A 72,089-nucleotide genomic window follows, 5' to 3' on the forward strand; every position below is an offset into this window, starting at 1 on the left:
GGGTGTTTTCTAAGATATCCTATAAATGAGACAATAAAGCATCAAACAAATCATATTATTTGTAAAGAGTAAATCATCTCTCTTAGCTACAAGCTTAAACAATTATGAGTATAATGCATCGGTAGTGTATTCTCTCTCCCATCATTAATTATTTAATTAATCTCTGTGAATCAGATGATTGTAGGATACTCATATGAAAAGAGACACAGTAAAGAGCACAAACTAAATCTGTTGCAAAACACTATAAAAGAATAAGAAAATGTTATTACAGTTAATAGGAGGGGATTTGCTTCTGACAACAGTCAATAGAGAATATTCTGTGTGCGCACACGTGTGTGTGTGTGTGTGTGTGTGTGTGTTCTCTGAAGGCTAAATTTCTTAAACAAATATTTTAGCTTCTCTAATAGTTACTCTCAATCTGCATTTATATTCGTATAGCATAAGTTCTAACTAAATTAGTTTTCTTGCCAAGTGTGCTTGGAGGAAACCATGAAGGCCAACTGCATCAGGCCATGAATAGTATTTATCTTTGGGAACACTGGGGAAAAATCTTGTGTTAGCAGTTGGAATGAATTGGATGGTGAATGAAAGGTGAGAAGCAAAGCTTAAGCATAGAGGCGAGAAAAATAAAGACCTGACGTGGGAAGAGAAAGGAAAGGCTAAGGGAGGGTAAAGGATAACGTGTTGAAGAAAGTACTCCCATCCCCCAGAGAATAAGGAAGAGGGGCAAGTTGGAAAGCGAGCAGCAAAGTCCTGTATTGTTTTAAGTCTGTGAACACTTAGAAATGTAGTTCCATTACAGAATTAGGGAAGTGGTCCTGGGAACTTTCCTTGAAATATAAGAGAATAAAAGTGTTTTACTCTTTTTCTCCCTCTTAAAAAAAAAAAAAAAAAAAAGTCCCATTTTTCTTGATATAACATATAATAAAAACAAACAAAAAAATGTAGTAAGAAAAACACCCTAAAACCAAACAGAAATTTTGTGATATCCTCGCTGGGTATAATTAAATATGGAACAAAATGATAGTAAATGTTGGGAGCTGTGCACATCTCCTAAGACTCTATCAGAATTGAGCTCTCAAAATGGAAAGGCTGTGATGTAGGTCCAATCCCAATGACTTTTTTTTTTTTTTTTTCAGAGTCAGGAGAACCAGAGATGTGACGAACAGCTCTCTGCAGAGCTCCAGTCAACAGTACAGGATTTCAGCAGAAAAGTTCCTGCGGGAGAAATTATGATTTCTGAACCATACCCAGGAAGCATGAGGGTCGTGAGAGACACAGCAGATGGTGCAGAGGAGTGTGTTTGTGTGTGTGTGATAATTAGACCAAAATGAAAACAACCAGTGACTTAAATAATCTTTCTATGCATCCTACCTGCATCATGAGGACAAAATTGAGCAAAAAATACGCTTCTCATACAAAGGAAGCAATGGCTTTCAGGAGTGAGGAATGAGAAAACCAAACCTATGTTAAAATTGGCTCCCCCCAACCCACCCTCAGCTGTGCAACAGTCATTAATGTTGCTGCCCAAAGATCGCCCGCACAGCACACATTTGTACTTCTCAACTCACTATAGTGACTTGGAGCCACGTGACCTGTTCCAGTGGATAAATTATGAATGTCAGTCATGAAAGATTTTTTAATTGCCCCAGAGATTACTTGTGGGGATCACTCTTCTCTTCCAAAGTACTGGGCAATGTCCTCTATAGTTTTCCATCTATTTTGATCATAGAGCAAGGAGGGTAACAGTATAAAAACAAGCTGCGGATGAGCTGCAATTGTTATATATCGTAAAATTAAGAGCTTTCGTTGTGTAATTTGGGTATTCCTTTTTACTACTTCCCAATTTAGCCTCTCCCAACTGGCACAACCTCTTTCTCCAAACTCAAATATGAGTAATAATCTGAGGAAAGGAAGCATTGTGATGAGAGGAGAAAAAAAGAAAAGGGACAAAAGCAACAAAAGCAAATCAATGGCACGTCACATAAAAGGGAAAGCTCAAGGAAACTGAAGGAAAGCGACAAGAGGTAATTCCTAATTCCACAGACACCTAAAACAAGTAAAAATAATATGCTTTCTCTAAATCTTTTTTTAAGTGCAAACAATATATAAATTCAGACCAATATTATAAGCCAACCAAAGGAGATTAAAAATAGAAAAAGATATAAAACATTGTAGAAACAAACAAAAAAATCATACAAAAGAGTCCAGTGAATCAGGAATATTTGAAAGCAGGAGTTTAAAAACGTTTTCAGGAAAGGGCCAGGAATTGTCAGTCTTTTAAATATAACCATTCTAGAAGATATAGAGCATATCACATTACAGTATTAATTTGTAATTTTCCTGTTCAATAAATATGTGGAGCAAAACTTCAGAGGAAAGTTGAGCTATTGTACATCTACTTTTGTGAATGTGATATTAAAATACTTGCCCAGTATTCACTGGACTGTTATTTGTGTTATTATTTTATATATTATTATTGCTTAATAAATAATTTCCCATATATTTCATGTATATACTATTTATTCCTAATGGGTGACTGGCTTTCACATTTTTTTTTTTTTTTTACTTTTAAATAGTGCTTTGAAGAGTAACTTTTAAGTTCATGACACCCAATCTGTCCTTTATCCTTTTCATGTGTTATTTTACATCCTTTCTCAGAAATGGTGGCCTCCTTCTAATGCGTGGAGTCTTCTTTTATACTTTCTTCTAGGAGTTTTATTGCTTTAGATTTTACTTGGGATCCATAATCTATTTTGGGCATTTTTGTTTGTTTTCATTTTTTTAGACTTTAAGAGTGGCTTTAGTTTCACAGCAAAGTTCAGCAGCAAGTGCAAAGACCCGCACATATCCACAGCCTCCTCATATGCACGGCCTCCTCACTGTCAAGATCCAGCACCAGAGTGGTACGTTCGTTACAACCAATGATCCAATCAATGGATTTTGATACATCATTATCACCTGAAGTCATAGTTTAGAGTTTGATCTCAGTGCACTTCATGGGTTTTAACAAACCCCTGTATATGTGTAATGACATACATCAACCATTATGCTACCATACAGAGTAATTTCGCTCCCTAAAAATCCTGTGCTTCATTTATCTCTCTTTGACCCCTAAACCTTGGCAAATACTGATCTTTTTACTTCATCCCTAGTTTCGCTTTTTCTAGAACAGCACAGAGTTGGAATCATCACTATGTAGCCTTTCCGGATTGGCTTCTTTCATTTAGTAATAAACATTTCAATTTCCTCCATGTATTTTCATAGCTTAATAGCTTATTTCTTTTCTGTGCTAAATGATATTCTACTGTCTGGATGTAGTTTGTTCACCTACTGCAGGATATCTTCGTTGCTTACAAATTTTGGCAACTATAGATAAAACTGCTGGAAATATTTGTGTGCAGATTTTCTGTGTGATATTTACCAACTTATTTGGGTAAATACCAAGGAGTACCAATTACTGGATCTTATTGTCACTCATTTTTTTCCCCACAACTTTACAGTGGTGTGATTTAAATACCATAAATACCATAGCATTTCCCCTTTATAACTTTATATTTCAATGAATTTTAGTAGATTTATAGGGTTGTGAACTTACCATCGCAACCGACTTTTAGAATATTTCCACCACAGTAAAATTTTCTTCTTCCAATCCCTAATTCCAGGCTATGTCTGTACTGACTTGCCTTTTCTGGAAATATTATACAAATTAACTTAATATGTTGTCTTTTAAGTCTGGCTTCTTTTATGATATATATATATATATTTTTTTCTTTTTTAAAATCTCTTTGGACGAGAGAAAGAGGGAGGGTGTGTGCACGTGGTGGAGGGGGAGGGCAAAGGGAGAGGGAGAGAGAGTCTATTATAAAATTTAAATTAAATTAATGAACATACAGTATACTATTAGTTTCAGAGATAGAGTTCAGTGATTCATTAGTCTCATATAATATCAGTGCTCATTATATCACATGCCATCCTCAATGTCCATCACCCAGTATCCCATTCCTCCACCTACCTCCTCTCCAGGAATCTTCAGTTTTTTCCTAAGATTAAGAGTCTCACTCTCTGATTTCATCTTATTTTATTTATTCCTCTCTTCCCCTATGATCCTAAGTTTTGTTTCTGAAATTCCACATATGAGTGAGATCTGATTTATTTATTTCTTAGCATAATCCTTTCTAGTTCCATCCACATCATTGTAAATGGCAAGATTTCATTTCTGACGGCTGAGTAGTATTCCATTGTATATGCATACACCACATCATCTTTATCCATGCATCTGTTGTTGGACATCTGGGCTCTTTCCATACTTTGACTATTGTGGATATATCTGCTATAAATATTAGGGTGCAGGTGCCCCTTCAGATCACTACATTTATATCTTTGAGTAGATACCCAGTAGTACAATTGCTGGGTTATAGGGTAGCTCCATTTTCAACTTTTTGAGGAATCTCCATATGTTTTCCAGAGTGGCCGCACCAGCCTGCCTTCCCACCAACAGTGTAAGTGGGTTCCCCTTTCTCTGCACCCTCACCAACATCTGTCATTTCCTAACTTGTTAATTTTATCCATTCTGACCAACATGAGGTGACATCTCACTGTGGTCTTGATTTGTATTTCCCTGATGCTGAGTGATGTGGAGTATTTTTTTCATGTGTCTATTGGCTATCTGGATGTTTTCTTTGGAGAAATGTCTGTTCATGTCTTCTGTCCATTTCTTGATTAGATTATTTGTTCTTTGGGTGTTTAGTTTGATCAGTTCCTTATAGATTTTGGATACTAGCCCTTTATCTGATAAGACTTTTGCAAATATCTTCTCCCATTCTGTTGGTTGTCTTTTGGTTTTGTTGATTATTTCCTTTGTTGTGCAAAAGTTGTTTTATATTGTTGAAACCCCATCTGTTCATGTTGGCCTTTGATTCCCTTGCCTTTGGAGACTATCTAGCAAGAAGTTGCTCCAGCTGGGGTCTAAAAGTTTGCTTCCTGTGTTTTTCTCTAGGATTTTGATGGATTCCTGTCTCACATTTAGGTCATTCATCCATTTTGAGTCTATTTTTGTGTAAGGTGTAAGAAAGTGGTCCGGTTTCACTCTTCTGCATGTGGCTGTCCCAATTTTCCAACACCATTTATTGAAGAGACTGTCTTATTTCCATTGGATATTCTTTCCTGCTTTCTCAAAGATTACTTGATCATAGGGTTTAGGGTCTAATTCTGGGTTCCTTATTCTGTTCCATTGATCTGTGTGTTTGTTTTTGTGCCAGCACCATACTGTCTTGATGATTAAAACTTTGTAGTACAGTTTGATGTCAGGAATTATGATGTGACTAGCTTTGGTTTCCTTTTTCAACATTCTTTTGGCTATTCATGGTCTTTTCTGGCCCCACACAAATTTTAGGATTATTTGTTCCGGCTCTGTGAAAAAAAGTTAATAGTATTTTGATATGGATTGCATTGAACGTGTAGATTGCGCTAGGTAGCATAGACATTTTAACAGTATTTGTTCTTCCAGTCCATGAACATGGGGCATTTTTCCCATTTTGTGTCTTCCTCAAATTTCTCTCTTGAGTGTTCTATAGTTTTCTGAGTACAGATCCTTTGCCTCTTGGGTTAGGTTTATCTGTAGGTATCTTATGGTTTTTGGTGCAGTTGTACATGGGATTGACTCCTTAATTTTTCTTTCTTCTGTCTCATTGTTAGTATAAAGAAATGCAACTGATTTATGTGCATTGATTTTATATCCTGCCACTTTGCTGAATTCCTGTATGAGTTCTAGAAATTTCGGGGTGGAGTCTCTTGGGTTTTCCACAGAGTATCACGTCATCTGTGAAGAGTGAGAGTTTGACTTCTTTGTGTGTTTGTATGCCTTTTATTTCTTTTTGTTGTCTGATTGCTGAAGTTAGGACTTCCAGTATTATGTTGGACTACCATAGTGAGAGTGGACATCCCTGCTCTTGGCTTTAGGGGAAAAGTTCTCAGTTTTTCTCCTTTGAGAATGATATTTGTTGTGGGCTTTTCATATATGATTTTTATGATTTGAGGTATGTTCCCTCTATCCTACACTGTGAAGAGTTTTAAACCAGAAAGGATGCTGGATTTCGTCAAATACTTTTTCTTCATCTATTGAGATGATCATACAGTTCTTGTCCTTTCTTTTATTAATGTGGTACATCTCATTGATTTATTTGTGGATGTTGAACCAACTTTGCAGGCCAGGAATAAATTCCACTTGGTCGTGGTGAATAATCCTTTTAATGTACTATTGGATCTTATTGGCTAGTATCTTGGTGAGAATTTTTGCATCCATGTTCATCAGGGATATTGGCTTGTAATTTTCCTTTTTAGAGGGGTCTTTGTATGGTTTGAGGATTAAGGTAATGCTGGCCCCATAGAAAGAGTTTGGAATTTTCTTCAAATACACAACATAACCTTACTACTAAAGGAACTTGAGAAAGAACAGCAAATAAAGCCTAACCCAGCAGGAGAAGAGAATTAATAAAGATTAGAGCAGAAATCATTGAAACAGAAACCAAGAGGACAGTAAAACAGATCAACGAAAGTAGGAGCTGATTCTCTGGAAGAATTAATAAGATTAAGAAACCCCTGGCCAGACTTATCAAAAAGAAAAGAGGAAGGACTAAAATAAATAAAATCTTGAATGAAAGAGGAAACATCACAACCAACACAGAAGAAATACAAACAATTATAAGAACATATTATGAGCAACTATATGCCAACCAATTGGGCAATCTGGAAGAAGTGGATGCATTCCTAGGAATATATAAACTACTGAATCTGAAACATGGAGAAATAGAAAACCTGAGCATAACCATAACGAGTAAGGAAATTAAAGCAGTAATCAAAAATCTCCCAACAAACAAGAGCCCAGGGCCAGATGCCTTCCCAGGGGAATTCAACCAAACATTTAAAGAAGAATTAATACCCATTCTTCTGAAGCTGTTTTAAAAAACAGGGAGAGCAAGTCTTAAGCAAACTTTGCACTGAGTGTACAGCCCACCTCAGGGCTCAATGTCACACTCTGAGATCATGAGTCAGGCACTTAACCAACTGAGCCACGCAGGTGCCCCTATTGTTTTTGAAGTCCATCTATATTATAGGATATTTAAGTAACTCATTCTTTTCCATTGCTATTATTCCATGGTGTGGATATGCCACACTTTATCCATTTATCCACTTTCCATTGCTATTATTCCATGGTGTGGATATGCCACACTTTATCCATGGTGTGGATATGCCACACTTTATCCAATATGCCCTATTGTTTTTGAAGTCCATCTATATTATAGGATATTTAAGTAACTCATTCCTTTCCATTGCTATTATTCCATGGTGTGGATATGCCACACTTTATCCATTTATAAATAGTAGTTTTATCTTGGGACTAATATATATAATTCATAGACAAATGTTCTTAATTATCTTGAATATATAATCCATTTTCAGTATTTTTTGTGCATGGTGTGAGGTGTCATAGTGTATTCTCTTCCCTCTGTATATCAGTTAGTCCAGTACCCTTTGTGTAAAGACTATTCTTTCCAAATTGAATTAATTTGGCCTCTTTGTCACAATATTATCACAATTGATGATACTTATTTAGGTCTACTTCTGGACTTCTATTCTGTACTATCAATATATAGGTCTATATTATGCCAATGACACAGTTTATTGATTACTGTAGTTTATGATATATCTTGGTATTAGGTATTTAGGTACTCTTATTGTACTCTTCTTTTGTAAAATAGAGTTAGCTATTCTAGATTAATTTCATTTTCACAAATATTATAATTTAAGCTTGTAAATTCTACTGAAAAGAAAACACTGCTAAGATTTTAACTGGAATTCGGTTGAATAAACTGTTCAGTTTATTACCATTCACATCTTAACTGTATGGAGTCTTTTCAGTCCATCAGCCTAGTATATCTCTCAATTAGTTATTTTCTCCCATCAGTGTTTTGAGTATCATTGTACAAATATTATACATATTTTGCTTCATCTATTCCTGACTATTTCAGGTTCCGGATGCTATTTTAATGGTATTTTTATTTCAATGTCCAATTGTTAGCTCATACATAGAAATTTTATTGATTTTTGAATATTGACCTTATATTATTGCCTTTAGTACATTAGTACTAACATTATTAGTTCTTTTTTTAAAAGTTTTATTTATTTATTCATGAGAGACAGAGAGAGAGAGAGAGAGAGAGAGAGGCAGAGACACAGGTAGAGGGAGAAGCAGGCTCCATGCAGGGAGACCGATGCGGAACTCGAACACAGGACTCCAGGATCACACCCCAGGCCTAAGGCAGGCGCTAAACCACTGAGCAACACAGGGATCCCACATTATTAGTTCTAACAGCTATTTGGTAGATGCCTTAGAATTTTCTATGCAAATACTTATGTTCTATGTGAAAAAAGTCAACTGTGTTTATTCTTTTTCAGTCTTATGGGGTTTTATTTCTTTGTCCTGCCTTACTGCAAAGGCTAGGAACTACAGTGAAATGTTTAACAGAAGTGCTGATCTGAGGGAAAAAGCATTCATAATTTTATCATTAAATATGACATAAATTATTTTTTGTAAATCTTAGTAAAAAGTTGAAGTTCCCTTTTATTCCTATTTCTCTGAGTGTCTATATTACAAATGAAAAATTTTATTAAATGCTTTGACTACATATATTGATATGGTCTTTTTTTTCTGATTTATTCTGCTAATATGTTAAATTGCATTGTTCAGTTGTTACAATAAACTAATTTGTCTATTAGAATAGGTTTAGTTTTATCAGAAATCCATAAAGATAGAAGGAACAAAGATTTTTTCATATGCTTCATACCCAGTTTCCTCTATTACTAATATATTACACTGATATAAAACATTTGTCCTAATTAAGGAGCCAATATTGATACACTGTTATCTACTAAGGTCTACATTTTACTCATATTTCTTTCTTATTAGCTAATATCCTTTTTTCTGTTCCGAGATTCTATCCAGAATACCACATTACATATTATCCTCATATTCCTTTAAATCTTCTTGGCTGTGTTAGTTTCTCAAATTTTCCTTATCTGATTAAATTTGCAGTTTGAGGAACACTGGCAAGATATTTTGGAGAATATTCCTCAGTTGGGATTTATTTATGTTTTTCTCATGTTAAATGGAATTATGAACTTTTGGGTGGAAGACCACAGAGGTAAAATGCCATTTCATCACATAATATTAAAGGTATATACTATCGACATGACTTATCACTGTTGATGTGAAGCTTAACCACCTGACTGAAATACTATTTGTTATGTTTCTCCACTGTTAATTTGCTATTCTCTCCCTTTCCATATTTTACCTTTTGAAAGGAAGTCACAATACATGGCTATCTCCTAACGGCCATCTCCTTTAAAGCCACAATACATAGCCATTTCCTATACACACACAAACACACACACACACACACACACATATATTATACAAATCAAATAGACTCTTTTTATTTTATTTTTTAAAGCTTTTATTTATTTATTCATGAAAGACACAGAGAGAGGCAGAGACATAGGCAGAGGGAGAAGCAGGCTCCATGCAAGAAGCCCCATGTGGGACTAGATCCCGGAACTCCGGGATCATGACCTGAGCCCAAGGCTGATGCTCAACCACAGAGCCACCCAGGTGCCCCTGGACTCTTTTTTTTTTTTTTTTTTAACATGTAATTTCCTTAGAGGGAAAGAGTACATGTGCAAGCTGGGAGAGGGACAGAGGGACATAGAATTTCAAGCAGACTTGGCTCAGCCCTGAGCTTGAGCCAGACAGAGAGTGATCCCACGACCTCTAGGTCACAACCTGGCTGAAATTGAGAGTCCAAGGCCCAGCAACTGACCCACCCAGGGGCCCCTGGACTCTTTTGCCTAGGAGATTTATTTTTTTCCACAATTATTTACTATCGGGATGTACTCATTGATATTTATTTTATAGGTATTTTTCATCAATCATTTGTAATTTTTTTTCAAATAGATCCGATACTTATTACTAATAATTTCATTTTAATTTCTCCATTGCAACTGTATTTTTTTTAAGATTTTATTTATTTATTTGACGGACTTTGTATGCACATGCACAAGCAGGGGCAGCAGCAGAGAGAAAGGGGAGAAGCAGGCTCTCTCTGATGCAGGGCTTGATCCCAGGACCCTGAGCCAAAAGCAGACACTTAACTGAGTTCCCCAGGAACCCCTGTATGTTTTTTATTTAAATTTCAAATTCAGGGATGCCTGGGTGGCTCAGCGGTTGAGATCTGTTTTCGGCTCAGGGCATGATCCCAGAATCCTGGGATCGAGTCCCACACTTGGCTCCCTGTGGGAAGCCTGCTTCTCCCTCTGCCTATGTCTCTGCCTCTCTCCGTATGTTTCATGAATAAATAAATAAAATATTAATAAAATAAAATAAATTTCAAATCCAAATGGCACATTGGTGGTATATATGAAAGCACTGATTATTGTATATTGATCATGTGTCCTATGTCCTTGCTATCCTCTTTTACTGTCTCAGGAGACTATTATTATTAGATTTTGGAGGATCCACTAGGGGACAGCTATGTTACCTGCGAATAAAGTCTGTTTTCCTCCTTCCTTCCAGTGAGTACACATTTTATTTCTTTTTCTTGTTTCATTATACTAGTTAGGGCTTCTAAAAGTGGTGAAGGAGATCATCCATGCCTTCATTCTTATTGTAAGGAGGTGTCCAGTCTCTCACCCTTAAGTAGAAATTATAGATTTTCTGTAGCTGTTCTTTTTCATGTTGAGAAAATTCCCTATTCCTAGTATGTTGAGAGTTTTTTTTACCGTGTACAGGTACTGGATTTTGTTAAATACTTGTTCTGTATCAATTTATATGATTATAAGATTTTTCTTCTTTAATATATTGGTGCGATGATTTTTCAGTTATTGAACTCTTCTCATTCTTTTTGCATTTTGTAGATTTTTATTTATTTTTGCACACCTAAAATTTAATTTGGTTGTATGAATATGTTTATACACAGTTGTATTCAATTTGCTAATATTTGGTTGGAGATCATTATATCAATGTATATAGGAGAATTTGGTCTGTAGTTTACTTGTCCGGAAATGTCTATCTGCTTTTTAAATTAGGCTTATGCTGTCCTCATGAATGAGTAAAGAAGTGTGTCCTCTGTGACTATTTTCTGGTCAAGTTCTAGTGTAATGAACATTACTCTTTCCTTAAGTATTTAATAGAAATGTATATGTATATATTCACATATGTAAGAAAATGTACATACATATATTGCTGAATTCAATTTACTAATATTTTGTTCATGATTTTTTTGTTCTATATTACTGAGGAATATTAGTCTGTAATTTCCATTTATTGTAATATTTTTGAGCAATGCTGGCCTTATTAAGATAGTTTTAAATTCATAAAATAAGTTATTCCCTTTTTTCTGTTTTCTAAAAGACCTTGTGTAAGATCATTACTATATCTTTTTAAAAAATGTTTGATTATACCAATGAAGCTATTTGGATCTGGAGTTTTCTGGTAATTACATATTCAGTTTCTTTATATGCTATAGGGATATTCATGATTTTTATTGCTTTTTGTGTCTGTTTTTATAATTTAAGTCTTAAAAATGTATCCATTTCTTCAAAGTTATTAAATATATTTACATAAATATGTTTTATAATGTTCCTTTAATGTCCTTTAAATATATATAAGATCTGTAGTGATGTGTCCCTTTTCTCTTCTGATATTGGAGATTTTAATCTACTCTCTTTCCACTTTCTTTTTTTATTACATTAGCTATAAGTTTATTAATTTTATTGATGCATTTTGAAAGCATTTTGAATCATCCTGTGGTTTTATTTTTCTTACTGGTTGTTTCAGTTTCTATCCCATTGATTTTCTATTTATTATTTTCTTCCTTTTATTTAATTGGGGCTTAATTCACTCTTATTTTGCTATGTCTTTAAAGGGAAGCTTAGATCATTGACTTTATAATTTATTTTTTCTCAAAAAATATTTGAAGTATTAATTTTTCTATAAGCATTGCTTAGCTACAAACAACAAATTTTGAATGATTCTATTTTAATTTTCATTCAGATCAATATGTGTTCTGATTTATCTGTGACTTCTTCATTGTTCCATGTAGTATTTGGAAATTTGTTTTTAATTTTCAAATGTTTTTATATTTTCCAAGTAGCTTACTGTAATTAATTTTGATTTTCTTTGCTTTGTACTTAGAGGATATTGTCTACTTTATTTAAATATTTATAAATTTATGAAGATATTTTATGATACAACAGTCTATTTTAGGGAATATTTCAGGTGGACTAGAAAAGAATTGTTGTTCTGAAATTCTATAAATGCTAGTTAGATCAAGCTGCTTGAGAGTTTTGTTAATATCTTCTATATGTTTATCAATTTTCTCTTTACTTGTTTACCTCTAGATTAGCCTTACCCCAAGGATAGTTTGCCCCCACTCCTATGTGTAATCCTTCTGGGGTATCTATTCAAGTGACTATTATCCAACAAGATCTCTTTACTCTGAATGATGAAGAACCTAAATCTTTTCTTGTGGTTTCGGGTTCAGAGAACTGTTTGGCTTACAGCTCCCAGATAGTTGTATTTCCTCAAAAGTTTTTCTTTACACAGCCTTACGAAGTTTCATCCTATGAACTCACACAAATTCATCTTCAACCAATGAGGACTAGAGGGAACAACTCTACATATTTTTGGAGCTTTTATTTACATTGCTTTCTTTGCATCAGCATTGAACCCTGAAAAGTAAATACTCACAGCCTCTCCAATATCTGACTTCTGCCCTTTCATCTCATCAAGAATGATGGTCTCTATTAAGTTATTCCCAACCAGCACTGCAGTTGAAATCAACTTTATGCAGGAAGCCATTGCAATTACAAGGCTTCTATCATTTGTTTTCCTTTCTGCCAATGATCATAGCCCTGTGCTGCTTTTAATTCAGTGTCTAAAAGAGTTATTTTTAATATTTTGTTCAGCTTTATAATTGTTTGCAAATAGGGAGTAAGTCTTGCTCTTATTACTCTCTCTAATTTGGAAGAAGTTCTGTAACTGCTCCTGTTGAATGAAATATATCCAACATCTATCTTCCATCTAACCTGATGCTGTTTATAAACCTCATGCATTTAATTATCTTTTTCCACTTTGATATCTCTACTTAACTATTTTTAAGATCCAGTTGATTGCTTAATTAGTTGTTAAATTATGTTAGAAAACAATTCTAAATTATGGAAAGGGTAAACAAGGGTACTAATATTGGATGTTCTCTTGAGTGTGTTTCATAATATTGCTAAAACAAAAAAAATCACATGCTAGATATGGTGGTGACAAGCAAAGATTTTTAATTTTTATTTAGTTGAGGGTTTAAAAAAGAAGTTTGAGGCTACTCCTTTTTCCAAGGTTGGGCATTGATATTGTACATAAATTAGCTCAAGAAAACATAGATTTTAGAACATGATATTTGAATCATTAAAACAACTGAGCAGAGTCACTGCAGGGCATATAGGAAGAAATGTAGTGGTATATAATAAACTACAGTTATTCAGTCAAGAATTCTCAAGTTTTTTTCTTTTTTTTTTCCTTTTAGTTTCAATAGTAGTGTTAATTTAGGGGAAAACAAGGATTAATATAGTTAACTAAAAAACACTTTGATTTTAAAGGGAAAGTGAGATTAGAGAAATTACCCAATAACTGCATTACTCTGAAGGCCTCGGTGATTTCTTTATAAAATCCTCACTTTAAAGGACGCATGAAAAATGAGTCCCTGGGGAATCAGAGAGTGTTGAACACATATATCAAAATTGCTTCAAAGTAATTTAAGTAGATGAATAAAATTAAAAGTAATACCTAAGTATATCTCTAATTAGCCACAAAGAACTATGTGATATTGACAGTTTCCCCACCATAAACCCATGCCCTTCCCTTAAACATTCTCTAAGTATAAAGGGACAGTATTTAGATTAAGGAGATCATTTATTTATTTTTTTTGCATAGTTAATTGATTTCATAATAGATGACTTGGCTTTTCTGGCCATAGTGCTTTATTCTATTAATTTTGATAAAAACTTTGAGAATATAAATAATAATACATTATATATATTTTGAAAATAATAATACATTATATATATTTTGACTTTTCAAGTTTGATGATTTAATAAAATGATAAACAGGTTTACAAGTATCTAACACTGTATAAGTAGCTAAGAATTTGGATACTGAGTATGGTACAGATTTTAACTTGCTCATTTCCCCCAACTGAGTTTACACGTACAAATGCCTTTTCAACTGTTTAAATTATATTTTCTTCTTGCATGTATTCCATAAATGATACTATAATTATTCATTTATTATTAAAATACAAAAATTGCACTGATTTATGTCTGTAGAAACTCTGAAGTTCTCAAGACAGCAGTTCTGTCTTAATATTTTTCCCTTAGATAATTAACACTGTGACTGACAGTTTTTTTTAAATGTTGGATTAATGAATGCACCTATGAATGAATTAGTGAATGAATTCATAAACGTATTGTTATTGAGTGCTTTCCATATGCCAGACATTTAATCAAATTTAATTCAATAAATATTGTTGAGAATGTTTTATGCTATAGAAGCTATTCTAAGTGTTGTAGTAAGAAACATCTAGTAAACAAAAGAAGTCAGATAATTTTAAGATCTAATTCAAATAAAGAAGGGTCATTTTGTCCAACAAACCAGAATGTGTTCTTGCTAGATTAACAAAATATAGAAAAGTAATTCAGATGGAAAAAAAAATAAATTCTTATCAAATTTCTAGAACCAAAAATATATTTAGCTTTAGAATAAAATAGAATTCTTCAAGAGAAAATTGATTTGAAAACAAAATATGATTCCAAAAATATACATTAAAAATAAGATAAGCAAAAGACTAAGGCAAATTTACAGCCTGTATAATAAAGATCTCACATCATTGATAATTGATCACGTCATGCAAATTGAATGAAATCTACTAAAACAGGGACAAAAACATTTTCAAATGGTATGGATATGAGATTAAAGCAAAAATATAACTGGTAAATAAACTAGTGAAAAATTTTCAACTTAAAATCAAATATGTAAATTAAAACAAATAATGCTATTTTTAACACTAGCAAAATTTTGGAGGTAAAAAAGCTCTTAATTGTCCAATGCTGCCAAAGATGTAAAAAAATCTGCAACATTTGCAATGCATTTGGTATTATAAATTATTATGCTTTACAAAGAAATTTTGCATTTAAAAAAAAGAAAGAAATTTTGCATTTTGAACAAAAATAAAAGATATACATCACGTGATTCTCTAAAACCACTTATGGAGATTTTACTAGAAAATGAATTATACTTTATAATTTATTATAAATTTATCATTTATAATTATAATAAATTAGAAAAGCACATGTGATTGGGAAGATTAGAATGATAAAGGAATCATGTTACATACACATGAGGAACTATTTATTGGCTCATATATCATAGTATTAAAAACTGAGCTTCAGCATCAGATTCTCCTTATTTGAATCACAAATGAAGCATAATTATCAGTCTGACTTTATATATTTTTGGAACATTTCTGTGTTTATTCCATTGTGAAATTTGGATACAAAGTCATATATATATATTTGTGCGTGTGTGTGTGTATACACACACACACACACTCACATAAATGTACATGTGTTTGCCCATATAGTTGTGTAAATTCTAGGATTGCGAGATGGAGTTTCTCTGAATTAACTCCCTTAACTTTTTGATCAATAAACACCTTTTATATTTTTACACTATGCCAGATGCTCAGGATTCAAAGATGAATAAGAGACTGTCCTTTTCCTTAAGGGAAAGATGATTTGACAGCGTACATTCAGTGAAGAAGTGTACTTCCGTCAAGGGGACTTGGTGAGGAGAAGGGAGGGAGGAGTCAATTTTACCTGAGATATTGTTACTCTTCTATCAATGTGGAAGCTTTTTTTTTTTTTTTTTTTTTTTTTCCGGTAACCTATATAAAACTTAACTTTCAAATCTTGTTAAAAAGAATACCTATTCCTAATTAGTTTAGGAGTTATGGTAGATTATCCACTGAAAGATTAATTACATGCTTTCCAGTGAAGTATTATAAGCCATAAGTTGAAAGTTGGACCAGATGCATTTCAGCCCTGAAAACTCATTAACCATCTGACCATGTTGCACATATGGTAACAAAGTGAAGAATGTATCCAGTCAAACACACATAAACACTTCTTCATCATCATAGGACAACTGCCTCTTAATGTCTGCCAGTAATCTTATGATTTCTCATACCTACAAATAACTAGTTTAGGAGCAGAGACGCTAGGAAGAGAAAGGTTTCAAATGGTGGACCTGTAAGCCCACACTAAGTATGTAGAAGTCCAGACTGCTGTCTGTACTCCTCTTTTGTTACAAAATTTGCCATTTATCTCTCTTAATCTCCAACCTGAAATGAGCTTTGGATTGGAAACATGAAATTCCACATTGGGAATGGACAACTTCTCTGTTGGGGAAATCACCTGCACTGATTTCATTGGCCAAATTATTTTAATGCCTAAATGTTACAGCTATTAGTTTACCTGAGAAGGACTGCCCTCCCCTCTCCCTCTTGGTCAGGTACCGAACTTCAGGGACATCCCAAATCTTCACAATTCCTGCTCAACATGATACAACCCCCGACAAAGGAAACATTCTTTGCAGTTCTTCCCTAGTCACAAGATGGCAAACAGCCTCACCAGCCTGAACCTTGTGATAAATGGGGTGGCTTCATGGAAAGTATTTGCCAGTTTCATGTGTGAAGCCAAAATATTTTTATCCATAAATATATCAGTGTAAGTAGTTTGTTCTTTGTTCTTTTAATTGATTTATTTTTTTTGCCAGAATATATTAATTTGATAGCTACTTACACATTAGTAACAAACACTAGCATAATGCTTGATCTATATTTTGATGAATTTTACTAATCAAAAAAAGTTTACAAAAGAAAACAATCTGTTAATACCTTTCTTTGAATGTGGATACTCCTTTTGAATTCCTTAACAATGGCCAGTTTACAATGTTATAATGCCGACAATATGTCTATATTGGCAAAAAAGAATTCTATCTAATACTATGAATCCTGAAATTCATCTATTTCTTCATTAAGTTTTCGGTTTTATTTTTTTTTAATTTTATTTTATTTATTCATGAGAGAAACACACAGAGAGGCAGAGATGCAGGCAGAGGGAGAAGCAGGCTCCCTGTGGGGGGTGTGATGCAGGACTCGATCCCAGGACCCTGGGGTCATGACCTGAGCCAGAGGCAGACGCTCAACCACTGAGCCACCCAGGCACCCCAAGTTTTCAGTTTTAATGAAAAATGATGGTGAGGGAACTGTCGTTTAGTTTGAGTAGACAGTTTAGTATGTGTTCTGGGTACAGATGGGCCTACAACAATGGTCAAGATCTGTCAAACAGATAACTTATTATTTTCTTCTCTTTGAATATGAAAACATAAATGGCAACTTAACTTATTATTTCTTCTACTTTTGAAATGTAATGAATAGAACTGATGATAATTACCAAATTTCTAAATATATGCACTAAGTTGCTTGAATGATTTTAAAAACAACCTGAGTTATTATCTTTTTCATGGGTATTTTTAGAATAACTTTTCTTTATTTGCTGATTGTGGGTGTTTATTTTCATGCAAGAAATTTAAAGAATGTGCAAGCACTGTTATTAGAATAAAATGTTGGAGAGAAACGGGACAATATAGTCTGCCATAAAACGCACGGGGAAAGCCATAAGCTTTTTTCATTAAATACTGTATTATTTCTTTTTCTTTATATTCAATTCAATAGTTTCCTGTCTTTATTAAGTTAGTAATAAAAGGTGGAAGTTTACCAAAGATTCGTAGACTGAAAAAACAGTGATAAGTTTTGGATGAGGGTTGTAGCATCATTTAACTTAATCATTAAATTATTTTAGGACATTTTGAGCAGTTATTACCTTCATATTACCGACAATGTACTAAAAGGTTCATATCACAAACACTTTATCACATACATGAATGAAGTCCTTGTGTGTACAGGTAGCAAAACAAATTAAAGATTAAACAGAAAAAAAAAGGAACAGTGATTAGAGCAGTAAATAAATAAAGGAAAAAAAGGAATCATTTTGGCTCAAGTTGTACTGAAGTTATACAGAAACAATAAGAGCCCACAGTTTGATGCTTCCATTTTAAATTTTGGTGTAGAAGTTAAAATAGATTTGACTGAATTGTTCATTTTTATCTCTATATCATTTTTAAATTATATATATATATGTATATATCAGCCATCAATTATAAAAATATGTAAATAAAAATGGAGGAAAGTGCAAGCAAGGGTAGAAGAAAATTAAAAATAAAACCACAGTAAGTTAAGGACCGTAACACATTCAATAATATTCCATATATTAGGCTGGGGGCTGCAAATCTGACCACAGTCATCCTTGCAGCCAGCACAAGGGAAAACATGATAACTTATTTCAGCAATTTTTTTTTTTTTCTAGAGAAACCCAAACAATTTCTCAGCACAACATTTTAAAGAGACCATATGCTCTGGAAAATTGGGATGAGAAATAAATAAATCCATGAATACAATCTCACAAAGCACCACAGATTCTGTTCACAATAATGGGTATTCTTCACATTTTTAACACAATAACTTGTTCTAGAGGGAAAAAAAACTGTTCGAAACTAAGAGAGAAAAATAAAATGTCTCTTAAAAATTTAACCATGAATCTTGACTACTATTATTATCTGATTTTAGTCCTTTAAAGCCTTATAGACTTGGTAGTTTTAGTAAATTTTGTAAAATTTTTTTTAAATTAAGATATCTACAATGAATATTCATCTTGTGTTCTGAGATGTTGGCATATTATCTGGTGTTTTATCTCTCAATATGAATTTCTGCACTAACATGGAGACTATATATAAAATATATACAACATGGAAAAGTCGTCATTTGTTTCTAAGGTACAATATTATGTCATACTGAAATAATAACTTTTGAGATCTTCATGCCAGAAGCTGCAGCTTAGGGTTTTTGACTTTGAAATGGGAAAGTAGGTATAAACCAGAACATAAATAGGGAAGACTAGTAAAGACCATGGAGTATTTGCTGTGTATGTGACAGTGTGCTAGATAAGTTCATTTTGATTTTCTCATTTAATCCTTCAAGACAAACATAAACATTTATTTTTACCCCAGATTCTCTATGAGGACACTAGCATCCAGTGGATTGATTCTCTTACCAAATGTTATACAGGATAAACAGGTAAATCTGGGTCTTTTGGCTCTAAAGCCCTTCTTTGTATCACATCATGCTACCTGTAAGTAAACATGATTTGTAATCTTTTCCACTTTCCATTTCAAATCTACTCCATGTATTTTGTTGACTGTAATTCTCCCAGCATCTCATTCTGAATCCTGTTCAATTTCCCATCCTGGTATCCCCTTCTGGCCATATCCACTGTTCCCCAACACCTTTCCTTTCCTGCCACTTTAAAAAAAATTGCTCACCTGTATTTCAGTAGGATCACATTCTAACCTGCAATTCCTCAAAAACTGGGGTAAGAAACTGACCAATACAGTGATATAACTATATAGATAGAGATGAATATCTGATACATATCGGTTAGAAGGCTAATTCAACACATATTAATGTCTTCTCAACTAGCTTTAGATAAATTATATGAATACCAAGATCTCTCATTATGATTTGTTTATTACGTTTTGTCTATTTAGTATCAAAAATGTATGTACCTTATGAAAATGTGGGGAGATTGGAACTTTTGTGCACCATTGGTAGGATTGTATAATGGTGCAACTGCTGAGAAAAACAGCATGACTGTTCCTCAAAAAAGTAAAAATAGGGGCACCGGGGTGGCTCAGTGGTTGAGCATCTGCCTTGGCTCATGTCGGGATCCCAGGCTCCTGGGTTCGAGTCCCACATTGGGCTCCCCACAGGGAGCCTGCTTCTCCCTCTGCCCATGTCTCTGCCTCTCTCTGTGTTTCTCTCATGAATAAATAAATAAGATCTTAAAAAAAAAGCTAAACTAAAAATAGAACTTCCATATGATGCAGCAATCTCACTTCTGGGTATATGTTAGAATGTAAATAGGGAGGACTGGCTCTCAAAGGATTCAAAGCAGAGTCTTAAACATATAGGCACCCACATTCATAGCAGCATCATTCACGAAAGTGTAGAGGCAGAACTTGAAGTCCACTAACAAATGAACAGATGAAGAAAATGTGGTCAATACATTCGAAGGAGTATTATTCAGACTTCAAAGGGAAAGAAATGTTGTTACATGCCACGACACGTATGAACCTTGAAGGCATTACACTAAGTGAAAGAAACCAGTGAAAGACAAATCCTGTATGATTCCCATCATAGGAAAATGATAAATACTAGTCACATTCATGGGGGAAAAAAAGTAGAATTTGGTAGAGTTTCAGTTTTACAAAAGGAAAAAAGTTCTGGAGCTCCGTTGCATGACAATGTGAATACACTTAATACTACCTCTGCTCTCTATGCTTAAAAATGGTTAAGATGGTAAATTTTACACTGTGTTTTTTTTTTTTACCACAATAAAAAAAAAAACATATATGCGTTGCAAGAAATGAAAGAGAAACTTGTATTATTAAAATTAGGGCATGCTATATAACATAAATAAAATAGCCTGTTTCTATTAATGGCTTTCTCAGAAATGGTGAGTACATTTCTTTGAGAGTCTTTATGGAGCACTACCTTTTGCTAACATTCTGTTAATGTCCTTTGAGTTGGTTTTCATATGTTGGTTGTGGATATGTTATTCTGTAGATTAACCCCTAAAATAGTTCAGCCTTGTTACCACCTATTATTTATAAACTTCCGGTTATACTTAGTGATGTCTTCTGCTTTTCTCTTTGGTTCCATGTATAATGGTGACCAAGTGCACTTGGATCATATGTGATTCTAAGAGTCATTAAAGGAAAAGAAAAGTAGATAGTAGCCTGATTTTATATAACTGTGGTATTATCAGAAATAAAAAGTTGTTATCTATATTAAAATCATTACTGAACTTTAGATTCTATAAGGAATCCCATCATGCTTGGCCAAGTTAAGAACTATAATTTATCTTTCCTTTTCATTATTACACACTCAGCTATTACTAAAACCTTACTTTATTAGTTACTGCAAAAAAAAAATTAAACCTTTATGTAAAACGATGGTTAACAGAGGTACTAGTATGTTTTAAATTATATCATATTTTCAAAGTTTATTCTTTCATTTCTCTATTAAGAAACTTAAAGTTGATTTAATTTTATTGAAATGAAATATACTAATAGTATATTATATAAATAATAGTTTAGATATACATATATTTATCTAGGACTTTTATCCATGTTTCTGAACCCCTCCATTCCTTTAAATTTCTATCCATTTTTTTCACAAAAGATGCTTGTCTTTTTCTGTATAATTGTTTTTCAGTTTTCATCCTTTTAAAAAAATAATTCCTTAGTGAATTTTTGTTTTTGAGTAGTTTATTGTTATGGATGATTCATAAAATGAAATATCTTACATTAATCATAGGCAATGTTTCTTCCGCTTTAACCTTCTTACCTAATCAGTTTAACCTCCTTTCAGGAATGAAACTCAGTTTGGGATCTTCCTATATATATTGTTAATTGCTTTCAAAAATTTATGGTTATCTAAAATCACCCAGCTTATTCATTTCTCTTTGCTTTCAAAATGGCATCATCGAGATAATTACCCTTAGCTAAGCAGTTATTATTCGTATATTATTAATATTTTAAAATAGGCAAGCAGTATTAAATTTGATTCTCCAAGTATGTTTTTTATATCTTAAGAAGTTCATTTTAGATACCGTTGACATTTATAACATAGCATAACTTTTAAATAGGTCACTCAAATTCCTTGATGAATTGTTGCATTTTTTTTTTCCTAATATTGGGGTAACTACTTAATCACATAAAGGCAAAAAGGTATTCCTTCTCAGCATACATATTGGGTTCAAGGCAGTTCCGTGATTTAAACATTTCCCAATATTATCATCACTTAGCCTTTTTACAAGCTGCATTAAATTCTCTAGGTATATATTTCTATCAGTATGACTCCATAGATTTATAACATTACTAATTACTCTATTTAAAAAGTACACTCATTATCACTTGATTTGAATTTGTGTATCTTTACCATCACTTTGTTTAAAATGGAGAAATCGAAGTTGTAATTTTCTGCAAGAAAAAGCAAAATTAAGAAAATTTAGCAATAGATGCTTCAAGAACGTCTTCACTTGGTATATATGTTTGCTTCATTAATTCTGTGGTGCTTGAAAATACAACTTTGAAAAATCCTACAACCTCGAAATAGCAAAACACAAAGAAAACACCAAGAAAAAAAGAAAGAAACCCAAATACACATAGTGGTCATTAAAACGATTTCCCCAGTGATCCCCTGAATTAATGGTGCAGCATTCACACAGCTGAGTTCCTATTGCTTTCTCTTGTCTTTTATTTCTCAACCACACTTGGCATCATTCTGGGGTGGTTTTTTTCTTCTTTAACTATTTTTATAGACTTTTCCTTGCCAGAGGGGTGCCTGGCTGGCTCAGTTGGTAGCGCACACAACTCTTGATCTCAGGGTCATGAGTTCAAGCCCCATGTTGGGCGTGGAGCCTACTTAAAAGTGAAAACAAAGCAAAACAAAAAAAACTTTTCTACTTCAATTACCCTGTATTTGTTTTTCAATTTGTAGACCACTGTTTCTTCTGAATGAAAAAATATAGAAATTGAAAATAGTTTCCAAGATTCTCAGGTGCAAATTTCTGTCTGTTTACTGAAGTAGAAATCCTTACTAATTTAAGGATATTTGAAGAAAATCACTATGTTCAATTCCTTTAAATGGAAACTCGCTTCTACAAAATGTTATTAGCTTAAGAATTGGATAAATAGAAGCTACATATTATTCAAACTCACCTACTAAAAAAGAGCATATATGGTTTGCCTTTTGATTTCTATTTTGATGTCTTTTCAGACATGAAGCCCTCGTATGTGTAAGCTCCTCTTCCTCCACCTTGCAGCCACCATCACAGTCTCTGTTTCTATGAGTTTGACTATTTTATATACTTCATATAAGTGGGATTATGCATTATTTGTCTTTTTTGCAACTGGCATAATGTCGCAACTTAGCATAATGTCTTCCGGTTTCATTCATGTTGTCTCACATGGCAACATTTCCTCTTTTTCCTCCACCTCTCCCACGTCCCCTTCTTTTTCCTCCTCCTCTTCTTGTTCTTCTCCTCCTCCTTCTTCTGCAAAACATGGAGTTGGAAAAGGGAGTATATCAATAGTCTTTTTAGATCATTGTCGATATTTTTCTTTGCCACTACAACGAATCTCAACAAATAGTAGTTTCTTGAAGGTTAATTGCAAAGTGGAATCTGAAACCATATTAATACATTTTACATGTGCTGCTACATGAAAACCCCTTCATCTATTTGCACTTTGAAAAAATTAGTTATACCATTGCATGCTTTGATAATGTATGTTTGGTAAGATATTGGTTTGCTGAGTTATGCATATCTTTTAAATATGCATATGTTTCATTATATAATACATTAAAATTAATATTTATAATATCATTATCAATCTCATCTGAAAGTGTTGGTGGCTGACTATAAAGTTTACATTAATAGATAAAAGTTTTCAATCCTTTGAATTTTTGCTTGAAAATTCAAACTTCAGAAAAAAAAAGAAAATTCAAACTTCATGATTGGCAACAAAGACTAATGTTTTTCTTGAGGTTGTAGGTCATTTGGTTTATTCTTAGTAAATGTCCAGTAGCCGCCAAATTCGAATTATCATATTTCCTTGTCAGTCATTTTTTCAAGTAAAAATAATGTTTCAGGGAAAAAGTGGCTAGTTTAGCTCACAACCCAAATAATTGCACACATTCTTGATGATTTCCTTGAGATAATCATCACACTTTGGTGTGCAAGAGAATAGCTCTACGTGGGCTTCCCATTTCATCACACAGAATATTAACAATGTCTACTCAAGGTCATTCTTAAACAAAACTGGGTGTTGTTTGTTTTCCTTTGAGTGTATGAGAAAAATACAGTGGTTACTGATATTATTTGGTGCATCTAATGTTATTCAAACCTAAATACCAGCACTACTTTTGCAAAGAGTAAAATTCAATATAATGAAAATAATAAATAAGGTCTTGTAATTAGAAAAAAGCTTTGATTTTTTTGGACCTCCCAGAAGCCTCTCAGGGATGACCCAGGAGTTTACAGACCATGCTTGAAAACAGCTGTCCAGACTTTACAACATGCATATTTAACACATTAAATTCAACTATCAATTAAAATCATTACCATGTCCCAAATAATGCAAGTACTTTAGAATACTTCAACTTCATTTACCTCTCTTATGCTATTGCTAGCATATATCTGACTGTATTTCTTTGAAAAACCTATGAAATTGTTACTGCTTTGTACAGAAAACATTTCTAAAAATTTATCCACATGTTTAGCATTTCCATTGTTCTTTATTTTTGTTACACATTTGTACTTCTATCAGGAATAGTTTTTCTTTTGTCTTCAGTACTTCCTTTAGAAGTTCTCAGTGAACTCCAAAAAGTTAATTCCCCTTCTCTCATGTGTTTGAACACATATTTATTTTGCTTTTATTTTTATTAGAGTATTTTAACTGGAAGTAGAATTTTAGATTCTCATTTATTATTATTTTATTATTATTATTACACTTTAAGGATGTCATTCTATTGCTTTCTGGTTTCTGTTATTTCTCAATCCCATCTGGATATTGACCCCCATCATCCAATGACTTCAAAGAGCTGTTTTGTTTGTTTGTTTCTTGTTTGTTAGTTCTGTATTTTATCCAGCTTTATTAGTTATTCTTGGCAGAGCTTTTTTTCTCATACAAGCTACTCCATCATAGCTGGGAACAGAATTCGTTTCTAACTCATTTTTTTAATTATGGAGTAAAATAAATATGGAAAGAAATATTATATCTAATTCTAATTGCATTTAAATTATTTTAAGTGTTCAGGTACCACAATATTTGTTTGACCTTGACTATTAGAAGACTTGAGGGGAAAATATCAGCTACATTTAATCTGTTCACACATTGCTTCCTGTGGTTATAAGGCAGAAAGCTGAAATTTGTCTTTGTGTCAGACTTTTGTACTTTGGAATGAATCATTTTGATAAACTCTTAGTCATGAATAAGTAAGCCAAGTACCTTTGTATTGTGTTGGCAGCAGTCCCAAATATTTGTTGAGTAAGAAAAATGCCAATTCTTTATAAGAAGTTGGTAAGTATTTCCAGTACAGTGTGAAAGGCTATACCAGTTTGAACAGTGTGAAATAGGTAGCTCAGCAGAAGGATAATTTGTATAGTAAGGGGGGATTGTTAGCATCTATGGTAGAAGTCTGAGGAACTTGCCAAAAAGAAGTAAGTAGCTAAATGTGGAGGTAGCCATGAAGGAAAGGGACTAGCGACAGGGGGAAGAGGAGAAATAGCCAACAAGAACCTCCCAGTGTAAGTGAAAAACCAATGAACTGTAGGGGACAAGTCAGTTAGACAAATTTTAGTACACAGTCCACTTTTTCATTTTAATTCCTTTATGATATTTTTCATAGGAACTATAGAACTGACCTTCCAAAATATCATTCAATGCAGACAGTTTAAGTGGCACAGAAAAGCAGAGATGAGGCCACCAGATGTTGCCAAGAGGGGCAGTTCACAGCCAGAAATGAACAACAACAACAAAAAAAAAAATCAAGAGATTCCCTAGAGGTTGTAGGATTTACTTGAGCAAGTTATCAAACTTGAATTACTTTATTTGATACAAAAAGAAAAGAAAACCTCAAAAAAGATGTGAATGCACTTAAGTTTCAATGTCTACTGAAATAAGGACTAAAGTAGAGAATTACATAGAAGAAGTTTCATGGAAGGACATTTTATACTTGAAGAAGAAATCATAGAAAACCCGTATGTTTTTAAAGAATACTAAAATATGCAATACTGCACAGTGCCTAAATTAAACTCAATATTCTATTTTTAGTATCACTACCAGTGGTAGAAAAACAAAGGTTCTTTGAAGGCATGTTTTACCTTTACAAATAGTAGTTCATATCGATAAGCAGTCCAGCCGTTAATCCTAAGAACTGCCTAGAATGAACAGGCCTCTGGTTACAACTTCTAATATCTAAGCTAAGTAGATTTTTAGTTATGCTTCTTTCTGTGGAACCACAAAATGGCAAATCTCTAAAATTTGAAAACTTCAAAGCATTGTTGGAAATTGATTTATAGTGTAAAACTCTATAGATTATTAGAGGGAAAGGTAAGTTTTCTTCTCTTTCATTTGTTCTTCTTAGAAATGTCTGCAAATGTTAAAGCAATTTTTGTGGTTTGGAGAAATAGGGTGAAACAAAATAATAATAGCATTTTTTTTATTTACTCAAAATCTTCTACCACTTTCATATACCTATATTATCCTAAACCACTGTGGGAGATTTTTTTTTTAAAGTAGTCAATGAACTAGTTGTTTCAATCATCCATATATCTTTCTGTAATGATTTGGCTGTACTTTTTCATAAATGAATTAAAAACAGTTTGTTGCTTGGTGTAAAAGTATTATTTTATTCATTTAATTATTTTAATTTCAAAATAGAGAATCCTACTTCTCTTTCAACAAATATATTTGACATATGTGTATAAGTCAGATATGCATTCATTCATCTAAATTTATATATTTATACACCTATATTGCATATTAATACAATTAGATATAGATATAACAAAATGACTTCTATAGGTCCCAAATTTCTATAGTTTTATTTTCAGTTCAGAACACACGTACAATTCAATACACTTATTAATCAACCATTAGAAGTGTGTTACTATGTTGAAGCAGCCATGGCCTTTGTTCCATGTCACTTGCGTTGGCTTAGGCTGACACATAGCTACAAGGCATGACGGATCAAAGTAATTAAAGTTCCAATCATTTACCTTTCTGTGTTCAGTGTCAACTTGGCTAGCCTTCCCCCTGAGTTCCTAGTATTTTAATTTCACCAGATGTGTGTGTGTGTGTGTGTGTGTGTGTGTGTGTGTAGGTGGGTAAGCATGCACACATACCTGCCTGTGTATGTGCTCGTAAATAATAAAGAGCTGTCATTACTTTTGCTGTGTTTATAGAATTTCCAGCATTTTCGTTTAAAGTTTTCTTATATATTATTAAATTCCTTCATTATTGTAATTTTTTAAATAAAAACCTTGACTTACAATGAATTTACACTTCACGTAAATTTGAGACTCTCTGCCTTAATATGTAAGATGAGAATCATCAGTAGATAGAGGTTATGTCTGTATATGGAAAGACAGATGCTGGGAGAAAGTTTGCATGATCCTCTGAACAATCCTTCTGCATTAAGCCAGATAAATACGAGTCCATCTAAAAAAATTGGATACATAATCAACTCCTTATAGAGTTCTCAGATGAAGACTTAGTTTACAATTTAATTTATGTCTCTAACAGCCAACTTTTCTAATTCAAGAAGATAAATTAAAAAAATTGGTTTAGATTAAAAATTGAGTTTTCCAACAGAAGTTCACTGCAATCACATGGTGTTCAACTACAGATATTAGCCAAGTTAATGGACTCCAGGCAACCTTTCATGTTACTATTTAATAGTTTCTATTCTCTAGATGATTGCACCTAAGATTTTAGCCAGATTGACGTTTTAATGATAAGCAACACCATATTAACATTTACTATGGGAATCTATTCAATAATGCCAATTAATGATCACCCAGATCCCTTGCTTTTACACCTTGGTTTTACCTTGTTTGATCTTGCCCTAATACTTTTACTTAACTATACTACAAAAAGATATAAAAACTTTTGAGATATTGGTACTATTCAGTTCAATGTTATTTAACAAAGATCTCCACAATTTTAAAATCTTTTTTATTTATTATTTTTTGTTTGCTTGTTCAGTGGCAGCTTAGATAGAAAGGGAGTGTATTTCTAAAATATCTACTAAAAAAAGAACTCAAGCATTAGCCTATCTATTTGTATAACTATTATTTGGAAAGAATAGTAGATCAGTGGAATTACTACTTTTATAAAGTATATCAGTTAAAGAATTATGCCCGCAACAGAGTCATATTGATAATAATGCAGCCATTGTTAGCATTTGATTAGTGTCATGCATTAATCGTTTTTTGTTGATTGATGGCTTTAGGATAATATATTTGTTCCAAGTTTCCTACATGAAACATTCTTTTGATCCTGAAAGTTATCCTGTTAGGATCTCCCAGCCTCTGGCATTCAGTTGCTAAAAGCAGCATGTTCATTTAGCTGTGGATGCCATAGAACTTTAAAGCAGCATTTTGTCAACAGGACTCCAAGTCACATCTGATAAATTAATAAGGCAGGATTCTCTTCATAGAGGTACTTTGTCTTTTAAAGTCTTTCAAAGATTACCAAATGCACTATTTTTGTTGCTTACTATTACACAGAATTCTCTACGGATTCCCTGGCTTTCTGGTTAGGCTGACCTTTCTGGTCCATGAAAGGCAGTTGTAAAAGCTATATTTGCCAGACTTTTCATAAACCAGTTGAGTGTAGAGAGAAAACTGGATAATTGACAAATGTTATATTGTGTGTATGTGTCTGTGTCTGTCTATCTATATATGTTATCTATTTTTTATTTAGATTTGCAAAGTGTGGATATAGAAATAAAATTAAAATTTTTTACCTGATATCATTTTTCAAAAGATCAAGGACATTTTCATGAAACTTGTGTGATAGACTTAAATTCGGAATAAAAATACAGACTTTCTAAAGTATTGACAGTTGGCAAACTTACTCAACAATATATTTTAGAGTGCCTGTATTTTAAAATAAGAAGTCCAATGATATAATATTGGTCAGGGTATGAATTTGAAAGTATGTGAGTCTGTATGTGACAAAATAATAATATTACATATAAGCCTTACCTTTTACAATTCCTCTTTCATCGTTTTATATTTTTAAAAAGTCATATATAAATATTTGCTAAATATTAAAAACATTAGAAATTAAAACTATTCTGGGCCATAAAAAAAAATCTAAGAAAAAGCCACAAGTGACACATAACAGTGGCTCTTCTGTTTCTCCTTCTCTATTAATGGTATCTATATTTCTTTTTCAAGTCTTTATTACATTGACTAACAGCCAGCACTGTATCAAATAGCTATGTGATAATGAGGATCTTATTTTGCACATCTAGATAAAATTCCTATGAGATTTTGCTAGTAAATATAATGAAGCTCTTGGTTTAAAATAAGTTGTCTTTATCATCTAAAGAAGATTTCCATTCTTATTTATATATTTTTACTAGGAATGGTTGTTGAATTTTATCAAATGTCAGCTCTACATGTATTCAAGTGTTTATAGGATTTTAATCAACCTGTTACAAATCTATTAATAAATTTTCTTATGTTAAATCATCTTCATATCCCTAGGTTTAAGTTGGATTGAGTGTAATGAGATATTCCTAACATGGGAATCACTTTTCACCATCTTAAGTTTTAAGCGTTTATTAATATTAAAGATTGATCTATAGTATTCTCTTGGATTTTTTAATTTAAGGATTAAGATTATACTAATTCCTTATAATCCATAGGAGAGCTCCCCATCTTTTTACATACTCCTAAAGATGAAAAACCCTCCTTTTTCTTTCTCTATCATCTCAATTTTAATCCCTCTAAAATAAAGAATGGAAGATAGAAATGTGTGATAATATAAAGTTAAATCTGACTATAATGAAGAAATTGAGGCCAATTTAATAAGTTAAAACTTTCCCTGGTTGCACTTACATCAGCAACTAATACTCAGTACTGGTAGTCTTGATTGCTTTACGGTGTTGGTTGCTATGAAATAAGGAGCCACATCAATACATAATGTGAGGAATTAATCTGAGAAACAGTCCCAGATGACTTTCTTATGGATGCATGTTGTATCCTGGGAGTACACCAATTCTTCCAAATATCCATGTATATTTATTAGAAGCATAAAGTTTTGTGTAGGCTTCTGCATTTTCCATTGTAAAAGATGTAACACCCTATACAGAATTAATATTCATTATTTGTACCAATATATTATATCTGCTAAATTGTAATACTCTTTTAGGGGTTAAACCTGCTTACACATAACCAAAGGCATTGCATTTTAACCTTTTCTTTTCTCACAGACAACATTGAATATTTGAGGGAAGTTCTTCACCTTTTGATAGGAAAAATGAACAGAAACCTAAAATTATACATTAAATGCTAAGGTTTTTATCAATCTGTTATAACGCATTGAGGAGCCCTAAGTTAAATACATGTGACCTCAGAAACATTAACTACTTAAGTGGTCTTTGGATACTTTGGCCTTCAATAGGATTGAATGAGAGTAGTGCTTAAACCTTCATCCCAAATACACTTTTTATGCTACAGATAATTAATAGCATAGCTTTTATATCAAGTATATGAAAAAATTGTCACAGAAAGTGGCACCCTTTCCCCGATTAATATATTTTTGATCTTAGAGTACAATAAAAGTTCTCCTAGAATTATAAAGATAAAAATAACTATATCTTTTTCCTACTGTGTGATTTTATACCTCACTTAATCTCTGAAGTATTCCTGTCTTTTTCTAAGAATATATGCATGAATGTATGTATTTCTTTATCATGCTCCATGTTCCTTAACAACTAATTTGAAGTCACATTAAATAAACCTGGCTATGCGAAGGAGTATCATCCATGTCTAGTTTGGCCTCTTTTTTTTTTTAACCTAGAAAAATGCTGAGGTTCTACATATCTAATACATTAAATCTTGACTAATTTTTAAATTTAGGTATCAAAATTTTTGTTATAGATGTAATTTATGTCTATGTCTTCCATAAAATAACAAATCACATTCCACTTCTAAGTGCAGTTACCTCTCTATACATGTATCTCATTTTCAATGCTCTGTTTTAAACTCCTGGAAAAGAAAACATGTCGTTTTTATTTGTTTTCTGTGTGATGAGAAATATAATCCCTCTGATTTATCACCCCACATTTGTCCTGTTACAGGCACACACACACACACACACACACACACACACACACAGCTTCTGTAAATTCTGACATGTCTATGATACTTTCTATTTATAATTCTTGGCAGGTGCATTTTAATAAAGCTGCTAAATGCTGCGGAGTGTTGCTGAAGTTTGCAGAAGACAAGCATTTTAGACTCTAGAGGCTGAAAGTAGCAGAGAAGTATGCATACGCACCTCAAATCCACAGAAATCTGAGTTTGGAGCACTTCATCTTCACCAGGGATTGGGAAACTCAAGATCTGAAACAATCTGATCTAGCGCTCTTGGGAAGGCAGGCCCAGATGACTCCTGGTTATGAAGGAGATATGTTTAATCTTCACACAATTTTTGATACAAGAAATCAATTTTCAGGTGTGGACATTTATGAGTTCTGTGCTACCACTTGATGTTTCTTACAGAACAAACCTTTTGCACATACAGAATCTCAATAAGTAAAACCATTTAAAGCAATAGATTTAAAGTTAGAAATACAAGTATTAAGGATGGTCATCAAGAAGTAGCTGGATAAGTCATTTTTTTTCAGTATGTTTACCAAAATCATTTGTACATCTCAAATAATTACAGCTTTTCCATTATTAATTGGTATACAAGCTCAACTTTTCATCATATTTTGAATGCACTTGCAAAAATTTGTATGTATACGTTATTTAAGTTTTTGATACTTTTATATTTTTTCTTTCTGTGTGTTTTTTGGGAGCTAAGATCTTCTGATGTGCATGGACAATTGGTCATTTGTTTCTTTCAATTGACTAATTGTGCTATAATGTTTCTCAAATCTTTGCATGCTTCAGAAAAAGGTCTCACTTTGGAAAGTGAATTTATATAAATGAACCTGGGAAAATCTGACATTGTTGTGTGTATGCACAAATAACATATTAATTGCCAGATTTTCTTCTGGTTTCATGTAGGAAAAATTCAATATTACATACAAATACAATATATATTTAAAATAGATTCCAATATGTTAGGCTCTTACATAGTTCTAACATATGTCACTCAGTATTCACATCATGAAAAAAGAATATTTCTTAAACTAATTTTCCATCTCAGGGATGTCAAAACTATAAAAGGGATAATGTTAACAAAATTATGCTTAACACCACTAAAAATAAAGGTGCAGGTAGTATTGTGAGCCATCTGGAACTCCCAATGGAGGGCTATGTACCCTCCCTCACACAAACACACAGACACTCCTTCCCTCTATGGGAAACAGAAAACATCTGTTTGGTTTTTTGAAAGGCTGCCAAGTATGCATTACAGCAGGTACCATCAGGTTAAACTGTGTAACCAAAACAAGCACTAATCGCATTTAGCATCTACACACTTTTTAATGACCATAATGTCTCATGTCAAAGGAACTTTTAAATATTGTTTTTGAAACATTAGAATTACATGCAATTGGAGCATCTTAGAAGGAAATATGCATTGAAATATTCAGAAAGCTGAAACTAGTAATTACAACTTTAATTAGATTCTCTGGATTTTATATTTTTATTCTCCTACTTTTTTTTTTCTTTTCTGTTAAATATCTATTCACTCAAATTCCCTTTTTTTTTCTTTTTTTTTTTTTTTTAGATAATACTGGAATAAACTTTGTGCCAATATATTGTTTACCCTCTTTCTTCCACTTATTTGGGCAGTTAGTACAAAAAAGATAAATTCAGAAATCAATGGCACTGTTTCTTCAAAGTCTAATGACTATAAATAGTATCATAGGACTCAAATAATTATTGTCAAGGAAAGCTATGTAATTTAAAATGTTACAAGGAAAATTAATATGTCAGGATATTTATCGGAGTGCCCAAATGTGCAGCTACAAACTTATCTCTAAAAATATATTCATTTAGAAGGCTACACCAATCTTACAAATAAAAGAGTTTCTGATTGTTTTATGAGCAATTTATACAGTTCTCTTCATAAGTCTTCAGAGACCTGTACTGATATTTTTATATCTGTGGTTGAATCAGAATAAGAAGTTTAGAATACTTGTACTTTTATTCCTTTTTACGTTAGCAACCATTCAATTACAATATTGTGTTTAACTATTATCATCATGAAGAGCCATAAAATATTCTATGAATAATGCTTATACTCTTGATTATATACTGTATTTTTATTTTAGTATAATTCAACATGTTAGAAACTATTAGAGGCGGTCTGCCATCGTCTGACATATCTTCTTTCATATTTCTACACTTAAAGATATTTCCTATCAGTGATTATTTTTAAAATTTAAATATGTTAAATTAAATATTATATACTAACCTATATTTCCTGTTAACCAAAGGAATTTTCTTTCACAGTCTTTAGTATGTTTGGACGCACCTCTAGCTTGCCTGTGTGATGAGCTACACGGATTTCTCCCTAGTAAAACAACCATAACCACTGAAAATTATATAAAAATATAAAAACGTATTTAAAGTCTCTGGAAACCGTCCTAAATGTCATGCCAGAAAAGAAGAAACATGGATTGAAGATAAGCTCCTAAATATCTGTAACAATGAGAGTCTAGGATTTAATCCACTCAACTTCTTCCTTTCCCTCCTCATTTTCTCTACTCACTGAGATGAAAGCTCTACTCCTGGTGGATGCAGCCAACAATTCAGGACACCCTCTCAGTCCAACCCAGTGTAGGGCTAAGGCATGTCTCTGGGACGGGCAGGCCAGAGGACTAAAATCAAGATGTGGGCCTGCAGAGCATAAGCTCGGTTTACTGCTCTCTGGGTCTGGTGGCCCTTGGAATTCTGTGGCTGGCCACGGCATCACTCCAGTCTCTGTCTCCATTTTCACTTGGCCTTTTCTACTCTTTCTGTGTCCTCTTCTTTTGTAAAGGCGTTGGATTTAGGATCTGGATCCTAAATCCAGATTCCTAAATCTGGAATGATTTCATCGTTAGGTCTTTAACTATTTACAACTGCAAAGATTCTATTTCCAAATACAGTCACATTCTGAAGTTCCCGATGGACATAAATATTTGGGGAAACTGTTCAATCCACTACATGCATGAAAATTTGGAAATTTTGGTGGTGGAAATTGCAGAAGTCAGAAACACTGGTTTGGCTTCTTTTCCATGATATACTAACTGTGGGATTTGGGGCAAAATACTTAAAACTGTGAATCTCAGAAATCTTACTGGGGATTAAAAAAATGATGATAATGATTTCTATCTCAGAAAGTAGTAAGAGGATTAAAAATCCCGCGTATAGGGGTACCTGGGTGGCTCAGTCAGTTAAGCATCTGCATTTAGCTCAGGTCATGATCCCAAGGTCCTGGGATCAAGCCCTACATTGGGCTTCTTGCTCAGCAGGATGCTGCTTCTCCCTCTCTTTCTCCTCCCTCCCCCCATTTGTGCTCTCTCTCTCTCTCTCTGTGTGTGTGTCAAATAAATAAATAAAATCTTTTAAAATGTATGTGTACAGAATGCTTTCATGCTCTGACTTAGAAAAAAGAACTTTTTGATAAGTGGGAATTTAAAAAAATCACACGTCAGAATGCCTGGGTGTCTCAGTGGTTGAGCATCTGCCTTTGGTTGAGGGCGTGATCCCAGGGTCCGGGAATCGAGTCCCACATCGGGCTCCCTGCAAGGAGCCTGCTTCTCCCTCTGCCTGTGTCTCTGCCTCTCTCATGAATAAATAAATAAAATCTTTAAAAAATCACCTGTCAAAAGTAAAATTGTAATAATAACATGTGGATCAAGGCTTTGAATTCAAGTGTTCCTGACTCAAATAACTCGTCCACAGATTTTATGATTTTATTCTTCTGGTACATGTGGAATTGTATTAAAATGTTAAGTCGTTCTAGGGGGACTGCTCAAATGAGATCTTTTTAAGTAAAGTATGTTTATATTAATATTAGTTATGGTTTGTGGTTATTCCATTTAGGATAAGTTGCTAATGGCCTCTGATTCAACTTTTGCATAAACAGGGCAAAGCGCTTATCGTATGTAACCCAATTGGAGGATATCCAGAACCACAAACCATGAATGATTCTAAAGAATCTCTTACAAGGAAAATACACAGTCAAACGCTGATTAGAAATAACAATCAAAACAGATACACAATGTTAAAAATGGGAACCTGTATTATCCTATATTATTATTAAGTTAGAAAATTTTAAAAATATGTTTGTTCAGAGGCTGCAATTAAGGCAATTGAACTAGATATTAAATAGTTGTTTGAGAAAATTGAATTCAATTCATAATTGGGGACATTTATGGTGATTTCACTGATACACTTCTGAATATGCATCTTTTATAATTTCACTAATCAAACCACTTCACAATTTCCTTTGCTTTTTTACTCTTACTTCATATTCTCATTTTTAAAGAACATATTTGTTGAATTTTAAGATTAAGTAAAAGAGACTTTAATATTGTGCTTTTTCACATATTGAAATATAGTAGGGCTGTTCAAATGAACTAAATCAAAATGTACCAACATGAATAAGATTCAGAAAATTAAGTTGAATGACACAAACAAGTTGCAAAAAGAATTATTATGTCTATTTAACAAGAAAGTGGCAACGCTACATACTCCTCATACTTACAAAACTATGTATTAAAAGTATGAAACACAAATGAGACTGGGCACAGCGATGTCACAGCAATAATTACCTCTGAGGAGGTCAGGAGAGAAAGGACTGGGTGTGTGTGAAACTTTGGCTGCTAATATTTTATTTGACACGGAGAATGAAAGAAATTTGAAGCAAATATGGCAAAATAGTAACTCATTTCTGCTGTGAAACTTTCTGTATATTTTATACATATGATCATTTTTAGTGTGACATGGATAGAGCCATCAAATTGAACTAGCAGAGTTCCTGTCTAATGAAAACAAAACAAGCAAAGCAAAATAAAATGTGCGATAGTGCCAACCAAAACCCAAAACATCTCTTCTTGTGTTAAAAAATTACAAATGAGATAGCCAAATTCTTCTCTGCATTTTTAGAATAAGAGAGAAATGCCACTAATTTTCATACAGGCATGCTTCGTTTTATTGTGCTTCGCAGATACCCACTTTTTACAATTCGAAGGTTTGCAGCAACCTTGCATCAAACAAGTCTATAGGTGCCTTTGTTGCAACAGCGTTTGTTCATTTCATATCTCTGTGTCATGCTTTGGTAACTCTCATATATTTCAAACTTTTCCATTATTATTATATTTGTGATGGTGATCTCTAATCAGTGATTTTTTTTTTAATCAGCGATTTTTAATGCTACTGTTATAGTTGTGTCAGACCACCATGAACCACGTCCTTGGAAGACAGCAAATTAATATATAAATGTTGTTTGTGCTCTTGCTGCTCCACACACTGGACAGTCCCCATCTCACTCTCTCACCTCAGGCTTCCCCATTTCCTGAGCTACAACGATATTGAAATTGGCTAACGCATAACCCTACAACGGCCTCTAGGTGTCCAAGTGAAAGGAAGAGTCAGCTGGTGCAGCAAACTTCATTATTTTATTTTAAGAAATTGCCACAACCACCTGGTCACTCGGCAGCTATCAGGGACGAGATAGGACCCTTCACCAGCAAAAAGATTGACTCCCTGAAATTTCCTGAAATGATGGCTAGCATCTTTTAGCAATAGAATATTTTTAAATGAAAAATGTGACCTTTTGAGATTTAATGCTGTTGCACATTTAACAGACTACGTATAGTGTAAACATAACTTTTATATGCACTGGGGAACCAAAAAACTCATTCGACTCACTATTCCTGTGGTCTGGAGTCAAATGTGCAACATTGCGGAGATACATCTGTCGTCTTTCTGTTCCTTCTTCTTTCTCCTTCCCTGGTCATGTGGTGTCTACTCTTGCTTTGAACAGAAGCTGACCTAGGACAAGCCAAGCCACTGGCACCACTGATGTCAGATGTCATCACCTGAACTCAGTTGAGCTACAGCTTCACATGAGAAGCTTCACATTAGTGTAGCATGGTTAGTAGACGGGTCCCTTCCACTCACTTCTACAGTGCGCAAGTGTGTGTTCACACAAAGCCACCTGCTGAACTTCATCTGTGCACATGAGCCTTCCTTACAATGAACGGTTTTTGTGAGAAAGGTGAAGGGAAGCTGAGCCAAATGGGGAAGTGAAGAGGTTTGCCCAGTGTGGAACTGGAGAAGTCATATGGACTGATGTTTGTGTCCCCACAAAATCTGCTTGTTGAATCCCTTCTCACCAATTTATGGTATAGATGGTGCGGTCTCTGGAGGTAATGAGGATTTGATAAAATCATGAGGATAGAGCCCTTACAGGAGTCCAAGTTTTTGCTTCTTCTCTTGGCTCTCTGACCTGTGATGACACAAGAAGTCAGCACTCCACAGCCTGGAAGAGGGCTCTCACCAGAACCCAACCATGGTGGGTGGCCCTTGGACTCGGATTACCATACCCCCAAATTGTGAAACATAAATTTCTGTTCTCCAAAGCTGCGCCATCTATCCCTGTCATAGTGGCCCAAGCTAAGACCAGAAGTAGGAAAACTATAAGTATAATATCTACATTCTAATTTCAAACAATTTCAATCAAATGTCTCTCATTTTTGCATAGAAATAAATTAAAGAATAAAGTTTATAATCTTCTAAATCCACTTAGACTTGAAGAATCCTATTTGGAAACTAAACCATTAAAGGAAAGTTGATTATAGAAATTCTATTTGCTTAAATATTAGAATAGTAAATTTAACTATTAAATAAATAAGTTTAAATGTTAATATAGTAAGTTAATAACTATATTAGAGAGTATAAGATCCATCTTCCTGGCGTGAATTTGGGTGGCAAAGCTAATAACAGGCTGTGAGCTTTCACTTCAGAAATCATCCTGCAATTGCAAACCTACATCCTCACTGCTGGGAACGTAAGTCTGAATTATAACTTAACGGATGAAACAGATAAGGTTATTTCCAACTTCTGACTCTTCACTGTTAGTTTACTGTTAACAAAAAAGAATTTGATCAAATTTAGGATATCAAATTTATTTTACACTACTTGTTTAAAAATAATTGCCTGTCTTTTTTTGGTGTATTGATCCTATGCAGAAAGAGGTGCCCACATTTTTTAATTAGGTGTTCATCTGCAGCTAATAGTACATATATGTACATGTGTGTGCATATGCATACTTTTATATATAGTGTTATATTTATAATGATATGTCTTATATGTGTGTGTGACATACAATTAGTTATGTTCCACCTATTTTGGATGACTAATTTGCTTTTGTCATTTACTATCTGATTCAGAATTATAACAATGATGTTTAAAAACTTAGTTTGATTAGTATTTGAATTAAGGCTCTAATAACATTGAGTCGTTTTAAACTGAAAAAAGAAAGTATTACTAATAATTGAAATAAACCTAAGGACATTTAGAGACTAATCACAATATCTAACTTAGAATGACACTGGATTAATTAATTTCCACATTTTCTATGTTTGCTAAAAGCTAACCTCGTCCTAAATGATAGGGAAGAAAAGTAGGGGAAAGTACAGAGTATAGCTTGGCCACTTTGGATCCTTGGGGAAATCTAGTGAGCTAATGAAAATGTTTACTAAGCCAGCTCTAATTTCCTTCAGAATTGCTTTTAAAGATGTTTTCTTGAACTACTGCCTATCAAACTTAACATTTTGGAAAACCATTTTAAGGCTATTTTCTGAGGATTTTTACCTCAAGCTCCCATCATGTTTTCTATTTTTTTTTTATCAAATACCATCACTTATGTACTATGAAATATGCCTGATAAGCCTATAATTTCTAGATCACTGTTATTATTGTAGTATTTTTTTCTTTCCTTACCTTTTTTGGAAGAATCTTTAAGGACACCCATACAGGGTCACCTGGGTGGCTCAGTGGTTGAGCGTCTGCCTTCAGCTAAGGGTGTGATCCCAGAATCCCGGGATCGAGTCCTCTATCAGGATCCCTGATTCTCCCTCTGCCTGTATCTCTTCTTCTCTCTCTGTGTCTCTTATCAATAAATAAATAAAAATATTTTTACAAAAAGCACACACACATATAATTTAATAGTTATTTCATGGAGATTTAACTTTTTATGTTTAGTCTAAGGCATTCTAGTAACAAACAAATTTAAATTTTATATCGCTTTCTATGTAGGATTAATAAATTAGCTTTAGAAATGACACTCAGCTATATGAACCAAAAACATATATTAGAATTTTAATTTTACAACCGAAGGACATCAAGACGAGGAAACATGACAGAAAGGAACTTGATCTCCTCGGGCACAGTACTAACCCTGTATTTCTCCCCCTTTCCCTTTGAGTTCCTCAAACACAACAACTCTTTCCAGTTTTAGACCTTTCATATTTGCTCTTCCCTCTGCCTGGGATACTTTTTACATGGCTCAATATTCTTGTTAACCCATTAATCCATCACTTCACACACACGGCCACCTCCATCGACACTTAGATTGCCCTTAGATGCCACTTCTTCTAAGTAGACCACCATGACCACGTGTCACTTGTCACTGTCTGAAATTATTTCTTCATATACTATTGTAAGCCTTTCCTTCCTTTCAAACTCCGCTGCCCTGTCCAACTAGAACAAACTTAGTAAAAGCAAGGATACTGCTCCTTATTCTCTACTTCCTTTCTAGTAACTAAACGATGCTAGGCACATACCAGGGGTCAATAAATCTTGTTGATTTCTGAAATAGGTTTTAAACAGGAATATATACTATTATGAAATGAATGTAAATATGACATCTTTGGTCTACTTATAACAATTTGTTCAGTTTGCGTCTATATTTCCTTAATATTTTTTAAAGATTTAATTTATTTATTTGATGGATTGAGAGAAAGAGAGAACAAGTTTGAGTAGAGGGAATGGCAAACAAAGGAAGAGGGAGAAGAGGGCTCCTCAGGGAGCAGGGAGCTCAGACTCGGGGCTCGACTCCAGGACCCTTGGTCATGACCTGAGCCAAAGGCAGACACTTAACAGACCTAGCTAACCAGGCACCCTCTATATTTCCTTATATATAAATTTAAATTTAAGCAGGCATTTAGCCAACAAATGGTGTTATAGAGATTCTACTCTATCTACATTATGAGTCATGGGAACAAAAGATGAGATAGTACATTATATTTTCTTTAAAATTATACCAGCTAAACTCAAATATGAGACTAGAACTACACTCTCTATCGGTCCTTTATTGTTTTCATAAAACATGCTGAAATCTAGTTTAAAAGCTAAATGAGGGACTCCTGAGTGGCTCAGCGGCTGAGCATCTGCCTTCAGCCCAGAGCGTGATCCTGGAGACCTGGGATTGAGTTCCACGTCCGGCTCCCTGAGTGGAGCCTGCTTCTCCCTCTGCCTGTGTCTCTGCCTCTCTTGCTCTGTGTCTCTCATGAATAAATAAATAAAACTCTTTAAAAAAAATCTAGAATCATGCTTAAAAAAAAAAAAAAAGCTAAATGAATCTTTCAGCCTGTTTTGAAAATAAGAAAAGTCAAATAGTAAAAATGACATTGGATTCAAAAGAATTGACTTTCTCTGTGGCATTTCTTACTAGCAGTATAATCCCATGATATTTAACTATTCTGAGATTCACATGCTGTAAATGGAAATCATACCATGGGTTTGAGGCTTACGTATGAAAATATATTCAAAGTACCAGATAGAGTCCCTGGTAATTAATAGTCTCTCAATATATGTTATTTTCAGTCATCAAGTTAACTAGTGAGATAATCTGCATGGTTCTCATGATTCTAGCTGATTGGCATCAAGAATTGCCACATTGTCTTCCCAATCTTTTCTCTATTACAAACTGGGAACATTACCCATCAGTGCCTCAGGTTATGCCATTTGAACACTCATTGTTACCTCCATGGCTTCATTATAGCACCATGAAGTCCTTAAATTAAATAGAAGTAGAAGGTATAAAGATTATTGTTCATTAATTACTTCAATTCCTGTTTATTAGCACTTTGTTTTTGCCTCATTAAATTTCAATCAAAACTTCGACTGATGGGAAGAAAAGGTAGTGGTTCCCTTTCTGTGAGCAACTGGAGAAGGCTACTTGACCAAAGTCTTTCTGATTGTCTGAAAAAAAGATTGAGAGTTAAGAGAAAGAATCCTCCTCCTTTATTCTAGAGAATTTGGCAGGGCTTGCATTGCTAGTTCTTCCTCAATCTTCTCGACCTTTAAACCCCCATTAAACGCTGTTAAGTATTGAGTAAAACCTAAATCTTTTACACAAAGAGTTATGAGAACATCATCACTTGATAAATTGCTTCCTAATTATGCAATACTACTATTGTCTCTTTGTTGGACCAGGAAAATATACGGTCACAATGGACATGAATTAAAGTAAAGTGCAGAACCAGTGAATCTCAAAGATGCGATATTTAATATGAGCTTCTGAATGTCAACGTGACGCAAGTATTCTGACACTGTATACAAATACCTAGAATAAAAAAAAAATATATATTTCTTTTTTTTTTTTTGCCATGCTCCAGTATATTCATGACCTTCTTCCTCTTAAATGTCTATATCTCTTTTATTTTATTTTATTTTTTATTTCTTTTTATTTTTTGGCCTATGTGGTCATGTGTGATGTTCACACTGGCAAGATACGCAGTGGCCTGTAACTGCCATTAGCTGATAAAGCACTGATTTTAATTCAAATTTTCTGAATTCAAGGCTCATGGGATAAGAGTAGTTTTAAGTTTGGAAAGGAAAGGAACAACAAGCATTGTAGGTAATGATTTAGTGCAATTTACTTGGAAAGTATTTAATTAATGATAGCCGTGGTATAATTTTGCTTTTCGGATATTTAATGTGAGGACTTTGAAGTCCCCCAGCTGCCCCCAAAGCCTAACATCCAGCTGCTGGGCTGCAGCCAGGCAGCATTCAAAGACCACTGCTTCAATTAGCTCCCCCCTACTTAGAACAGGTACTTATTGCCAGTAGTGATAAGTTAATCAACTAATGAGTCGATTAAAGAAGTAATTAAAGTGTAAAACAGCAGGAAGGGACTTGCTTTTAAAAGATGCTGTAATACTTAAGGTTAAGTCAAATCAGCTTACTTATATTACACCAGGTCTGTCTAAAATAAAATCTTCATGTGGCTCTCCGCACTGGTGAATTCTGCGGAATTAGTTAACGTAATCTGTGTGGCTATTTACTGTTGCCGTAGAGCCAGGGAAAATTTACTCGTTTTAAAAAATTCTCTGTAAGGGCCACTATGTGTCAGGAACTAAAAGGTATGCAAGGGGGAAACAGATTTAAAGTGCCCATTGTTTTAATAATTGTGCCAGGATTATGTGGATCAATTGTACATTTGACCAACTTCCCTTGTAGCAGCATTGTGCAGAAGAATGAATGCACGTAAACTCTATTTTGACAATATCTGCATGTTCTTTGAATGGTTCTTAAGTTTGATGTTTATTATATCTCTGGGGCAATCCTTTTATTTGAACACAACTTTGAAATTATAATGGAAATCAATGGACCTGTATGATTAAAGGCACACGTACTCAATGACACACATTTTGTAGAATGTGTATTTGTGGTCACATTGCTCAATGTAGTACATTACTACTTAGAGGTTGGAGATGTTCTTATGCTAGTTCCTTGTTCCTAAAAATGTTTAGACAAAGTGAAATTAGTTCCCATTTTAAGAGAATCTTTCACTTTATGTCTTTATTAGTTCCTGTAAGGACAACAATTTTATATTGTTATCCCACTTTTCAGATTAAGAAATCTGAGGTAAAAGGTAATCATGGATCCTGCTCAGGCTAACACAATTTTTAACAGGCTTAGAAAGAGTCCATAGACTCATCTTAAGTTACTTGTATATACTATTAATCTCTGGGTTCTAGTGTTAGCCAAACCCTGAAAATGTCACTGTGAGGAAATTTTCGCTTTAAAAAAATATTTTTAATACTTTGTAGTAAAGGGTAACTTTAATGAGGCAGAGAATCTGCTCACTCCTTTCTGTCTGGGTAGAATAGAACACAGGTTTGCTGGAAGTTCCTTTACCATTTCACGTTATTTTAGCAGGCCTGATAGAATATGTGAAGTTTCCAGTCCCTTTTCTTAAGATCAATATTTAATCTCTATTACATCCAGCGGTCATAGTGATTTCCTCTTGGCACTGTCTCTCTTCCTAACCATGACACAGTTACTTCTATCAGTAAATCAACCAGATAAATCTCATCATGGCCAGAGCAGTGGCTCTCAAATGTGGTGTGCATCACCATCACTTGGAGTGCGTGTTGAAACAGACTGCTGGGCTCACCTCCAGGGCTTTGGAGTTAGGAGGCTTAGAATGGGGTCTAAGAATTTGCCTTTCTAACAAATTTTCAGATGATGTTGGTACTTCTGGTTGAAAGAGCACACTTTGGGGAGCACTGATGTGTAAAAAAGAGCAAACTCTTTGGAAAAGCAATGTCTCAGAGGTGAATCTTATATTTATGACAACATATGTATAATTTGGGGTGAGACACTTTATTTATGTAAATCTCAGTTAAGTTTTTAGATTTACTTATTTATTTCTTTATTTGAGAGAGAGAGAGAGAGCGCACAAGCAGGGGGAAATGGCAGAGGGAGAGGGAATGCAGGCTCTCTGTTGAGCAGGGAACCCAACATGGGGCTTGATCCCATGACCCCAAAATCATGTCAAAGGCAGAGAGACTGAGCACACAGGCACCCCAATCTCAGTTAATTTATTATAAAAATCTAAATCTACCTTACATTCTTCTTAGAAAATTATAATCAATGTATAATACATGGCATTTCAAGGGTATTCAGATATTATCTTTTGGATTTCTTGCTTTAGTGATATTTAAAAAACTGGGTCTATTAAGTATACTCACTCTTCATTCATTAGGCTGCATAACCTCTTTGAAGTTTGTCATCACTATTTTTATTATATTAACCTCTTGTAATATTAAAGATATTTTAATGATAGTCTAAATCAATATATTCCCTTTTTTTTTTCCTTTATGAGTTTACTGAAGAAGACCTTTACTTTCAAAATAATGATGCTTCCTCAGCCATGCTTTTTCAGGAAATGAGCCCTTTGATGGATTTATTTGTCTCTGATATGGCAACTTTATAAACAACATTTATGTTAGCTCTTCCAGTAGTTTCATATCAGTGCTGAAATACCTCCTCATGTCCTCTACCTTTTCCACTAGATTTTAAAAACATATTATTCATTCACAGTTATTTTTTAGAACCCTGTTTGATAGATTCAATATTGGGGCCATTGCAAGCCTCATAATAGATTGCTTTATCTCTTGACAGTGAGTTGTTTTTCTTTTCTGTCTTGTTTTTTAAGGTGTGCTTTTTACTTCTTGATTAAACACTGACAATCATTTTTAGCATGATATTTAAAAAAATTGGGAACATCTCTTCTCTTAGACCTTTAATGTGAGACACTGAGTCAATCTAGATAGGAATTGCTTGGGTTTGGATTATCTATCTCTCTCCTTCCATACACGTGTGAGCCCACACACATACACACACAGAGCACAATATCTATATTTTGTCAGATTGATTAAAGAATAAATATCAAGATAGAGATTAACTAAAGGTGATGTGAGTAGATATTTATCTTATATTGAAGATAGGTAAAAAACTAATGTGAAACATGAAGATAATAGTGTAAAAAAAGTGAATTCAAGAGCTGTGAAACATTCTAAAATAGTCTAAGCTACAAGTAATTGTAGTTACAGAAGAAAGAAAGAGGTAAGGTAGGAAAAAATTTGAAGAAGTCATAAATGAGGATTTTCCAAAATTAATGAAAGAAAATAAGCTATGCATCCAAGAGCTTTTGATAACCCTATCAAAACCAGATTTTTTTTTTAGAAAAGTAATATCATAGTCAAACTGCTGAAGGGCAGCCAAAGAAAGTCAGGGGGATAAGAAACTGCATTCAGAGAAGCAATGATAGGAATTAGAGAAAATTTTAATTTAATTTAATTTAATTTAATTTATAAATTAAAATTTTAATTTAGATGATGCAAGCCAGAAACTTATGGAATGACATATTTATTGAAAGTAAAATACTACAATAAAGAAAATTGTCAACTCAGAATTTTATACCCATAAAAAATATCGTAAGGCGAACTCAAATGAAAGACTTTGTCAAATACATAAAAGCTGAGAGAATATATTTACAACAGATTGTACTACAGGATATGCTCAAGAATTTTCTGAAGTTGGAATCACTATAATTTCATATTAAAATCTTGATTTGTACAAAGAAAGTAAGAGTGACGAAAAGGAAAATCAATAAAAGAGACGTTAACTCCTTCATTTTCATTGCTTCAAAAATAATTCATTGTCTAATGCAAAATAGTAATAGCTTACTGTAGGGTTAATTAATTTATTAGAATTAATTAATTTACTGTAAAATTAGAATGTGTGATAAAAATGACAATTTATGGGAGGGTAGGAAAGGAAGCTTTTTAAAATGTGAAGCTGTATAACATAGATTTATATTTATGTATTTATATATATTTTTATGTACTTAGTACATATGCCACATATAACACATATATGTCTATTCGTGATATTAGAATATAATAGATATTTCCTTTTTTCTGTTGAGACATTAATTTTATTTTTTTAATTGATTAATTTGAGAGAGAGATATCATGGGGGGGGGGGAAAGGCAGAGGGTGAGGGAGAGAGAATCCCAACCAGACTCCACAATGAGCATGGGGCTTTCTTATGATTCTGAGATCATGACCTGAGCCAAAAAAAGAGTGGATTGCCCCATTGACTTTGCCATGCAGAAACCCCAAGAAATTAATTTCCCAAAAGATGTGTTAAATTATTTATGCATATGACAGTTCATTGCTTTTATTCAATTTCCCAATTTAAATTTCATTTCAAATTTTCTTTCATATCTTTTTTTTCTATATTTTTATTCTTTGAATAGACAAATACTTCATGTTATGCATGCTGTTGTTATTACATCACTGGTTGTATCTCACATTTCAAATGTATACTTACTATTTTCCATATCTTTTTTTAAGCATATTAATATTTATATCCTCTTTCAAATAAGAAAGCATCTTTATGCATAGTAGCTGTCTTTATTCTTCTTTTTCTGTCCTCGGTGTTTCCTTCTGAAGTTTAAATGCTGTATTACTAGGGTAGAGTTCTTTTGTATATTTTTAAAACTAGTTCTTACTTGAACAGTGAACTTTCCAAGGTAGTTATCTACCATTCTTCACTATAATTAATGCTTTTCCAAAGAGTACATCCTAAAGGTCCAATTGTGTTTTCTTTTCTTTTTCTTTAAATTTTTCCTCTTATATATCTTTTTTTTTATAGCTTATAAGCCTTTTATAGCTGATGCCATAATGTTTCTTTCATTTTATGGTATCTTCAGTTAGATTTATTCAATTAATTTTTATCCTTATCATATTTTTTCTTTCATTTAGGAACTCTGGTGATACACATATTGGCATTTCTAAGATTTTATTTATGTATTCATGAGAGACACACAGAGAGAGGCAGAGACATAGAAGAGGAAGAAGTATGCAAGCATGCTCCCCTTGGGGAGCCTGATGTGGGACTTGATCCCAGGACCCTGGGATCACGACCTGAGCCAAAGGCAGAGATGCTCAACCACTGAGTCACAGAGTTGCCCCATATGGTGCATTTCTAATTCTACTTTTTGTTTCCATTCTTTTATTTTTTAACAATTTAATTTCTTTCTTATTCATTTTTGGCAAATTCCTTGACTTTACAGCTTACCCATTTTACCATTTGGCTATATCCATTTAACTATTCAAACTACCTAGTGAGTTCTTTATTTCAATAAATATTTTTATTTTAATACTCAGATATCTGTTTTGTGTCATCTTGAAAATTATATAATGTTATTTTATGGTTTTCTTTAGGATATTGTCTATTTTAAATTTCTGTCTTTTCTGCACCATTAACTCTGCTTCCATGATGGTAGGTTGTTCAGTGAGCTCTCCGACTTTTATAGTCTTTGTGATCCTGAGATGTCTTATTAATGTACTTTATGACTTCATGCTATCCTGGGAGTATCAGCTATTTATATTACCAAATGTTGGGATATGGGGAAGAGAAACTAAGCTTTGTTTGGACTCACCCCTTCTAGAAGAGTTAGGGAAATAAATGGGTATGGGGAATCTCAGGCAAAGTCTTACTGTTGTTGTAATATCTGTTTTTCCTCTTCTCTTTTATACCCCACCAAGTGGCTGGGTTCCATGGGCACATCCCAGAGCCTCTGCTCCAGCCGCAGGTATTTCCAAAATCTTCAGTGCATTGCAATATAGAGCACCTGATGCAGGATGAGCATTGGGAGGAGAAGGTACTCAGAGGCTGAACTCCATGCATGTTTTTGATAACATTTCTCCTTACCCCAGCTGAGTTTTAGTCTTTAAAGGTGGCTAATGCACGTTAGCAAATCTGGACTAGCATGAATGCTTGTTCTGTGATAGAATAGGACTAGCAGCATTCAGGCACTAAAGGGCAGAGAAAAAGTCACAATTACCAAGCTCTTCACCACCTTATCTTTTGCTCCTGATAGCTGCCTATTGGCTATTTGAGCTGTTGTCACCATAGTACATTGGAGCCTGTCTTGCATCTATCTTCCTTGAAGATTTTCATGCTAGCATGTGACTTTGATGTAGATGGCTGATTCCTGCAAATATTTTTGAAGTCTCTTGTTGAGGGTTTAGTATGTTTGTGCACTCTCTTAGTTTTATGATCTGTGAAGAAAAGCTTTCTTAATTTTCCAGAGAGAATGACAAAAGAAGAAAGATTAACAGCATTAAAAAAAAAAAAGAAAACAACAGCATTTTCCCCCAAACACACACATGCATGCACATACACAATTCTATTATTCTCACTGTTACATGGGCAATTGCACTGTTAACATAAGTTGTAAACTGCAAGTGTTTTGCTATAAGAATGTCACTATTAACTTCTGCTACAGACAAATGGAATCCATAGACCATTTCCTTTTAATATATTACAAATAGCATTGTCCAATTTAAATTAAGGCCTGCATATTTAATATTTTAAATTATTTTTGAACTACCTAACTATAATTGTTAATTTAATTTTAATGGGCATTTTGGGTATTTAATCAAGATTTCCATTATTATGCAGTATAAAGTCTTTGTTCTATACCATTAAAATACCTTTTGAAATTTGTTGTTTGAATAACAAAGAAAGTTTTGTTATCAAAGCAAAATATATCTGATTTATTATAAAAATCAACTTAAGTGGGGAATAAGATACCCTAAAATAGCCTTTAGCTTGACTGGGATACCACTGTTGTTTTAAACCCAACATAGTTAAGGTTTTGAATTTTTTTCAACTTTTAAAAAGCTTTACAAGCATGTATACTGAATTTCAAATTATATCTCTGTGTGTGTTTTAAGGGCACTCCATTTTAATATACCAAATACATCTTATCCTAGCTTTTGAAAGCATGTTTATGTTCATGTAAGTTATACTAGCACATTTCTTACACACACACACACACACACACACAAAAGCAACCCAGAACTTTTTCTTGGATTTACATATAACCATTGTTTGTGAGTTTTTAATGATTTTTCCCCCAATTAATTGAAATAGTAATAAATAGGTCAACCTGAAAAGAAAATTGACCTGTCACATACTTAGAAAGAGATTTATTACATCTTGTGGATACTGCTTAGCTGTAACTGTTCTCTCAATGGGAGGGAAAATTTAAAAAACAAGAATTATCTTCTCTCAGAGAGATGTGTTAAATGAAATGTGCTAAGAGATGTGGTAAAGAATGTGAAGGATTAAAAATAATGCTGGGCTGTTACTGTTTTCTTCCTACTTTTGTTTACTCTTCCTGAATTATGCTTGATATTATTTGGGTATCAAGTTTTCTTATGGGTTGCACTGAAGTCAAAATATATTTTACACAAATAAAAGAAAATATGGGGGGAAAGGCAGTGAAAACATGGCTCAGGGATAATATCCAAAGCTTATTTGTTTGTGAGATTTGAGGGCTTTGTAGTTTAGAAAGCTCCTCGTGATGTATTAATTAACTGAAAACAGGAACGTATTGTGTCCAAACAGTGCATATATTGCGAGGGTGCCATGTGCTGGGAGGGCCTAAGTAGGCAATTGTGTTGTGAAACCACAATGAAAAGACTTAGGCAGAAAACAGCTTTCTGAAAATTGCACCTTTTGATGTGTTGGTGACATGAAATTGATGGAGTTAGGTGGAATAATGACTTTAAACATTAATCCTTCCTTTTCTCTGACAGGCAGTATCTTGAGGTACTCATTAGGTCTCATATGGAAAGAGGATTTAGCAAATTCCTTTTTTTTTTTTTTTTTTTTACCTTTCACAAAACTGCTAAGTATTTTTGATATACAAGATTACTCTGCTTGGGAGTTATCCAGAGCTGGTAAATCTGGGAAGAAGCTGATCAGAATCACACTGCTTGACTCCAGGAGAATCTATACTGTGAGATGCTGCATAGTGTATGGTACACACTAACTCAACTCTGACTGAGCCTATGGTATCAATTTAATCTCAAAAGCAGGCTTTTAGGTTTGATCCATGGCCTTTTCTTCACTACCTTGCAGCCAAAAGCTTTCTTTCATAATGGCTGTGATTCTAGGCTCCTGGGGTGCTTCTCTGATGTCATGGCTTTTAGAGGAACACCAACATGAATGGTATAATGCAGAGAAGTACAAAGACAATGCTTTCAATTTGTGTACATGTACTAGTAGTTGCCAAGAGTTTTCAGATCAGCTTTAAGGAAAATTGGTATTTGTTTATTGATAATGTTTCCCCAGGGAATTCAATTTTCTTTTTCATTTGTAGCATTCATGAGAAAGGTATATATGTGCCAATGACCTCTCCTAAATAACAAAGATTGCATAGTGTTAAGTGAGTCAACATCTCATCAAAGCCTCCATAATGAACAACTGCATGTTTGAGCCTCATGACTTTCCTTATACTGTGGTTTTAACTAATATCAATCACAATGGATGTTCGAATAAGAAAACCACTTGTGTGTGTGTGTGTATGTGTGTGTCTGTCTGTCTTTGTGTGTGTGTGTATGAATTCACTGATGCAAGATTCTCTAATAAAAAGGGTCATCATGCAGTACCATCCACCATCTTAAGATTAATATAGCCAGACCTAAGAATTGATTTAGTGGTAGAGTATATGAAACTGGGTGGAAAAGAAAGGCTTTAAAAAGCTGACTATCAAAATGTAAAAATCTAAAGGTTTTATTAGGGACTAATTTTTAGATTGCTGTCTGTGCTTCCACAACAGTAGTAAAATTTTCCTTTCCTCAGACCTTGAAAGTGACCCTCCCCAGACAGAGTTTGGGAATAAAAGTTTCAGGAGTAATCTTTCCATGAAGAAATGGCCTATCTGACCTAATTGTGGGGCTTTTCTCTCTCTTTTTCTCTTTCTTTTCTACCACTTGGAGAAAAGCTGCGTGGGAAGCAAAAATTCCTCTTCTCACTATGTTTTGCACATTGTCAGAATTTATTAACACAGTATTTTCAAAAGAATGACAGGGTTATTAGACATTTCATGGCAGAAACTCAAAAACAATTTTGCATCCTGTTTGGTCAAAACTTGTAAAATTTTCAAGAACCGCAGAAGCAAAAGTGGTCTTCCAATGCATGTGTTAAAGGCAGATCTGCCAAGATGATAGAACTTGAGATTGAAAGAGAAAAATGGAAAGTCAAGTGTATAAAGTCCTATTATGCATTAGCATGTGTGGGATAGATGCTATCATAATTTACAATAAAGAAAGGCTCACAAAAATACACAAATACTTTCATTTAGAAGGCTTACCCTATGGGCAACCCATATGGAACATGATCTGTGTCTATACCATGCCAGAAAAATCAGCTAAATATTTTTAAAATAATAGACATAAATTTTGAAAATGCACTCAGTAAATTGATAGATTTTTCCCCCCTTTGGTATATACATATATAAGAAAAAACTCGCCTAACCTCTTTTTTTTTCTTTCTAATTTTGACTAATAGTTTCATTCAATCAATTTGGTTAATATGTTTATTGTTCAACAACAGGGATACAAAATAGAATATTTTGGGGCACACCAATAGCTAAAGAGCCTATAATCTCAACAGAAGCTATTGTAGTTCTTCATCTGAAAGACTATCGCTTAAGTTTTACAGTTCAGCTTTCTTTTTACTGGGTTGCTATGAGCTCCCAGTGAAACTTCTCTTATCTTCTATTCTCTGGTGTCAAATTTGTTGCTTTAAAAACATCTATGGAAAAATTAATCTGAAGAAAACTAAAACAAGTTAAAATAGGTAAAAAACAGGTGACAATTTAGCTTGATGAGGAAAGGAAGAAATACTTGTGTATGTATATTTCTATGCATATTTACATGTTTCCCAGGTTTTAATTAATTCACTACACTTTTAGGAAGGACTTATTTCTCTTACCACAAGGTCTAGGCACTGACAGATATCAGGAACACAAGGGTAAATATGACTTGGTCTCTCTCATCAGAGAATATGAGGCAAACAGAAGGAGAAAGATAGAAAAGGGATTTGGGGAAAGAAGTCCTAACTTCAGGACAGAAGTCCATGTGAATTCATGTGAGGTACAAGAAAGTAGTGAGCAAGTTCTCTAGGACTCCTCAAGGGGAGAGCTGTCAGAGACACTACAGTGATGGAGCGTCTTGTTTGATTTTGAGTTGAAATCTATGGAAGTATATGACAGACCAAGAAAAGGCCCACTAGGGAACCCTGGGTGGTGCAGAGGTTTAGCGCCTGCCTTTGGCCCAGGGCGCAATCCTGGAGACTTGGGATCGAATCCCACGTCAGGATCCCAGTGCATGGAGCCAGCTTCTCCCTCTGCCTATGTCTCTGCCTCTCTCTCTCTCTGTGTGACTATCATAAGTAAATAAAAATTTAAAAAATTAAAAAAAAAAAAAAGAAAAGGCCCACTAGAAAAAGTCACGTGAGTTTTACCATTACGGTCTGTAGCAAAAAAAAAAAAAAAAAAAAAAAATATATATATATATATATATATACTTACACCTGTAGGATGAGATAGTAAGAGAAATACAGAGGTAAGATCTGAATATAGAATGATAGCTTATGTCTGCAGCCAGGAATAATCATATAACAATATTATTAAATAATTGATTTTCTTTTGTTATCTAAAACATTGATCTCCTGGTTATACTCACCATTTATGCCAGGAGTCCAGAATTTCATGCTACCAACTGTGTTGTACTCCGTCAGTCCCCTTCAGAATTGCTTGCTTCTCTCTCCATCTGATCTCTTCTACTTTGTGCTCCATTGCTTCTCACTTAGTGGTTGATGAAAAGCAATCTGATAAGCTAATTCTTAGTAAGGTTTAATTACTTAACAGCTTGATTATTAAATCTCTAAGGGCATTTGGATTTTGAATAGAGGACTATTGGATGTTGTCTTAATTCACTACAATTAATGAGTGGAATTTTTTTTTTTTTTTTAGCAAAGGAAGACATTTTGTTGGGGCAACAAAAGGCAACAGAGATGAGTGTTCCAGAAATAATTTGTATTTTCAAGGAATAGCAAGCTCCAGCAAGCTCCAGCTTGCTATTCCTTGAAAACGTATTATATTTGGAGTTAAAATCCCATACATGCCACCATATAAATTGTTACTTTGGTCAAATCACTTTGTCTTTGAGTCTCAGTTTTCTAAACTTTATAATAAAAATGATAATAGTTATGCTACCAAACAATGCTAGGATCAGATGAGAAGTAGGAAATTTTTTATGAGATACAAATGCATATCATTATTACCTCATTCAGAAAAAAGAATAGATTTACTTACATTAAAATCATTTATTATTCCCAAGGTTTTCCTAATTCAATCAAGTACCTCTAAGGACAGCTACTGAAGAGAGAGCTGGATTGGTAATTAATGAAGTTTATCTTGTGTACATATAGATGAGCTACTAAATATACCATTTGCATCTTAAAGCTTAAAAAAAAAACAATAACAAAACATGGAAAGAGGAACATGTGAATAAGAATGAATTAAGAAATAAAAATACGATATGGCTCTAAGAATGATTCTAGGAGGATTAAAGATGCAAATACATTGATAATTATAAAAACACAAAAGGAAAGTAAATGGGAATTTAAGTTGTTTAAAGAATCAAAACACATGTATATATTAGCATATATACATATATATATATAGTATATATAGTATATAATAAGAAGGTAATTATTTAAAATCCAATTATCAAAGATGGAACAAAAGAATACAACATTAATGCACTATTATAGGTAGAATAAAATGGTACAATCTGCAAGGCAATCTTGAGAGTACTGATAAAAATTTAATATGTGTGTGTGACCCAATTGTGTTTTTTTTCTTTTTTTCATTAATTTTTTAATGGGTTTCAAATTCTGTGATAGATATTTGATCAAGTTGTTTCCATTAAAAAGTACAGATTTTATTTATTTTTACTTTTTTAAAAGATTTATCCACTTAAAAATGAGAGGGAGGGAGCGCATGAGAAGGAAGGGCAGAGGAAGAGGGAGAGAGAATCTCAAGCAGACTTCCCACTGAGGGTGAAGCCCAACATGGGACTCGTGACCCTTAGATCACCACCTAAGTGGAAAGAAAAGTTGCTCACCAGTGAGCAACCTTTGGATTGCATTTCAACAGACTTTTTACTTCAGTTATCACAGTGACTAGAGCAAAGGTGACTATGATGCCAGGTTTAAAAACACCAGTCTCCACCCAACCCAAGGGGACAGTACCAATATCGCTAATTTTGTAGATATTATGGAGAGGCAGAAACAAGGGCTTGTCAGTTGGATACGTTGTTGGCAAAATGCAACCCAGAGCTTCAAGTACCATGTTTCCATTGGCATTGCCATCTTTATGGATGACCTTCCATCCCTTGAACAAAGGCACGTTAGTGCTTGGCTCTAGTATGTTGTCACCATTCCAACCAGAAATCAGCACAAATGCTACTGTGTCAGGGGTTTTAGCCAAACTTCTTAATGTAAGTGCTGACTTATTTAGTGATTTCTTCATATCTCTTCTGGCTATAGGGTGGCTCAGTGGAATCCATTTTGTTAACACCAACAATGAGTGTTACACATTTTCCAAAGTGTAAACCAGAAGGGCATGCTCATGCATCTGCCCATTCTTGGAGGTACCTACTTCAAATTCACCAATACCAGCAGAAATAATCAGGACAGCACATTAGCCTGAGATGAGCCTATAATCATATTTCTTATAAAGAAATAAAGCTTCTGTGTCCCGGGGCACTAATGATGGTCACGTAATACTTGCCGGTCTCGATTTTCCACAGGAAGATATCAGTGGTGATACCATGTTCATGCTCAGTTTCAGCTTATCCAAGATCCAGGCATACTTGAAGGAGCCCATTTCCACCTCAGCACCCTCCTTCTCAATTTTTTTCATAGTTCATTTGTTGATCCCACTATATTTGTAGATCAGATGGCCAGTAATGGCCAGCTTGCTTGAATCTATGTGTCCAGTGATATGCGTCTTTCCCTTTCACATTTGTTTTAAGGTTTAGGCTAGTTTTCTTAACACCTATGTTCTGGCAGCAAACTTGTTGCAAAAAACTCCTTTTCTTTCTTTCTTTCATCTTTCTTTCTTTCTTTCTTTCTTTCTTTCTTTCTTTCTTCTTTCTTTCTTTCTCTTCTTTCTTTCTTTCTTCTTTTTCTTTCTTTCTTTCTTTCTTTCTTTCTTTCTCTTTCTTTCTTTCTTTTTTTCTTTCTTTCTTTCTTTCTTTTTCTTCTTCTTCTTCTTCTTCTTCTTCTTTCTTTCTTCTTTCTTTCTTTTCTTTCTTTCTTTCTTTCTTTCTTTCTTTCTTTCTTTCTTTCTCTTTCCCTTCCTTCCTTCCTTCCTTCCTTCCTTCCTTCCTTCCTTCCTTCCTTCCTTTTTTCTTTCTTTCTTTCTTTCTTTCTTTCTTTCTTTCTTTCTTTCTTTCTTTTTTCTTTCTTTCTTGTATGTGAGCACACAGGGCCGCTTAGTTTTTAACAGTAGTTATTTAGAGACTACTGAATATCTATCTGTAAAGAAATGTTTAAAACTCTCTCCAAACTGAAAAGGTGAGAATGTGACAGATAAAGTGCTGGTAACAGAGCAACTACCTCACACAGAGCTCATGGTTTCCAGGCAGAGGAACACTGCTCATGAGCACGCTGAAAGGTCACACAACAGGAGAGTCTCCATAAAACACATTTTGAGAATCATGGAAAATGAGAGAGAAACTGGGGAGAAATGAGGAAGAAAGAGACCACTGGGGAACCACTTTCATTTACATAAAAGGGGACCTGTGGATTCTAGATTCAATAAGCATAAGAATGAGGGCTATTCCACTAAATTATATCATGAATTTTCAAAGATGTGTGTTGCTAATGTTTTCATAGGTCACTAAGACATTTTTGTTTAAAGTAATGTGATTTATTTTCTTGACAGATTTGTTAAACTGGTGGATCAAAGAAATGCCACACACAGTTTATATTTTCACTCGAGCAAAGCATTTGGCAACATCTCCAATTCTCTGGTCCCACTGAGAGTCAGGACTTACCAATCACTTAGGAAATACCTTTGGAATGTGAATGTAGGATGCAGAGATAACATCACTGCCAGCAGAATGGGCGGAGTGGCAGCCACAGAGAGAAAAGAGGCAGTGAGCTCCCACCTACACTTTGGAATCAAACCTGAGTAGGAACCCAGGCTCAGAAATGTCCTGCCTATTCAACAATTGGTCAGTTATTTAATCTCTCCAGGCCTCAATGTTTTTCTTATGTGATTTGAGAATCAAAATATTGCCTACCTTAATGTTGTTGGGAGAATTCAAGAGGAGTTAAATGAAAGGTATTGAGTAAGATGACCAGCATCAAGTCTTATGATATTAAAATGAAGACACAGAAGTTGTAAGTAATTAGAGGCATTCAGCCAGAGTAACGGTGAATCTTTCCACAGAAGTAACAGCAGACACAGAAAACATTTGAGTTACCATAACATCATATTATATTCTAAGGAAGAAAGGAAGCTTTTTACAAAAAGGATGGTAAGCACAGGACATTGTCCTATCAGACTAAAAAAGATTGTAGCTGAGACAGTTAAGCTATTGAATATCTACAGAAACCTTCCCATTTCCCTAAGAGGCTTGTTGTAGAACTTCTTGGTTTTCCACCTCACATTTTCCTCCAGTACGCTTAAAATAAACCTTCAATATCTAAGAAAAATTCACAATATGTGTTTCTTGTCTCCTAAGAGAGGCTAACATAATTACAAAATAAAAACTCAAAAACATGAGTTGTTCCAAAGTAACAAAATAAATATAAAAGGGTTACATGTATTGATGCCACATCTTTAGGCATGGTCCTCAACTTCTTTTGACTTTTTAATTGTTGTTGTTGTTTGTCTGTAGAGAGAATTAGGGCTATGGTGATTTTAAATAATATAACCAAGGTGAAATGCATAGTGCAGTCATTGGCCAATAATGAACAATCATGAAAATATGGTTATCATCCTTATCAGATGAGGACATTGTTAAAACCCAATATTTGGAACTGAGAGGAATGATTCCTTTAAAACCCCCTAGATATTGTCAATGATAAGGGCATTGAGATCCAAGAGGATGAAAAGATCATGGGATCATTTATTGCATTAAATGGACAGTATTGCGTTTTCATTAAGATAAATCATTGTTTTACTTTATAGACTTAAGATATAATCTACAAAATTTATTTCTGGTAGCAATATTTTAAGAACAAACTATAAGGCAGCCCGGGTGGCTCAGTGGTTTAGCACCACCTTCAGCCTGGGGGTGATCCTGGAGACCCAGGATTCAGTCCCACATCAGGCTCCCTGCATGGAGCCTGCTTCTCCCTCTGCCTGTGTCTCTGCCTCTCTCTCTCTCTCTCTGTGTCTCTCATGAATAAATAAATATAAAAAAACTATAGAGGAAGAAACTATGTGTATATATACATATATATAGTATATACACTGTGTGTATATATATATACTATATATATACTAGAAATATATAGAAATATATATATATATATATTATAGAGAAAAGCTGGAGCAATTAATGACTTGATTTGGAAAAGGGAAATATCTAAAGGGAAAAAGAATGCTAGTCTTCTGATATGTAAAAAGTTTTCATGCTTGAAGTGCATACTGGGTTAAGATTAAGTGGAGAAAGTTATAGGAATCAGATTTTGAACAAACATTAAGAAGTAGATCTGTTTTGGGGATGTGGGTGACTCAGTTAGTGAAGTGATTTACTCTCGATTTTAGCTCAGGTCATGATGGGAGGGTCCTGGGATGGAGCCCCAAGTAAAGTTCCCCCTGCTCAGTGGGGAGTGAGCTTGTCTCTGGATCACTTTGCCCCCTCCCCCCCATCACATGCACTCTCTCTCTGAAATAAATAAATCTAAAAAACAAAAGGAAATGGATCTGACAACTCAGTGATGTTTTAGGGATTGGAATCTTCATTTCTGACCAGTTTTTAGTGATCTTTAAATTCATACTAAATAAAGGAAGGCAGTACAGTGTGCTTGCTATCAGATTCCCATCCTGGACCTAAGACATATATTCTCAGCCAGCCAAGGACTCTTCCTCACTGGACCATAGGTATCCTTTAATCTATGATATAATCCTCTAAATTTCATTTTTAGACAGCCACTGCCAATCAATTTGTGTGCCATTTCTGTCCAAATGATCTGTAAAGTTCTATAAATTCTAATAGCTAATGATATTAATGTATGAACTATATTTTATCACCTAGAATACAGAGCATTATGTCCTCCATTTACTTATACAAAAATAAAGGGAGTAAAATTTTCAACCAACATTGTAATGTCTATTTCTAACAATAAATGATTTTGAGATAATTCTCAAATCTCAACAGAACCACCAGATGGTATGTTTTCTAGACAAGTCATATTTATAACAATGTATTTTTACATTTTGCAATACAACATAAAGCCTAATAATAAGATCTGAATTCTGCAAATACTAGACAAATCTGCAAGTATAACATTATTCTCTCCTAGTGAACATCCTGTGAATTCATAAATATTTACATATTACAAGTTATAATTATGTAGCACTGGGGAAAAGGGAAAATGTAACTGTATATTTATATCTATAAGAATATAAAAGAACATTCATAAATTACAAATGTGCATTGTTCTCAGAAGAGTACCTACTGAGCTTTTGTATCTTAAGGCTAATACATAAGACAAGTTTCTACATCCCCCCATCAGTGGAATAAAAAATTATAATTGTAAGTTTGAATGACTATTGATTGCTTATTATAGTTTCTATTAATAGTCATAGATGATTATGCATGAGCACATCATTGTAGGTATTTGATAATGTAGAAGGGAAAGTTTGTATTGCTACAGGGATAATCCTCCTTAAGAAACTGACAAGCATGATTATAAAAAATACTGCAAAGTATGTATTTGCTTTAAAACAATTACCTAAAATAGTGCAGTTAAATGCTATCTTGTTCTAGCTTTTTATACCAGTTAGTATTCCACAGTAAATTCTATATCATAGATTCATCTGCACGCTAATAAAGTTTTGCTAAATAAAATAGAATATTTTACAAATCTGTTGTGCATATGTTAATTCTGAGTTATCCCGGAGCTTTTAAAAAAATGAAAACCGGGATATGGTCCCTACACTTCTGCATTGTTTTCTACAGAAAATATCATTTAGATTCATTTTTAAAATTTTCATATTCTCCGTTTCTTTCTACTTTCACTACAAAATATTCCAACAATTTAATTACTTCATAACTACTTTTTTATGCATATCTCTGCAGGTACATTTATATATTGGAGTAAATTCAGCTTTTAAATAGTCTCACCTCTGAGGCTTACAGCCCCTTATGTAGCAGTGACCTCCAGTCATCTGATCAAATTTTGGGTTACTTACTAGCCATAATCAAATATATTCTCATCTCTTATTTGAACAAATCATACAGAAATTGAATACAATTTTTATGAACACTAGCAATATGTTCACTTCTCTGATAATTTTGACATTAAAATTCCATCTTAATAATCCCATCCTTCAGGCTTTGCAGACTCTTAAGGTATTAAAGCAAAAATTATCCTAAGCAGTTAGATTATAATGTATTTAAAGATTAGACATTTCATGTTGAATATTAACTGCTCCACTTCCCAGGAAAAGAAAACTATGCTGATTTTCTTCTTCTATAATTTATACATTTCAAAGACCAGCTATCCAAGTTTCAAACCATATTGCAGGAAAACATATTTCAAATGGACTTGAAATCTGCATAGAGTTTCAAAGGTATGTACAATGGCATATTAAGATACATTGGAAACATTCGCAATAATTATTTGAATTTATTTCCAAATAACATACTGTAAAGTTATTAGAAAATTATAGAAAATTCTTCATAGAAAAAAGTTAACTGAAGTGGCTAAATTCTCTATTGAATAAAGTAAATATGCATACTGTTAATGTCAGATAATAGGTAAGTTATTTATTAGGTATATTCTTATTATGTGGAATGAGACAAATTAAGGACAAATGTGAATTAACAGATGAGAAAATGATCTATTGTTTCTCAGGCTTAAAGAAATTATAAAATGGCATCTATTATTATTTTTTTCTTACTTCTGGAAATTATGCATGTGACCTGTTCATAAGGATGGAAGACTGACCTATTTTGAATTTCTCTGAAGAACAAAATTTTGAGTCCATACCCATTTCAAAAGTGGTAACTTAAAAGTCAAAAATCTTTTCTTCTTAAACCTTGTCTTGTTTTTATGGCTATTGTTCTATAAGGTCTGGTGCTTCAGTATGACCAACATTTACTCATATGCAATTTAAAGAAAGAACGTGCTATGGCCTGAATGTTTGTGCTTCCCCCCAAATTAATATTCATACATTGAATCCTAACTTCTGAGGTGAAGTTATGGTATTTGGAGGTGGGCCTTTGGGAGGTGACTAGGTCATGAGGGTGGAGCCCTTATGAATGGGATTAGCGCCCTTATAAAAGAGACCTAAGAGAGCCCCCTCCCACTCCTACTATATGAGGACACAGCTAGCAAGTGGCATCTACAAACCATGAAATGTGTCCTCACCAGATACTGAATCTGCTGGAGACTTGATCGTGAACAGTCTTCAGAACATGCAAAAAGTATTTCTTCTGTTTATAAACCATCCAATCTATGGTATTTGGTTATAGCAGCCTGAGTGGACTAAGACAGAGGCTTGCAAGATAATAAAGAACATGTTTCCAATAGCCCATATTTCCTGCTTTTACCACTGCTGATAAAAGGAGAGAAATAAGAATGAGAACTTGGACATAAAAATGGATAAAAATATCTACAACATATACCCTTTTGCACAGTACATGTCAATGCCATTATCTTATTTTCTACCTATTAGCAAATGACTTCCATTCATCAAGCTCTCTTTCTTACCCCTCAAAAAAGATATAGATAATTCCTCATGTTTTTTTTAGCTTATAATGTGATGCATGAATGTGTGACAATTATATATTTTATATTGATTTGGCTTTATTTCAACATTTAATTATATTGTTTTGGTTTGGGCTTCCCTAAAGGTAAATTCTAAAACTAGATTAGAGTGCAGGTTCTCTGTTTGGGAAGTCATACCAAGAAGCACCTGCATGACAGAGGGAGCAAGAGAGGAGGAAGGAAGGGTATTTTAGTCTTAGTTTACTGTGCAGCAAACCAAAGTTAAGGGCTTACTGCCATTTATTATATCTCACAATTCTGTGTGTTGACTGAAATCAGCTGTTTGATTTTTTCAGCTGGTTTCACTTGGGACTTCTCATGGGACTGCCATCACTAGTGACTTCTGCTGAGATCTCAGGACAGCGCAGGATGAGGAAGCTGATGCTTTTACACTCTGTGATCTAAGAGCCTCTTATTTTTTTTTTTTAAGTATTTTATTTAAATTCAATTTGCCAACATATACTATAACACCCAGTGCTCATAACATCATATCGGGCCTCTTATTTTTGATATGGCCTCTCTACTTGGTGTCTCAATATAATGTTTCCAGTAGTGTGTTGTATAGTCACACTTTTCTCATAACATCTCAGGATTCCCAAAAGTGCTAAAGAGGAAGCAGACAACATCACTGTAAGATGCAGGGTTCAAATTGCCAAGTGTCGCTTCCATTACTTGAAGTGAGAGGAGACCACTCAAAGGCATGAACACTAAGAAAATCAATTCTTTGGAAGCTGTCTTTGCAGCCCAGTAGTCACAAAAAGAAAGTCAGTACATTATCGCTAACTGAAGAGGTTGGCTGTGGGTAACAACAGGTTGAATCCTGCTGGGGTTAACTGGAATATGGATAGAACTACCTTAGAATTTCCTCTCTTGAGAGGTGTGGAACATCTACCAGTTCTTATTGGCCTTTGCTAAAGTAATACTTTTGCAGAAATTAACTTCCTGGTACCTCTGGCCTGCCGCATAGGTAGGTGGAGTTCACAGCTCATGCCAAAGAAAGCCCTGTCGAAAATAGTTGCAAGAACTTTCAATAAGAAGTTGACAGAAGGCATGGGGATATGAAGTCCAAAGGGGATAAGAAATAAATGTATATCTATACAGCCTACAAATATAAAAAAATGAACACTCAAACCAAGGAACAAATTTGATTTATCAGTTTCTTAAATGTCCCTGTGTTTCTTCTTTCTATTCATAGTTCCTCTCTAACCCCCCCCAAAAAACAAAAAATAGCCACTATGCTAAAATTCATTTTAATCCCTTCCTTGCTTAAAAAAAATTCTCCAACAAAATTTGTATTTGTAAAAATTACATTACTTAATATTATCTATTTTTTAAATTTATATAAATGGAAACATCCTGGGTGTATCTTTTTGCAACATTCCCATTCAATGTCCATTGTTCTTCACATTCATATGTTTATACTTAAAACTGAAGTTCATTTGTTTTATTTGCTCTGAAATATTTTATTATATATATCCATTTTATTGGTGAGCCACGTTTTTGCTAAATCCCACAGTGATAGAAAAGCATGCATTGTGTTGCTTTCTTGGGAGGTGGAATGTAATCCTCTGACAGCCCCAGTGTTGGGGGCAGCAAGTGAGATAGGAAGGAGGATAAGCAGATGACATTGGGGCCATAAAGAAAATTCATGCAAGATGTCTCTAGACATGTTGAAAGTTTCCTCTGCCCTTCAGAATGATATGTTGGGAAATGGAATAGGAGGAACAAATAATTTATCTACCAACATCTTCTTATTACCCTGAACATTGTTCAGAATTTACCTCACAAGGCATTAACTCCATAGAACTTCTGAGTTTGGGTCTTTGTTCCCTACAGAAAGATGCTGAGGGAGCCAGATTTTAAACTCCACTGGGCACATCCTCCTCGATGGTCAGAAGTAGTGATAGAGTTCATATCATGGAATATGTTCAGTTGAGCTTTGATTCTAGAGATTTTATATTGCATTATTAAATAAATGCCTGCAACAATTTTTAATAGATAGCTTCCAAAAAGTTAGGGCATTTTCAGTGTATTTGTAGTTTGTTAACGTTTTTATCTTAAAGGTATACATATTATATATATAGATATAGATATAGATAGATATATAGATATAAGGATATATAGATATATAATCAAAGAGTTTTATCCATCTATTGACAAATTAAATATTTTTTCTTATTTAAGATGTGAATGTGATGAGTTATATTATTCCAATTTTAACTTCTGAAAGATCTCTGCATTTTTTGAGGTAGAATAAATTTGGATATGATGTGTTCCACTTTTAGTAAATAACTGTATTTGTATTGCTGATATTTTAGATTATTGCTTCTATGTTTGTGAGCGGGATTAACTTCTATCTTTTTATTTTACTGTTATTTTAGCTGGAGTCAAGTTAAGTTAGTCTCACAAAAATGAACTTATTTATTTCTGCTATTAGAAAATTTGGTAGAACTCACTCTTGAATTTATCTAAGCCTCTGTGTTTTCTTGTGGGAAGATTTTTTTTTTTTTTTACCCATCTTAGCTGATTTCAAAGACATAAGAATACTCATCTTTGTGTTATTTCTTATCTTAATTTTGATAAATTGTATTCTTATAAATTATCAATCATCCTATTTTTTTACTTTATTATGTAACGGTATTATAAAATTAATCCCTATATTTTCTGTAGTTATGAAACCTCTCTGTTATTAATATTGTTTATTTTTTCTTTCCATCATTTTCTTTTTAATATAATAAAGTTTGACATTATTTAATACCTCTGGAAGAATCATTTTTCACTATTGGAAAATTTCATGCTTTGTTTTCCATTTCATTAACTTCTGAATTTATCTTTTATTACTTCTTTCTACTTTCCTGGATTTAATCTGTTGCTTTTCTTAAAAATTTGTGAAGAAATTAAATACTTAGTCTATCGTTTTCTAGATATTTTGTTGTTTCTAATTTAAGCTTTTAAGAAAATAAATTTTGTTTCTAGCATGTTTTAGCTGTATCTTATAAATTTAGTCAAAGCATTCTTGTTAGTATAATTGTTATAAAATTGTCAATATAACTGTATAATCATTGGTTCAAATTAATTTCTAATGTATTTTATTGTTTTTATTAGAATCATGATTTTTTTAGAGATAGGGTTTTGCTTTTCCTAACATAGGTGTCTTTTCCTAACATAAATGTCTTCCCTTGTTATTATGTATCAAAATCTCCATTTTAATGCCAGTATGAGCAAATAATGTGTTCCATATGCCATTTAAAATTTGTAGGGTAAGATTAGGTTTACTTTTTATACATATTGCATACATATAAAATAGTACATATTATCTAATGTTTGAGCGTAGTTTTATGAATGTCCATTTTATGATGAATATTCATTATACCAGTCAGCTTTTCTATATTCTTAGCCATTTTTAGTCAATTTGCCCAAACAATTATTGGGGGACTATGGCAAATCTCTAACAATGATGGGAAAGCACTTAATTTCATCTTGTGATTACATTGGTTTTCACTTTATAGATTTTAAGTTATATTATTGTGTGCATACAAGTTAGAATTATTATAGCATCTATTCATCTATTAAGTTGAATATTTTATCATTTTGTAATATCCCTCTTAATCTCTAATAATGGTTTTTGCCATGAGTCCACTTTGTCTGGTGTTATTACAACTTCTACATTTCTTTAGTAATTGCTTGACCTGCTTATCAGTATTTTGATGCCAAATCATCTGTGTTTTGTTTTAGTTGTGTCAAGCTTTCCTTTCTAGAATGGTTATCCCAAGTCCATTATATTTGGTTATTGATATATTGGGATTAAAGTACATCAAATTACTGTGTATTTTCTATTTGTCTTGATATTGTGCTTCTTTTTATTCCCCCCCTTTTTGGTCTTCTTTAGACACTTTTTTTCTCATTCAACCATTCTTTTACATTTTTAGAAGTTACATGGTATATCTTTTAGTTATTAGCTATTTCACAAGCATACTTAATCAATTTTAAAATGAATTAGTTTTTGTATATATGAATGGTATTTATATATTATGCTATATATATATATATATATATACACACACATATGTGACATTTCCTATATGATTTTGTAATCTATATACATAACTGAAAATTTATTACACAGAATAGCCTCATGCGATTATGGTAGGTAAGAAGTCGAATATCTACAGTCAGTAAATTGGAGGTTTGGGACAACCAATGGTATAGTTCCCAGCCTAAGCCTGAGTCTAAGAACCAGGAGGGCCAATGTTGTAGGTTCCAGTCTGAGTTCAAAGACCTGAGAATCAGGAGAGCTGATGGCCTGAGTTCCAGTCCAAATTCAAGTCAAAGTTAGGAGAAAACTAATGTCCGTGGTTGGAGACAGTCAGGCAGAGAGAGTGAACTCCATTATTCAGGCTTGTTATAGTCAGGCCTCTAATAGATTGAGTGAAGCCAACTCACATTGGGGACAGCAATCTGCTTTACTCAGTCCACCAATTTAAATGTCAATCTCATTCAGAAACACCTTCATGGGAACCACCAGAATAATGTTTAAGCAATACCTGGCATTTTGTGACCCAATCAAGTTGATATATAAAATTCTTGTATGATATAAGGATCTTAAAATACTCTAGTTAGGATTATCCAATTTCATATGTTACTCCTGACCTCAATTTATCTATATATTTCTTTTATCCTTGAATAAAATATTGTTCTTTTTAGTTTAAATAGTCAAAGTTTCTTTACGTTCACAAACAACACCATTCACTCATTTCTATATTTCTTATGAATCATTTTTCTTTTGTCTCTGATCCTTATTTTTGAATTCACATTAGTGAAATTCTCTTGGTGGTCAATTATTTTATTTTATGTTTTATACTAATATTGCACACTTGTTCTTAAAGATATGTTTTTCTAGGTATGTAATTGGAAACACCAAGTTTAGCTTTTGCTTTATATATAAATATAAATATAAAAATATAAATATAAATATAAATATAAATATAAATATCTGTATGTTCTTTTAGCACAATAAGGCGCCAAACATCAATTTAATTCACATTTTATTGTTTTATCAGTCTGTCCTTAAGATCATATTATTATTAATAAAAGTATTTTAAGAATCTTCTCACTTTGTTTGCTGATCGCTATCTATGTATGAATTTCCTTCATTTATGTTGTTTGTGTTCTATTTGAATTTCTGAATAGTGGGTTTGTGTATTTCATAATTTATGAGCAATTGTTAACCATAATTTATTCAGATATTGCCTCCTTCCCTACCCATTACTCCTTTTTAGAACTCTGGTTATGCTAATGTTTGAGCCATCTCATTCTGTCCTTCACATCTCTTAGACTCTTTCCATATTTCTTCCTCATTATCTCTCTTGGCTATATTCCAGACTATTTTCACACTATTTCTCTCTTTATTGTATCTAATATGTCCCTTGAATAATTTATATTAGTTATAATGTTTTTGTTTTGTAAAGAACTATTTTTAATCTTTTAATCTGTGTCAGCATCATGCAAATTTTCAAGTTTCTATGTTATTTCCTTAGACATGTTATATAAAATTGTTTTATAATCTATATCTGATAATTACAATATTTGAAGTATTTACTAGTATGTTTTCTATTGCCTGCCTTTGATACTCCTCTCATTCACAGTGTCCTATTTACATGTATGTATATGATGTTTTTTATTATTACTGCCTGAATATTCCTTTGGCATAATATCCTGGACAGTGTTACCTGGGTTGAAATTGAGTTCATCTACCCAATATCTATTTTCATTATGCTCTTCCCTTGGGGGCACCACTATGTCAAGGTCATTTTAAATTAAATCATTTACTTGAGACTTCTCGGGGTAAATCATGAATTCCGAAAACAAAGCTGCATGAGGGCCAGTTTAAGATTATGAATTCTAGGAGAATAGTATTTCCTAACAGCCAGTGTCAAGTTAGAGACAGGTAACTAACTCTCTTTGCTGACCCTTTCTTTAAGACTCATCCCTCTTTCTCATCTAAGTGTGGCACTTCGGATCCCAGATTTATATTTAGGTATCTTATTAGATTCCCTTCTTCAGTTGTCCCTAAGCTACATAGCCCATTTCTGTTCCCAAGCAAAGTAAAGTGGAAGCATAATATCTCCAGAATTTGACCGAAGCCCTCGGGATGAAATCTAACTTTGGTACATATCCATCATCCAAGATTCCTACATTAGTTTCATAGTTTGGCTTTATAGGTGCCTTTCTTTGGTGTCAGCTTCTAGATGCATTTAAAAATAAAATGTGAAAAAAAAATAAAATGTGTATTCAGTATATAAACATTTAACTCAGTGGAAGTGTTACCTACAAAGGTCAAGAAAGAAAAACTGGAACAATACTCAAATTAATACAAAGGATTCAATACAAGGAATTGGCTAAACAGTCTCTAGAGTACAAAAGAGGCAAAGTATAAACACTAAGGTAATGTGGGGATGAAAAATACAGGAAAGAGCTACCAGGCCCAGGACTGGGGAACAAAGAGAAATTGGTGGCATTACTAGAACTTAGAAATGACCTGAGACTATTCTCTTTGTGGGAGAAATAATCCTGGAATCTAGAATTAAGTGGAATGTCAAGATGAAGAGTAATGACTATCATCATATCAACAGGAATGGGAAGAAAATAGAAGCAAGCATCTCTTTTCTCTTGTCCAGGCTTCCAGCCACTCTTCAGCACTCATAAGAAAACCTAACTAGAATCCATTGGATTTGCAGAAATGGGATTATAGAGTCTTATTCCTAGCTCTAGTATATACAAGTGTCAGTTTACTGCTGGGAAATAACAACCTGATAAGTACACAAAATCATTTCTATATTATAGGAAAAGAAGCTGTGTTAGTTGAATTTCCCTTGTCATTATTTTCCAAGTATGTGTCCAAATAAATTGACTGGATGAGGCTAATGAGAAAGTTATGAAAAGGTGAATTGATGAAATAATTTCCCTGAATAAACATATAATTCATATAATTACCAATAATTTTAATCTATAATTCTCCATGCCACTGTTTGTCACTATCATAGTATGGTTTTTCTGTCATCATCAGCAGAAGAGGAATACAACCAGAGGTGGAGGAACCAACTCTGCCTTGTTAAGTCAGCAGCATGCCCGCTTACTCTTCTACCCTAAGAAGGTGGTGGTCAATAAGAAGTAACCTGCCTCCACAGATTCAGATCTGGACAACAACACAGAAGTGAAGCCTTGGAGACATCATATGCTGCCATTAGTTTAGTGTGTCTTATTTATGATTCAGACACACAGACTTCCCAGGAGAACTTGAGTGGTGTTTTACACTCTTACCTTTCTTCCATTCTCTGCAAGCATGTGTACTCTAATACAAAAGAACTTTGTTTTTTATATCTCTCCTAATCCTTTCTCTATTAAGTAATAAGCTTCCATTGATTATATGGAGGCAGTAAATAATAGAGTGTTTTTTTTTTTTTTTTTTTTTTTTTTTTTTTGTGTTGTTGTTGCTATTTGCAACGAGATTTTTACTGTAATCAAAGATAATATATCGGTACTTCCCCAAGATCGTGTAGGGATAATACCACTTCTTTTGATTTCCAGTAAAGCTCAAAGCCAAACATTTTCAATATCAAGTTGCTTGATATTCCAAAAGAAATAATACATATCTTCCAGGATAGGAACCACTTTCTGTATCACTCCATGTGTTGACCAGCACATAGACATTCTAAATCCAGGTATGTCTTTATGTCCTACCAGGAATAGTCATATTGACTTATTGTCAATTGAAATTTATAAAAACCAGTATATATGTCAGCTTACCAATTAAAGCAGTTTTATGGGATTATAAATACACATATTTGAAGCAAAAAATCATTTTATGCCTTGAGTGATTAGTACCACTGTAAAATTTTGGAGTTTTATTTATTTTAAATTTAATGCAATATAAAAAAAATGCTTTTTACAAATGTGAAATCAATTCATTCAATATATATTCACAATACAATATATTTCAAACATATTTCACTAAATAGGATGTGCATTAAGTATAAATTCATTTGAAGCAAAAAAAGTCAGTTTAAATGCATAATTAGGCCTTTAGAAATTATGTGTCTTACTATAAGCCTTTTTATAGCATCCCATGTGTCAAGAAATAAGCAATTACCCTAAAATATTAGGGTGGATTTTGTAAACTCTCAGTATTTCTACACATTAAGTCTCAGAAGAAACTCTGGCATTGTATGTGAACTAAACTTAAAAGGGTGATCTCATTTTACTGTAGGATCACTATTTAGATCTTTCCTAATAAATGTCCATATTTCTAAAGACACATTTATCTTTTGTTTTCTCAAATTTAATCAAAGATTATTAAAGTGCATTTTGGATTGTTTTCATGTTTATTTCTGTTTAGAAATGTTGTTTTAGGTCATTTAATAATTTTTGTTATGATTTTAATCAGTAAGTTTTCAACAATTTTACACTGCTATTTAAGGAAATGAAATTATTGTGATTTATAAAAATTTACATTCTAGTTCTATGACCTGTGTCAAATCATAACTTTGAGGACATACTTTCAGATATAATATTTTAATTGAGAGGTCTAATTTATTAGTAAACATAATAAATAGCTTTGCAGCTGATTTTATCACTATGTTCACTAATCTGCAAAAGTCAAAATCTAATTGTTAAGGCTAAGAATATTAATTTTTTATTTGTACTAATTTCTCTTTTGATCTTTGTAAGATCAAAAATAATAGTCCAATTCAATTTATGATGTTACTTCATTTGCCTGAAAACATTTCTTCATTCAGAGCTTGTTTAAGAAAAGTTGGTTTGTAAGTTCTTTGAAATTCCTGAGCACAGATATCATCTACCAGGGCTCATTCATTCATTCATTCATTCATTTTATTTTTTCTAGGTTCATTTTTGTGCCATGAGAGAATTTTTTCCCATTTTACTGTTTAGATTTTCCTTCTTTAAACTATTGTTTGGAAACCAGTGGATCCATTCAGAAGCGTCTGATATCAACTCATCCATCATTTGGTACAAATGGCTTCATCAGTTTTGTCTCTATCTTAGAAAAGAATTCTTTTTATTCTAGCCTGTTGAGAGGCTTGAGACGTGGGTTAGATGGATCATTAGAGTAGACTATTTATTCTTCTCACCAAAAATGATAAATGCCTTTTTGAACTGGACAGTAGCGAGTGATGGTCTGGTAGGTGATGTTTGGTTAACTCTATCAAGCATTTGCAACGAAAGAAGAATATGTCTTTCTTCCTGTGGAGGTAGTAGGAGGCATTTTGCACTTGTCCTCTACCCTCCTGTTCAAATAACCCAGGCTCTACACAGGCAGGTAAGTGCAATTGAAAAAGATAAAAATATTTTCTCTAAAGATTTGCTGGGTCACTTTCCTAGGGCAAAAGAAGGAAGCCCCTATAGTGTTATGATAGAAGCACACGAACTGCCCAGTGGCATCAAACACATTTACTTTCCACTATTGGCGAATGTGTGCCCTCACACGAGAGAGCCTTATTTGTTCTCTGTATCACTGAAAGTATTTTCTTTGTTAAATAATGATCCTCTGTCTATAATATAAATAAAAGAAGAAAGGGAAAATGATAACGTTCCCAGAAATTCTGCTTTATACTCACACGTACTTTATTTCACTCAATTTAAACCTCACAGCCATCTCAAATGAAATGATTTCCAAACTCATTGCCATAATTAAAATTTGTGGCATGGGTATGATTTTCGTATTTTGAAATTTACATGATGTTGACAGGAATCAATATTTTTAGGGTTGTCTGCTTTTCTAGTAGCAGACACAGTTATGGCTGTGTGCCCATATAATGCATCCTTTCTTGATTATAACTCACCATATATTCTCCATTTCTACATTGTTAATGTGTATCCAATTTTAATCACACACACACACACACACACACACACTCGTTTATGTGGGTTGGAATGTTCCTTTTATCTTTCCTCACTATTTGTCCACACGGTGACATTCTATAGAGACAAGAATAAATGCACTTTTCAGTGTCAGGATATATGCCTTTTTAAGATCCTTAATAGATTCTAAGTGCCCAATAACGCTGAAATAAGTGTGGTCATAACACATTTTTTTTCCCTTGGGTTGCAGGCACATGAGGGACATTGCTCATAAACTAGTATAGAAGTCATTACTACCTTGTCTAATAATGGACTGTGTAGATCCATACTGTCTTTTGTGAATATTTTCTGAATGTTTAGTAACGCTTAATTTAAAAAAAAATAGTTTTTGGCCATTCACAAAAGGAAGAAGGAAGGACACACACACATACACACCCGCACATATGAATGGGTATGTGTTATATATACAAGAAAACATATTTTGAAAGCAGGCTGCAAAGTATATGCAGATATAAGTTGACAAGGAACATTCATATGATCTCGTCTAAAACAAAAGAAAGATGGGCCTTCCTTCCGAACTCCCTCTCGAGTGTGCACAGGGCACCCTGTCTCACACCTCGTGCCCCCACACTGCAGCACTCACAGTTCTTACAGTTCTCTTGGAAGTGCTCTGTGCGTGAACATTGTCAGACTTTCAAAAAAGGCTGTTCTTTTATTCTCACGCTGGGGAAACCAGAAAACAAAGTAGACAGTGTGTTGCCGCTCAACATCCATTCTTCCAGTTACAGCTTTTCGACTCTAGACTCCTTGAAGCAAGGACGATGTCTGTTAGGTCTTTTTCTTTCCAGCTTGGCCTTAGGATGCACAAGTAGCATCTGTTGGATGGATGGCTCGAGAACGACACATCATCAGAGTTTGTTTAATGCTCAGTGAATCAAAATAGGTAAGCAACGCAAACACAGTTAACAATGCATCTACTGCATGAAGCAAGTCATGGTTCTCACTAGAAACAAGTGTCTGTGTAGTAGAAAAATATAATCCTTTCCCCTCCTGTCTTCACATCCTAATGCAAAGAAACTTCGTCAGTTGGAGGTTGGGGAATGTTTTGCAGGCCATGAGCGGATGCAGGCACGTCTGTTTTGAACCCTCCCTGAGCTCTGACTTTCCTCTCCTCCAGAGACTCTCAGCTCTGACAAGTGACCTCTTTACCTTGTATTGGACATATTGATCCAGAAACTACTCAAAACCCTGCCCTGATACTCTGCTTTCCAAACCACAGAGGGCTCCAGAGCTGACCTCCAGTCTCTCCAGTGCGGTCGAGTGCTACCCTCCCCTCTGGCGTGTGATGGATATGCCCTGACCCCATGATATTTGATGTTTAGAATCAAATTTCCTCACTATGCGCATTAAATGAACAACAGTTTTCTGTCTTAAAG

General features: G+C 33.6%; 1 long non-coding RNA gene across 1 annotated transcript; it reads right to left on the reverse strand.

The window, feature by feature from the left end:
- Positions 1–21,524: 21,524 nt before the first annotated feature.
- On the reverse strand, positions 21,525–60,556 carry LOC118351560 (uncharacterized). The gene is made up of 5 exons (XR_004807154.2): positions 60,376–60,556; positions 52,437–52,558; positions 39,034–39,201; positions 31,421–31,534; positions 21,525–23,397 (listed from the first exon to the last, which is right to left on the reverse strand). It is a non-coding gene; the product is annotated as an uncharacterized LOC118351560 (long non-coding RNA).
- Positions 60,557–72,089: the final 11,533 nt, after the last annotated feature.

The sequence above is a fragment of the Canis lupus genome, chromosome 19, assembly GCF_003254725.2.
Source record: "Canis lupus dingo isolate Sandy chromosome 19, ASM325472v2, whole genome shotgun sequence".
Lineage (NCBI taxonomy): Eukaryota > Metazoa > Chordata > Mammalia > Carnivora > Canidae > Canis > Canis lupus.